At 36.1% G+C, this 72,089-nt stretch overlaps 1 protein-coding gene across 2 annotated transcripts; it reads right to left on the reverse strand.

Moving 5' to 3' along the window:
• Positions 1–13,386: 13,386 nt before the first annotated feature.
• LOC105477356 (sulfotransferase family 1B member 1) lies at positions 13,387–51,203 on the reverse strand. Of its 2 annotated transcripts, XM_011733833.2 has the most exons (8): positions 51,068–51,203; positions 45,605–45,796; positions 45,204–45,332; positions 40,187–40,284; positions 24,160–24,286; positions 23,430–23,524; positions 20,516–20,696; positions 13,387–17,203 (listed from the first exon to the last, which is right to left on the reverse strand). In XM_011733833.2, the coding sequence occupies exons 2-8, from the start codon at positions 45,750–45,752 to the stop codon at positions 17,082–17,084; spliced, it is 900 nt and encodes a 299-aa protein (XP_011732135.2). In that variant the 5' UTR covers positions 45,753–45,796; positions 51,068–51,203; the 3' UTR covers positions 13,387–17,081. The 2 variants fall into 2 exon arrangements, with proteins under 2 accessions (XP_011732135.2, XP_070949569.1); XM_071093468.1 differs by lacking the exon at positions 51,068–51,203 and having other exon boundaries at positions 45,605–45,894.
• Between the last annotated feature and the right edge of the window lie 20,886 nt (positions 51,204–72,089).

Genomic DNA, 72,089 nt, shown 5'->3' on the forward strand with positions numbered 1-72,089 from the left:
CACAGATGCAAGAAGTGGGTCCCCATGGTCTTGTCCCTGTGACTTTAGAGGGTACAGCCACCCTCCCGGCTGCTTTCACAAGCTGGCATTGAGTGTCTGTGACTTCTCCAGGTGCACAGTGTAAGCTGTTGGTGGATATACCATTCTAGGGTCTAGAAGACAGTGGCCCTTTTTTCACAGCTCCACTAGGCATTGCCCCCAAGTAGGGGCTCTGTGTTGGGGTTCACAACCCACATTTTTCTTCCACACGGCCCTAGCAGAAGTTCTCCATGAGGGCTCTGTCCTTGTAGTACACATCTGCCTGGACATCTAGGCATTTCCAAACACCTTCTGATATCTAGGTGGAGGTTCCCAAACCTCAATTTTTGACTTGTGCTCACCCACAGACCCAACACCACCTGTAAGCTGCCAAGGCTTGGGGCTTGCACTCTGAAGCAAAGACCTATGCTGTATGTTGGCCCCTTTTAGCCATGGTGGGATGCAGGACACCAAGTCCTGAGACTGCACAAAGCAGCAAGACCCTGGGCCTGACCCAGGAAACCATTTTTCCTCCTTGGCCTCCAGACTTGTGATGGGAGAGGCTGCCATGAAGGCCTCTGACATGTCCTGGAGACATTTTCCCCATTTTCTTGATGATTAACATTTAGCTCCTAATTACTTACACAAATTTCTGCAGCTGGCTTGAATTTCTCCTCAGAAAATTCGTTTTTCTTTTCTATTGCATTGTCAGGCTGCAAATTTTCTGAAATTTTATTCTCTGCTTCCCTTTTAAAATAAGTTCCAATTCCAAACCATATACATGTGAATACATAAAACTGAATGCCTTTGGCTATACCCAAATCATCTCTTGAATGCTTTGCTGCTTAGAAATTTCTTCATTCAGATGCCTTTAAACTATCTCTCTCAAGTTCAAAGTTCCACAAATCTCTAGGGCAGGGGCAAAAAGCTGCCAGTCTCTTTGCTAAAATATAGCAAGTCTCCTTTGCTCCAGTTCCCAACAAGTTCCTCATCTCCATCTGAGTCCACCTCAGCCTGGATATTATTGTCCATATCACTATCAGCATTTTGGTCAAAGGTATTCAACAAGTCTCTAGGAAGTTCCAAGCTTTCCCACATCTTCCTTTGTTCTTCTGAGCCCTCCAAGCTGTTCCAATCTCTGCCTGTTACCCAGTTACAAAGTCACATTTTCAGGTATCATTACATCAGCACCCCACTACTTGGCACCAGTTTACTATATTACTTTATTTTCATGCTGCTAATAAAGACATAATTGAAACTGGGTAATTTATAAAGGAAAGAAGTTTAATGGACTCACAGTTCTGCATGACTAGGGAGGCCTCACAATCATGGTGGAAGGTAAAGGAGGAGCAAAGGCACATCTTACATGGCAACAGGCAAGTGGGCTTGTACAGGAAAACTCCCCTTTTTAAAACCACCAGATCTCTTGAGAATTATTCAATATCATGAAAACAACATGGGAAAGACCCACGCTCATGATTCAATTACCTCCTACCTGGTCCCCCCCCCAGGACATGTGGGAATTATGGGGGTTACAATTCAAGATGAGATTTGGATGGGAACACAACCAAACCTTATCAACCTATTTTCATTTTAATTGAATGACTAAGCTCATTTTACTTTTCTAACTTGCCGTTTTTTCTATTTGTGACTTATTTTATATTTGTGTATGTTCCTCTGTGTGTGAGATAATAACAGGAAAAATGTGGATGGTTTAATAATATATTTCAGCTTCAACTAAACGATTGAATCTAAAACCAATTGTGCAGACAGAAAATATTGCTTTGAAGGGAATTATATACTTTGGGGAAGAAATTAGATGAGATTTTTCTGGACTAGCCAAAAACTAAAATGCTTTCAATGTCATAGGCAAGTCACATAAATGTGAGAATGACTGAGAAGGATAGTGGGGCTTATGTTGAACTGGAGATTATATGCCCCCAGCTAAAGATATTCAAATTCTTAAAAAAGTAAATGCCAAACAAATACCTGAGTACCAACAACAACACTGAAAATTCTACTGGCCAAATAGAATACTTCCAAAGCCAAATTCCAGTGAAGAAATTCTAACTTGCCTCTTCATTGCAGATAATAATCAACACCTCATTTTCAAAAGCTAGCTATTATATTAGGAATCCAAAGTAAGTAAAATACACTTTTTTATATATTTTGTACATAAAGTTTTCAAAGTAGAGAGAAACACCAATTTGTTAAGGAGAGAGTGAGGAATTCCCAGTATTCCAGGGAAGAGAGGTGTGGAAGCAGTTAATGTGCACAGATGAATTCATGAGAAGAGACTGAGGTCTAGGAGAAGGCAGGAGAGCATAGTGGTTAAGACTATGCTCAGGTATTAGACTACCTGGTGTCAAATCTCAGCTTCACTACCTCACAACTGAAATACAATAATTATCTTTTTTTTTTTTTTTGAGAAAAGGAAAACCTAGATGGAGGGCAATAACTAACTCAAATGAATGAATGAACTGATGGAATCAGGTAGGTCGTCAGAGATGAGTTTATTGAGGAAAGATTTCTTGCCAAGAGTTTCAGTATGAGCTGCTGTTGTGCTGAACTCCTGTCTACTCCAGTAAGGATGGCACCAGGTTCAAGAGGCCAAAGAAGAGACCAGAATCAGCAAATGACACATCGGGTTTTACTGGGGACTTACCTACATGCCTAAAAATCTGTATTAGTGGGCTGGACAGGAGAACCAACCACATAGCCCAGTGGTGGTGGACTGGGGAGAAGACTGAAACTCTTGCAAAAGGAATGCAGTTTGTACAGCATTTTCACATAGTACCCTTTCCCTAACAATTTCCACCTGACAACGTTTATGCAACCCAAAACTCACTCCCCTGTATGTCCCATGTTCCATAGGAGAAGCCAGGGTCTTAGATGTTCCTCATAGTCAAGAAACAAATCTCTGGATGGCTACTCCAAGATTCTCTAGCTCTAGCTCACAACACACATTCAGGTGCATGTACCATGCAGGGTCATTCTCAGAATATGCTTCAGTTATTGCTATCAGGTGCATTTACAATACACCTGTGCCTCATCTCAGAGTGGTCAAATCCTACTCCTCAACCTCCCTGATAGGATTTGGCTCCATGTCCCCACGCAAACCTCATCTAGAATTGTAATCCCCACGTGTTGAGGGGGTACCTGGTGGGAGGTGGTTGGCTCATGGGTGCGATTTTCCCCATGCTGTTCTCTTGATAGTGAGTGAGTTCTCAGGAGATCTGGTTGTTTGAAAAGCATCTGGCATTTTCCCTGCTGGCTCGCTCTCTCTCCCTGGCTCCTTGTGAAGAATGTGCTTGCTTTTCCTTCACCTTCCACCAAGATTGTAAGTTTCCTGAGGTCTTCCCACCCATGTGAAACTGTGAGTCAATTAAACCTCTTTTATTTATAAACTATCCAGTTTCATGTAGTATCTTTATAGCAGTGTGAAAATGGACTAATACACATCCCTACCTCGTTGGGTCATGTGTTGGTAGGCAGATGAGCCTTCTTCTAAGAAAAGGAGGAGAAAGAGGTCTTTATCGAGCCCCTCTCAAGGACCAGATTCAACTGAGGTTTTATTATCTAATTTAATCCTCATAATACTATGATCCTATGACCTATCCTTGATAGAGGTATTGTTTGTCCTGGTGTTCATGCAGTTGAGGAAACTGAGATTTGGCAACAGTCACAGCTTGCATAAGATGAAAGAGTTAGTATGTGGCAGAGATGGGATCCACACTCTGGTGTGTTTGACAGGAAGGCCTGTGCTTTTCCTCTACACTACACCATCTCCCTCTGCCACTTCGTTTTACCAAATGACACTGCTGCAACCCTGGCTCTTGACCCTAACTGTGAGGTTAATTTCTATTCTGCTCAGAACCCTGGTGGAAGAACCTCCTGTAGGCTCTGGAAAGCTGCAGGGGCACAGTGATCCTCCCTATTAACAGCATCAACCTTTTCTCCAAGGTAAAGGGAACTTCATCAGCCAGGTGCCACACAGGAAACAAATGGCCAAGGGGAAAAAGGAAGGTCATAAGTAAAAACTGGTAAGTATGCAGAGGGGTCACACAGGAACATGATTCAACTTGCTGTCCTCAAAAGATGGTGCTACCTTGGATAAAATTTTCCCTAACAAATATAAGAAAATAGTTTGGGACCCATAAAGAGAAATTAAAACTTAGTTACTGGAGCTATTTGCTTGTGCATTTATTTGATCAACCTGTTAAAAGAGCCTGGATATTTTTCTATTTCAGTTCTCTTTACCTGACCTCTGAGACACTTGTTTCTGTAGGTGAAAGGGATGGGAAAATGCGCTCACCAAGGTCCAGACAATGATTTCAGAAAATAACCTCCAGAGCAACACGAGCAGGTAATGGTGGATGGGTTCCATGGGCCAGAAAGGGCTATGAGATGTAGAGGAGCTGAACCCTGGAATCCTGCTCTCTGATTCTGTGTAAAAATACAACTGATTAACAAATATAAATTGTATATATTCAAGGAGTACAAAGTGATGATTTGATTATCATGCAATGAGCATCAGCTGTGGGCAGTGAGCATCAGCTGTGGTAATCATTACACAATAATCATGCAGCGAGTGTCATCTATGTAATAACTTGTGTAAAGATTACCATGGCTAATGCTGACTGCATGCCTGCTTGCCTGCTCTTATTGCAATGTAGCAGCAACAGAATATCTTACTTCCTGGCATGCAGAAAGCCCCTGTATAAACAGCACTGTCCCTATAATCAGTGGAACTGGATTTGACGCTGGGTCTCAGGTATCAGCTCTAACTTTGTGAAAGTTACTTAACCCATTGAGCTTCGGGTATTCTCACCTTTAAACAAGATAATATAATACAGGAAATAAAATAAATTTGTGAATTAAGTGATAATACAACTTGGCACTTCAAAAGTTGTCGTGTGGCAAGCCACAGTAGCTCATACCTGTAATCCCTGCACTTTGAGAGGCTGAGGAGAGAGAATCACTTGAGGCCAGGAGTTTGAGACCAGCCTGAGTAACAGAGCAAGATCTGTGTCACTACAAAAAAATGTAAAAATTAGCTGAGCATGGTGATACACGTCTGTAGTCCCAGCTACATGGTTGATTGAGGTGAAAAGATCACTTGAGCCCAGGAATTCTAGGCTGCAATGAGCCATGACTGAGCCACTGCCCTCCAGTCTGGGTGAAAGAGCAAGACCCTGTCTCAAAAGAAAAAAAAAAAAAAAACAAAAAAACAAAAACCAAAAAAAACAAAGAAGTTGAAGGGTGAAGATAAAAAATGTTTCAAGTGAGTTATATTGATATGCACATATTGGAAAATTTAAATCTTGAAATTAGGAGAAATATGTTCTGGGGTTCAGCACAGGAGGGTGACTGTGGTTATGAATATTTTACTGTATATTTTTAAATGGCTGGAAAAGAAAATTTAGAATTTCTGAACACAAATAATAAATGAGGTGATGGAAATCTCAATTACCTTGATTTGATCATTACACATTATATGCATGTATCAAAATATCATATGTACTCCATACATATGTACAATTCTTACCTATTAACTTTTTTTTTTTTTTTTTTGATATAGAGTCTCGCTCCGTCACCCAGGCTGGAGTTCAGTGGCACAATCCTGGCTCACTGCAACCTCTGCCTCCCGGGTTCAAGCAATTTTTCTGCCTCAGCCTCCCAAGTAGCTGAGATTACAGGCGCCCACCACCATGCCTAGCTAATTTTTGTATTTTTAGTAGAGATGAGGTTTCACCATGCTGGCCAGGTTACTCTCAAACTCCTGACCTCAGGTGATCAGCCTGCCTCAGCCTCCCAAAGTGTTGGGATTACAGGGATGAGCCACTACATCCTGTCCTAACAGCTTTAAAAGCTGAAAATTAATGATAAAAGCTTCTATCTCTAGAAACTTGAAAACAACACAAAATAAGCCTCAATTAAGAAACATATAAAGATAGAATTTGCCCATGCCTATGTCCTGAATGGTACTACCTAGGTTTTCCTCTAGGATTTTTATGGTATTAGGTCTAACATTTAAGTCTCTAATCCATCTTGAATTAATTTTCGTATAAGGAGTAAGGAAAGGATCCAGTTTCAGCTTTCTACTTATGGCTAGCCAATTTTCCCAGCACCATTTATTAAATAGGGAATCCTTTCCCCATTTCTTGTTTCTCTCAGGTTTGTCAAAGATCAGATGGCTGTAGATGTGTGGTATTATTTCTGAGGACTCTGTTCTGTTCCATTGGTCTATCTATCTGTTTTGGTACCAGTACCATGCTGTTTTGGTTACTGTAGCCTTGTAGTATAGTTTGAAGTCAGGTAGCGTGATGCCTCCAGCTTTGTTCTTTTGACTTAGGATTGTCTTGGAGATGCGGGCTCTTTTTTGGTTCCATATGAACTTTAAAGCAGTTTTTTCCAATTCTGTGAAGAAAGCCATTGGTAGCTTGATGGGGATGGCATTGAATCTATAAATTACCTTGGGCAGTATGGCCATTTTCACAATATTGATTCTTCCTATCCATGAGCATGGTATGTTCTTCCATTTGTCTGTGTCCTCTTTTATTTCACTGAGCAGTGGTTTGTAGTTCTCCTTGAAGAGGTCTTTTACATCCCTTGTAAGTTGGATTCCTAGGTATTTTATTCTCTTTGAAGCAATTGTGAATGGAAGTTCATTCCTGATTTGGCTCTCTGTTTGTCTGTTACTGGTGTATAAGAATGCTTGTGATTTTTGCACATTAATTTTGTATCTAGGTAGTACCATTCAGGACATAGGCATGGGCAAAGACTTCATGTCTAAAACACCAAAAGCAACGGCAGCAAAAGCCAATATTGACAAATGGGATCTCATTAAATTAAAGAGCTTCTGCACAGCAAAAGAAACTACCATCAGAGTGAACAGGCAACCTACAGAATGGGAGAAAATTTTTGCAATCTACTCATCTGACAAAGGGCTAATATCCAGAACCTACAAAGAACTCAAACAAATTTACAAGAAAAAAACAAACAACCCCATCAAAAAGTGGGCAAAGGATATGAACAGACATTTCTCAAAAGAAGACATTCATACAGCCAACAGACACATGAAAAAATGCTCATCATCACTGGCCATCAGAGAAATGCAAATCAAAACCACAATGAGATACCATCTCACACCAGTTAGAATGGCGATCATTCAAAAGTCAGGAAACAACAGGTGCTGGAGAGGATGTGGAGAAATAGGAACACTTTTACACTGTTGGTGGGATTGTAAACTAGTTCAACCATTATGGAAAACAGTATGGCGATTCCTCAAGGATCTAGAACTAGATGTACCATATGACCCAGCCATCCCATTACTGGGTATATACCCAAAGGATTATAAATTATGCTGCTATAAAGACACATGCACACGTATGTTTATTGCAGCACTATTCACAATAGCAAAGACTTGGAATCAACCCAAATGTCCATCAGTGACAGATTGGATTAAGAAAATGTGGCACATATACACCATGGAATACTATGCAGCCATCAAAAAGGATGAGTTTTCATCCTTTGTAGGGACATGGATGCAGCTGGAAATCATCATTCTTAGCAAACTATCACAAGAACAGAAAACCAAACACCGCATGTTCTCACTCATAGGTGGGAACTGAACAATAAGATCACTTGGACTCAGGAAGGGGAACATCACACACAGGGGCCTATCATGGGGAGGGGGGAGAGGGGAGGAATTGCATTGGGAGTTATACCTGATGTAAATGATGAGTTGATGGGTGCAGCACACCAACATGGCACAAGTATACATATGTAACAAACCTGCACGTTATGCACATGTACCCTACAACTTAAAGTATAATAATAATAAATAAATTAAAAAAAAGAAACATATAAAGATAGAATTTAATGAAATCCTACATGTAATATCAAAAAAGCCAAGTAAATTTGATATTTTTTAAGAGTAATAAAATTGACAAATACCTGGCAAGACATTAAAAAATAGAAAGAGAACAATCATCAATATCAGGGATGAAAAAGTGGATATTACTAATATTTCCATAGAAAATATAAAGATAAAATAATTAAAGAATAAATCAAAATTTTGAAAGAAATGGAAAAACTACTCAAAAAGCACAATTTGTCAAAACTGACAGAGAAATAGAAAATTATAATATTTTTGTATACATTAAAGAGCTGAAATTATTATTAAGAACTTTTCCACAAAGAAAATCCCAGTCACTAATGGCTTCACCACAGCTTAAAAGAGAAATATCGTCAATCTTATTCATACATTTTATAGGCTAGGAGTAGATAAACACTTTCCAGTTCTCTTTATGAGACTCCCATAAATTGATATAAAATCTAACATGGGAAATATAGGAAAAAATATTATATATTAGCCTCAAGAATATAAATAAAAATATCTCAAAGATTTGTAAATTGAATGTAGGAATAAACAGGATAATCCACAACAACCAGGTGGGTTCATTTCAAAAATGCAATATTGATTTTACATTATTTTAGAAAAATTAGTCATTCACCTCTATTAAAATTATAAAAGGGAATTAAATAATCTCAATATATGCATAAAGATACAATTCTAGCAACACACAGTTAAACAAAATTTTCTTAACAAATTGAAGAATTTCAATTTTGAAATATAAAAAATAGGATTAGTGATAAAATATTAAAAGCTCTACTTCTGAGACTGAAAACAAAAGTCTAAGTTCTCAATTCACTATTTTTTAAATATTTTATTAAATGTGCTAGGTAGCACAAGAAGAACTAAAAAAATACAAAGTTTTTAAAGGAATAATTATAAACTATCATTGATAATTGACATTATACTGTATGTAAAAAGACTTGATAGAATCTGTAGACTTTTAAAATTAATAAATGAATTTAATAAGGTCTCTGGATAAAAGGTTAAACAAAAAATCAGTTGCATTTCTATACCAGCAACGAAAATCATAAAATAGCCTTTAAAGAAAACATCATTTAAAATGATCAAGATAGGTCAAATATAGAGAACTGAATCTGACAGAAGTATATGATTTCTACACTGAAACAACAAATTATTAGAGGGAAGCAAATAATTCCCAAATAAAACCATAGTTTTTTGTAATCATGTAATTACTTGACTAATTGATCAATAGATTAAATGTAATCCTAATACAGATCATAGCAGGTTTTTTTTTTTTTTTTTTTTTTGAGGGAAATTGGCAAGGTTCTTATAAAATGTATATGGAAACGCAAAAGGTCAATAATTGACCAGGCATTGCTGAGGAAAAATGAAATTGAAAGAGTTCTACTATCAGTCATTCAGTCACATTGGTAAGCTATATTAATTAAAGCAATATAGTGTTAGTGTAAACATTTATAAAAGACCAATGGAATAAAATAGTCCAGATACAGACCCACATTTATAAGGACAACTGATGTATGACAAACGTGCCTGCAGTAAAGTGAGGAACAAATGGCCTTTTTAGTAAATTGTGCTAAGTCAACCTATCTATAGGTGGGGAAAACCACTGGAGTTCTACCATATAAATATTCATTCCAGATATATTTTAGATTTATATGTGAAATGTAAACAATAAATCCTGTATTTTAAAAAAGCATATTTATTACCTCGTTGCTAACAAATATTTCTTATGTGGGGAACAAAATGCTTACTCTGCAGAAAAAAATTATAAATTGAACAATATTAACACTAATAATACCAAAAGACACTGTTAAGTGACTAAAAATTCAAGTCATAGAATAAGCAGATGAAATAGCAGATGCAATAGCAAAAAAGCCAACAGTTTTGTGTTTCTTAAGAGTAATAAAATTGACAACCACCTGGCAAGATATATTTAAAAAGAGAGCGAGAATAAGCATCAATATTGAGGATGAAATAGGAATATCACTAATATTTCTATAGACAATATGAAAATAAGAAAGATGTTTGACAAGAGCAAAGATATTAAAAATCTTAAAAAGGAAAGAGATATATATATATATCTTTATATATATATAAGATGTATATATATATCTTTGAACCGACTGCTTTGAACAGACTTTATATCTATTTACATTATAAGTTGCTATCCCTTTTTGGTTTGTTTTCGTTACATTTTGGCTTTGTTGCAGATGCCCAGTGTGGTTCAAGCCCAAGACCCCAAAATATGACAATAAGAACAATTCAGGTGAAACAATGAGAGAGTATAGTTTTATCACATACTAATCTTTTTAGAAACTTAGCTTTCAAAAAGTGGAAGAAATAATTGCCCTACATAAAAATACGTACATACGTGTAAGCAAACATATGCACATGCACACTCATAAATAGACATGCATATTCTTCAAATCAGTGAAAAAAATAAGGCAACACATAAAAAACTAGACAAAGGATTTGAATGGGTACTTCACAAAAGAGGTATAACAAATAAGAAATATGACGAATTAATGTGAAAACTGACTCAAAATTTATCAGCAGTGAAATATCAATTATAACCAGAACTTAATACACATTTACCAAGATGGCTAAAATGAAAATTATATAAAATAATAGGTGATGAGTATACAATCTATGACTGGAATGCTTTTGTACAGCTGGTGTAATTTTAAATCAATATAACCACTTTGGAAAAGTATATGGTGGCATATCTTAAACTTATGCACATCACATTATTTGGTAAATCAATACCTAGGCTACACTCAAGGAAAATGCACCTAAAATATATATACCAAAAATGTAAATAATATGTTCACTGTAGTACTATTTGTAGTAAACCAAACTGAAAATTTTGAAATGCTTATCAAAAGCAAATAAATATTGGTATAGTCTCACAATGGAATCCTATATAATAAAAATTAAAACTACAACTACATGCAACAACATGGATAAATCAGTAAAATACAATGTTGAGCGAAAAAAGTCACAAAGTCCACAGAGTCCATCTGTACGATTCCATTAGCATAACTTTCAAAATAAAAGGCAAAAGTAATCCATGGTGTTAGAAATTAGACTTGTGGTTTCCATCGGGAGTAACATTGACAGGAAGGGTGAGGCTCTGGTATGCTGGTAATGTTCTATTTCTTAAACATTGATTAAACAGAGATATGAAATCTGGTTACTCAGATGTGTTTATTTGGAAGGTTTCTCTGTATATCTATGTTTTTTGGAGTTTTCTATCTGTATGCTATACTTAAAAAAAAAAAGGTAAAATTTCAATGATCATGAAAAATTTAGATATTGAGATGAAATTTTGGTACCCCTAAAATACACCTTGACCACTAGGCTGCTCTGAAGAGACTTCATATCTATTTATTTTTATTATATGTTGCTATCCCTTTCTGGTTTGCTTTCCTTACATTTTGGCTTTGTTGCAGAAGCCCAGTGTGGTTCAAGTCGAAGACCCCAAAATATGACAATAAGAACAACACAGTCTTCTGCGTTACCAATGGTAGAATATAGTTTTATCACATATTAATCTATTCAGAAACTTACCTTTCAAAAAGTGGAAGAAATAATTACCCAGGGAATAAGAAAAAATGTTCTCAATGCAACCCAATGTATACTGATTGTTTAAGCAAATGAATAGTATACACACTAAGCAAACTGTACTGGGAGAGTTGCCCATTTATTTTATTTTGAAACACACTGCATATTTGTCTAAAGGCCAGTTTTAAGCTATGTGATTCACTTAACTTCCTCTTTCCCTTCAATTATATTTAGGCATTGGCTTTAAGTTTTATGTTTCCATTATTTTATTTTTCTGCATTTCTAAATATGAATTTCATTCGTACAAAAGGAGCTACTTTGTAGCTGTTAAATCTGGCTATCTATCTATCTATTACTTGCAAAATGAGTAGTTCATCTTCATCACTTGGAAATTGCAATATATAATAAAGCTACTGAGTTACCTCTGGTGTCTTATAAAACGTGTAAATTAGAGTCCCACTCCAGGCTTTCTTGATCAGAATCTCTAGAGAGAGCTATTACAAAAACTTCTAATATGCACAGCAGTTTTGATACTCTTGCCAATAGTTCCAGAGGAGGGGAGGGAGGGGATATAGAGGATGCAAGTTGTGAGAAAATAGTTTGCTCTCTCTCCTTTTTTCCCATATTCAAAGTTACAGGAGAAGCTTTTTCATAAGATTTGTGACATCTTGTTCTCTTTCTCTCAATAGAAGAGAACAGGACAAGGTACAGTTAGTGCCCTTCTTATGAATAGACTGCATTATCTTATTAATCATTTGTTAGGACTCTATGCATTTTACCAGAGACATTCCTTTCTAATGAGTAAGTTTTAAAATCAACACTTGAAACTCAAATTAACCTAGATGAGTTTGAACTATGGTATTGCCATCATTATTTAAGACTATAAACAAGCACCAATTATGACATAGTTTATAGAGAAAAAGTATGCACAAATCTAATTTTCATAAGTTCTCAGGCAGTGTCCTTGCAATATGAGGTCTCTAAGCGACAACAGAACTTGTAAATTTAGCATTGTCAGCTTAGGCACCATTACTTAATTATTTCCATGACATGTTTGAGAGGTAATCTAATATCTGAAGTTGATTACTTACATATAATTCTACAAAGTACTATGTAATGTTGAATGACATTTTGAAGACAAACAGACTTATATTTGAATCCCAGTTCTAAGTCTCAGTTTGCTTGTTTTAAAATGGAATATATTGATGCTTCTATAGTATTGTCTGATATCTAATAAATTATCAGTTAAAATGGTAATAAAATATAAAATATAATAATTATATATCATTCTACATATCATATTAATGTTGAATTAAATTACACAATTGTGTATATGTAATTCTATTATCATATTCTATAATGATTAAGAAAATTATTTCTTCTTGTAAACTAATGAGAAAAGGCTGTGATCAGCCTTAGGTAAGATGATAAAGTAAGAGATAGAACCCATTTGGGTTTAGCCATTTTCACATTCCTGACCAATAAACTTATGATTTGAATAGGGCCAAGAAAACTTGTATTTAAGATTTTCAAACACATTTGAAAATCATTTTCTATGTGTCCACTGGCATTTTCTAAAAAATGCTGAGACATGGCCTTTCCCAGTTGCTACCAAAATGATTACAAAGCATTACTGATAGAATATATACGTGAATGTCATGACACCCAAATGCTAAGTTTGACAATGTAGATTTTATGGCTAGGCACGGTGGCTCATGCCTATAATCCCAGTGCTTTGGGAGGCCGAGACTGGAGGATCACTTGAGGCCAGGAGTTTGAGAGCAGCCTGGGCAACATGACAAAAACCTGCTCTACAAATTACATAAATAAAAATTTAAAATTTAAAAAATAGGCTTCCCCATGTAATAAAATTCCCACTGAGAAATTTCAATCCACCTATGTCACAGTAGGTAACTCATCTTTATTTGTTTCAATAACTGGATTATTACAACCTATACATCATTTGCAGTGTTATTCCAATCTTTACAGTGTTGTGCTTTTCTATTGAACGATGATCATTGACACACATTGAAAATATTAAGTACTTGAAAGTAATGCATTAAGCAGGAGTACTTGACACATGTGAAAAATTTAACTTGGTAGCAAACAACAAAAGAACAATGGAAACAGTAATGAAGCCAGAAACCTCCTTGCCTCCCAGTAATTTGCGAAATATCTGTACATTTTGAAGCCAGCTAGCAGTGTGGAACAAGAAATCCGATGCCTCAATCCCATTTAAATAAATAAAATTTCAAGATTTTCACAGTGATTACCTTCATGGCAGCTAATATTAAATGAGCACATTGAAGTATGCTAGGCACTGTTCTAATTGTTTTATACATTATTTCATCTTTGCAAGAAATATTCATTGTCTACATTGTACAGATAAGGAATTGAGCACAGAAAAGTTGTGATTTGCTCAAGCTTTCATGGCTAGAAAGTGGCAAAGACCTAATTCTAAAATAGCTTTATAATTACAGATTTTGTGCTCTTATCTTTTGTTCTGTATTGCTTGGTCTTCAGTGTTGCCTCAAATACCCTCCTGATTTATCCCCTGCTCCATACACAAAAACAATATGCAGGGTTATTAACTAGGGAAGAAGCTGTTAATTTTTATGATTTTCCTACTACAAAGATACTCGTCTATATTTTGAGGGTGGAAAATTAAAATAGCCACAAAAAACACACATGAGATTTCAAAATATAAGCCAGTTAAATGTCATAATGGCACACAAATAGTCATCAATAGGTTTACTATAGCCAAATACAATAAATTATATTGTATTGTATTCATTAAGTGGCAGCTAAAAAAGGATTACTTCACTGCTGAAAGTAACGCCTAAATAATATGGAAATTTTACATACATACAAAACAGTTCTAATGATCATACATAATAAGACATGTGTGAAGACAGCTTATATAATAAAAACAATTTATACATGGGTCCATTGATCACCACCAGTATCTCTCCTTTTCCCCTGGCCTTTCCCAGTTATCCGAAGATCACTGCACCGAATAATTGTTTTCCCATATATCATTAATATCAAGCATTTTGAAGAAATTATACTATTTTTTTCTGTGTATGAAAGGAGTTACAAAATATGGAGTAGAGTTGTATGTTTATTAATGGTGAAATGGGGCATAATATTTAACCTTCAAAAGCCACAAATGATGCAATTTTTATCACACAGAACATAGGGTCAATGGGAAAGGGAGTGAAGAATGTGGATAGAAAATAATTTAGGAAGATAACACAATAGAATAGAGTGGAGTGAAAGGGAATACTTGACACTTTCCTTTGAGTGTCTGAATCTGAGTGTCTATCCATGTCACGATGAAAAGTTCTTGGAAGCAATGCTTTGGCTTTTTAGAAAATAGCCCTTCAGTTGATTAAGGAGAATTTCCATGGATGAGGAAATAATCATATCATTGTCAGATATTTGTTATCACTGTCCTTACATCATGGTTCTATTAGAGAAAGATAATAATATGAGATTAAGTGTTTTCATTTGGAAATTGTACTGATGACTCACTAGGAGAAATAATGATAAAAGCATTGTTTTAGAAAAATTAATTGTGCAGTACTCTGAATAATTTCAAAGGATATCAAATGTATTTGAATCATAGAAGTGCCACTGTGTGGTGTTAAACATAAACAGGAATTAGGATAGTGGCATTTGCATCATAGAATAAATATATAAGAGGCAACAACCTATTAAAAAAGTAAAAGAAAATCTAAATTCTATTTTTATCTCCACTCTTCACTCAGTGCATAGAACCATATCTGAGGCATAATTGCAACTTACTAAGTTGTTGTTGAATAAAGTCGAATTACAGAGACTTATTTCTACATAGTAAAACTAGAAAAAGTGGAAATTATTTTATCTTGCTAGTGAAGAAAGTGTAGCTAATCTATTCCACAGATTAGAGGATAGTTTAGTGGTGTTTTTTCCCCCCAGTAATAGACTATAGTACCAGAAATCCATATATATTCAGGCCACATTAACTTATTATTTAATAAAGATAATAGAGGAAATAGATACATGATTTTAGTTTACTTCTTGTGGACAAGGGTATTGGAGAAAGCTGGAACTAGTTCACAATACCTTTAGATAGTCACGATTAACTACTATAAAATATGTTTCTGTGGAACACAAACACAACTTATATACTCAAATACTTTATAATACATATTGTAATAAATCTATAGAAGCAACTATCTCCAGAATAATAGGTGTACTACTTCTATGGGGTTTGTGGTTAACATTAGACAAATCCTTTGCTGGGGTTGGAAAAGAGAAACATTACAGCTTAAGGAGCTATTTTAGCTGTTCCTGGCTGACAGCAGAGATTCACCTGTGAAGTCAAAATACCATAAGCCATAGCTACCTCAGTTGTGACTCAGAAAGTCTAGCAATGTGTCTGAACCACCATCCCCACCCCTTTCAGAACAAGTAAGGGCCCAGGGTACTCTACCTTCAGCTTGAGAACCATGGCTTGGCATATAAGGTGGCACTTGTGATCTGATCTCAGGAAAAATACTTTGTTGCAAATGGATATGTAAACAACTACTTCTAATGCAAAGCTGGAGTTGATGAACAAATGTCAAAAAAACCATAGATCAGAGACCAAACAAATAGACATAAGCACGTAATAATAAGTAGAAGGAACATTGGGTCAGGAGGGCAGAGTGGAAATTCAGTCTAGAGAGTCCTCCTTGGGCACCAGACTGTGAAATATTCTGCAGAGGTTATGATTATGTCTAGGGTATTAAAGGTGCTATTAAAGTATCCACATCTTTTCAAACATAAGATTAAGTAACTGAAGTTCCCAAATGGTGACCAGAACACAGCAGTAGGTGATTTCTCTGAAGTTCAAACGGGTCTGTTGGGAAATAAAGGACTCCCCATAGGAAGCAGGTCACAGCCCTCAGGGTTGGTTTTCAGAACAAAGCTCCAGTTCCCAGGAAAGAACCCTACAGAGACTATTGTAGGTGTTTGCCTTTGGGAGACTTAGACATTAGGCATGATATAGAAAAAACATTTCCAAAATCTGAACTACACGATCGGGGACATGAACTATGTTATCCAAATAGAGGCACTGCAGGAAGATGAGCTATGACTCAGAGAACAACTTGAAACTCGGTAGACAGCAGTGGAACACAGTGTCCTGGGTCAAATTTTCAGCAAAGGGAAATTGGGGCAGAGTTAAGAAATACAGTCTCATTATGAAAACAGCATTTCTTGGACCATGGGACTAGGGAGGGGAACTTAATTCTAAATCATAATATATGGGAGACTAAGTAAAATAAATCCCTTCTTTCTTATTAGTTCTAGTGTAGAAAAAGGCAGGAAGAGCCTGTGGTTACACTGTTCCTTTGTTACAAAAAGTTAACAATGAACTTTAGCCTTAGAGAATTTGGAACCTCAGAATCAAAGGAACAAAATTGGAATCTGATTAATGACATTGAAAAGAATCAACATATTAAAAGCATATTATTCTCCTTCATAAATTCATTTGATTGCCCAAATCAATTCATAACTGCCCTCGTTTCATTCAACTACAGAAAATCTCTTATTTCTTCAGATCTGTGATTTAGACATGTGAAATCTCTGAGCGGAATTGAAGTGCAGTTCCAGACATTTCTGTCTTATAAATTGCATCAAATTTCTCATTTTGGGCCACTGTGAAGTAATTCTTCCAGTCACCAGCCGTCCCTAAAAATAAATAAAAAAAAAAACATAGGAAAGAATAAAATATTTCTGTAAGAAGAAAAAGCAGTATATACCAAAGGAAAAGGTTAGAAAGACTAAAGAAAGACTTTCATTTTATTTGAATGAATTAAAACAGCCCTTAAATTGTATTAAGCTTTAAATTTTTAAGCCCTTTTAAAAATTCAATAATTTTTTTCCATCTGGAAAGGTGGCTTATAACTAAATAGAGTCTGACATTTGAAGAGGCATTCTGAAAAAGACTAATTTTCTTGTTTAAATTCCTGGGCTTTACAATAGTTTCCTGAGAGTGATAATTTCACTGTTTCTATTGGCCGTGGGTCATGAGGTTATCACTGAGCACTTAGATCAATAGTCAGGGCATATTTTATTTCATAAAGTAACTTTTGGAAACTAGACAAAAAATTAGCCATCAGCACAACAAAACTGCGAAATAAAAAGTTGATAAGTATCACTTCCTGGAATTTATAAACAAGGATGCTATGATATGGAGATGATAGTTGTTTTTCCTAAATTCATTAGGCTTGTTCTTTATTTGTAATTTAGGTGGGAACAATAACATTAATATCAAATATACAACATCCTGGAACCATGTTTTTAAAGTAAATCTTTTAGGATAAAAATTTAAATTTAATCTCTCATACTTGGGTATATATAAATACGTATTTGGAAAATGAACAAACTTTTAATGTACTGCCAATATTTTTAGAGAAAAACATCTTAATATTTTATGAAATAGTAACACATCATATTAAATTACAAGTTATATTAATCCACAGTGGTTTGATAAAACTTTCAAGTCTTTTAAAAGAAAAACATTCTTATAGATATGGTTGTTTCCCTAGTTGTTACATTTTGTTCTATGTTCACCAGATGTCAATAGCTCTGGAATTCAACATAGGGTTGAATAAGGGTTCAACGTAAACATAGTGGGGTTAATGCATCCATAAGGATGTCATTAAAAACAGAAGAGAACACAGATTTAAGCAATTAAAAGTTATACATAAATCATTCCAATGATCTGATCTGCATATAAATTTTATAACATACACAAACACATTTGCTTTACAAAAAAACTTGATAAATGCTGGTCAAAGGCCAGGTTTTTCTGTTTGTTATAATTTAGGACATATGAATAAACATTGGACATAATCTATCCCACCCTCATAATAATAATATTGATTTATCTAATATGGCATCTTTCAAAATTCAGTGTACCTGGCACATTTGTTCATACTTCACTTCTTTCAGCATTCATTTATGTACATGCCCCTTGCATTCATAGTGAGCTTCTTGAGTCAAAGATATGTATCATTTACCTTTGAATCTTTCAAAGAATATGTGCTGTATATAGGTATTCATGAAGAAGTTTTTCTTATTAATGAATGAATGAATGGATGAATGAGTACTCTAAATGTTTACTGGATACATCAGGGAAGGAAGGAAAGAAGGAAGGAAGGAAGAAGGAAATCTCAAACTTTTTAGACTAATAATACTTTTTACTTCTATATGCATTATTTATTGTGAGAAAATATCCTAAATACTTGCATATCATTTACCATAATCCTCCCCAGAAACTTGTGCCACTGGTGTTATTATATTATCTATTTTGCCAGTGATGTAATCAGAGCTTTGGCAGGTTAATTAATGTATTCAGGGTAATAGGTTCAGGGAATGGCATAGCCTGGATATACCTCAGATCAATCTGACCACAAAAGTATGTTCTTAACCCCCTAGAGAGGGGATATAAAGACTGCCTTCAATATTAGAACAACACGTGCTTTTTATCTGTTGAGGTTGGAGAAGCCATAGAATCCAGATACTGAGCTTGTCTTCTTTATGTCTACACCATAATTAAATGTCATGAAATGGCATCAATTTTCATATGATTTGAGATAAAATTTCTGGGAAATTATATTCAGGTATCTATCACAATGAGAATTCATCATGTTTAATAAGGATTTATTTTCTGATTCTTCTACCAGGAAAAAGAATATATATGTACATGTACACAATTGACTCTTGAACAATACAGACTTGCGCTGGCCAGGTTCACTCATATGCAGTTTTTTTTCAATTAAAAGCAATAAAAAATACAGTATTTGCATGATGAGAAACCCACACACATGTTTGGAGTGCCAACTTTTCATATAGGCAGGTTCTAGTATATTCAGAGGCAGAGTTCCTGGAACCAATCCCCCACAATAACAAGAGATGACTATACATACACATACATTTACATCTGTGTGTAAGCATACAGATGAGATATGTATACATCCGTCTTTTTTGCTCAAACCTATAATGCATACAATTTTTGATGAAAAATATACCTGCTTTCATACTCTGTAAGTTATTTTTAATAGGTTAAATGTATTGTTTTTAGAAAAGAAAGAGCATAATTTGAAAACACTAGGACTATTTGCTACCTTAATAAGTTAACAAACAACTTTTCAAAAAATATCTATCATATTACTCAAAATCAGTGGTTTTGTTTCATATGTTCATATGCATAATACATTCCTAAGGTTATGCTTACTTCCCACATATAAATTGAAATTCTACCCTTCTCCCTCCAATTCAATCAAGGATATTGAAAACCGATCGTGGCATTATTAGGTGGATAACTTCTCAAAGTTATTTAAGTTTATAATTTGTTAAATGTATTGTTATTATTAACACATTTTTACATATATTATGTATAATGAACCACAATAAACAGACTACTTAAATGGAAGTAATGTATTTCAACAGTAAATGCCATATTCTTCTAAGTTAAATTTGGACTCTATGTTACTAATAGTTTAAACAGTATTTGTAGAGGGCTAAAACTTCTTATAAGGTCACATAACAGTTTCTCCTTTTGATGAATTAATTTTAATGCGATTACCATGGTTTTCTAAGTGATATAGGGACTTTAAAGACTATGGTACCGTACTAAGTGAAATTAGCATTTCACTGAGGCGTGGAAGGAAGCTTATCTATGCCATCTTAAAGATTTAAGGGAGTAAGAAGGACAAATTTGGAATTGCTCACATCAGAATTGCCAAAAGCACTCTCATTTAGCACAGTAGTAAATAGGAGAATAAACATTTATCAAATATTCAAGGTATTCTAGTAATAGATTTAAATGCATTGTTTCATTTAACAATTTTGAATCTCAGCAACTTTTGGTGGTATGTATTTACTGTGAAGCTTAAACAGGCTAAGCAACTTAGTAGAGATCACAGAACTAATCCTTAGCTCATGGTAATTCACGAGAAAGTACAAAAGGGAAATTAAACCCAGCAAAGTATTTACCTTTACGCATAAAAGGGGATTTGCTATGATCCATCACTGTAGTTGGTAGATGTGTATAATTTACCAAAGGATTGTCCTTCATCACTTCGAATGAGGTGTGATTGATGATCCTATCCAAGATCTCATCATTCAGGTTCTTCTCTAGAAATCTAATGATCTTCTTGATTTCCTCCTTTGGATTCTATTAGTGGGTAAAACCCAAGACAATAAACAAGTAACTCACACAATGTGAATACTTACAAAACATTTATAATCTGTTTTTCTAAATGTTAACTCTGAATAGTATAGGAAATCCATATTTATTTGGGTTTATTTTTCTCAATTTTTAAATAAACTAATCATAAAATATTAAAAATCAAGAATATCTATTTTATTTTCTATGTCAGTCCTCTCTGACAGAAGAATGAGATCAGAACTTAAGGTGTGTCAGTGGTTAGAATGAGTAAAAGAGCAGACGTGATGATAGTAGATATAAGCCCAAAAGAAAAGATAGTAGTTGTGCTAGGAAAACACGTAGATGGACAGGCAAATAGAGAACATTTTCTTTTTGGTGTCAAAAATATTTGGAGAATAATTTGGCTAATCCTAAAATATGAATGATGATATTAGTCCAGGGGTCCCCAATCCACTGGCCGCAGACCAGTACCAATCAGTGGCCTGTTAGGAACTGGGCCACACAGGAAGATGTGAGTGGTGGAGGAACAAGCACTACTGCCTGAGCTCCGCCTCCTGTTAGATCAGTGGTGCCATTAGATTCTCACAGGAGAATGAACCTTATTGTGAATTGAGTATGTGAGGGATCTAGGTTGCACACTCCTTATGAGAATCTAATGCCCGATGATCTGATGAAACAGTTTCATCTGGAAACCATCCATCTACAGCCCCCTTGCACCCTGTTCATGGAAAAATTGTCTTCCACAAACCCGGTCCCTGGTGCCAAAAAGGCTGGGAACCTCTGTGTTAGTCTATAGACCAATGGAAGTTAAAGAGACCTGGCTCTGGTCTGAATCTTCCCCTGATCTGTTACTCTTTTATCTCACTTATTAGGAATTTATGTAGATACTTATAAACATGTTGTAAATTACTGGATTTTTTTTTCAAATTTTATTATTGATGTATATTGTATAATTTTCTTTTCTTCCATTATTGTTGTTGTATTAAACTTCTCTATAACATTATCTACAAATGATTGTATGGCAGAAGAAAAATATTGTCTGTTAATGCAATGTATGTTGCAAGTTTGAAGGAAACTGAAAATATATGGATATGCTTAAAAAGGTAACCGGGTTAGACTATAAATCAAAATGAGTAAGTTTATTTAAACAAAACATTTTAGCTAAATAAAGACAGAAATGGTCTCAAATATTATGTGGGAAACAGTGTAATGGTTGATTTGGAATTTGAATAACAGCCAAACAGAGAAAATGTATTTCTTAGTCTTATGGAGAAAAGGAACTATTGCCAGAAGCTAAAATTGTTCTTTTTATAAAGCTTTTAAGTGCTGCTCTGCTGTCCAAAACATGAAGAGAGATATTTGTTAGAGAGCTGGAATAATTTTCTCTCTTATGAAGAATTTATAACTTATCCCTGGCTAAACAAGCTCTCAAGAGACGTATGACTTTGTTACAGTAGTTTCATAAACAATGCAAGGTTTTGCAGCTGTATGGTGTGAGTAAATTAACATTAATAATCTCAAACCCTGTATAAAGGGACAATGATAAGACATACATCACAGATTCTTTATGGGATGTGGACAACTGTGATGTAGAACGAAAACTTGGGCAGTGAATAAAAACTCAGAGGATTCTTTGTGCTAAGATACAAGAAACCCCTGGGAGTTTCTCAAAACTAACTAAAGCAAGGAATAGTTCACATGGAGTCAAATTTCTGTGTTATGCAAAGTAGGATTAATGCCATTAAAGTTTTGGATATTACCTCTCACTCATTTATTTATTGAAGCAATCAATGATCCATGCAAGTAACCTTGAGCCCCTGTTTATGTGGTAGGCACTGTACTAAGTACTGGGATGTAGTTACAAAGAAGACAAACTTTGTAATTTTCATTGTAGATCTGAAAGTATTCTAATTTGTATATTCAGGCTTTTATAAGTAAAGGAATTAATTTCAACATGTTTTCCTGTTGTGTGTGTCTCTGTGTGTATTTGGCCAATTTAAGCAGAAGAGTTCCATAATGGTGGCATGAAAATTTGTAGTTGTATTTAATTAATACTACTTCATACTAGATAAATGATTACAAGTTTCTACACTGAGTGAGGTAGTGAGGAAGTAAAGGAGGGAATATTTTGAAAGATACAGTAGATACACTATCTGAACCAACTGAATGTGCGAAATATAGAAAACAGAATAAGAATAACTTTTATTGTTGAGAGAGAATAAAATAGAAAAAAGATTACATGTTGGAGAGAAAGAAAATAAGTTTAATTTTGAGTATGTTAAATTTAATACAAGCATGGGCTAGAAAATTGAGGTAGAAGTAAAAATGGAGGCACAGATAATGGATGATTAGCACATAAATAGCTGTAAAAACAGTAAATGTGAAAGGGGTAACTCAAATATAGCAAACAATTTTTAAAAACAATTTTAAAATATTAATGAGTAGATATCTAGAGGATAACCATAAGCATGTAATATCCTGGTAAATGTAGAAATAATTGCAGAAGAAAGAGTGGTCACTTACAATGCAGTGGCTAAGAGATAACACAAACAAAAATAAATAATTGATTTAACAATTAGAAAGTCATTAATTATAGCAAGATTTGGGTAAAAACGCATTGTGAATAGGCAAAGCAATCAGCATTTTGGACTCCATAGACTAAGTTGAAAAGCAAATATCAATCCTTTTACACCATGATTCAGTAGGGAAATTATCCAGAATCCATATCTATCATTTTACCTCTTTCATATCTTCATAGTACAAGAAAAGTATTGGGTGTTCTTCCTTTTTTTTCCACCAGTTTTTAACATGAGTAAACCAGGAACCATAGGCCACTAAAACCAGATAAAAGTCTATTTTCATAAACATTCATCAAATTAAATATTTCTGTCTGAACAGTAAATCAAATTGTGAAAATATTTTGTGGAATTTAGTAACCAAAGAAACCGAGAATATGAGGCCAATTTTAAAAAGTAAAATTAGCTAGTTATGGATATATAAACATCAGATATTTTTTAATGTCAAGTACAAAGAAAGCATTTCAGACAAAAATACTCTGACCTCCAAAAAGTTATGCTTAGTCTCATAAAGAAGAAAACCATTATCTTACAAAGTACTCATATCAACTATTTACCTAAGTATTATAAATATATAACATATGCATTAACAGATCTAACTAATTGCTTAAGCAAGTTAAAAAATGTCTATTGCGAGCAGGGACTGAGAATGGATTTCTAGCAACTGAGAACAGATTATAGAATACTTTCGTATGCCAACGATTAATACTAGTTTTATAAATTGAATGTCGTGGTAAAATATGAAATGCATTAGATTTAATTTTTTAGATAATATTTGAACATACTTTTCACTGGGTTGGAAAAATAAATATTTTGCAAGTCATCACAGTTATTGTTAATAGTATTATTAAAATAAAATAATACTTATTAATTTTGAGATAAAGTCCATGTACCTTTTCCGGTTATGAATTTCTCCAGATATTCTTCCCAGGTACCGGGAAAAGGTTGTAAATTATTCATTAAGTCGAAATGGTAATACGAGACTGAAACATCCTTGGCATTACGAGCCAGATAAATCATCTGCAGTGGGGGGCGGGGGGTAGGAGAAAAAAATAAAACAAAAGACATTTTATTTAGGAAAAAATTAACCTATAAGCACGTAAAATAGCACAGTACTTTTTCAACCGGAAATCGTGGGCCCAGAAGGCCCTTCTATTAGCAGCTAAAACACAGAATCAATTCAAGTGATTTTCAATACAGCAATGAATTTTTGAGATTAGAAACATTGAGCTATAGAGGTTTTGAAACAAAGATTTCAGTTTCTGGCCACTTGACACGGTGAAGCACAAATAGACTACTGCGTCTTCTGGAAGAACTGCAAGGTTTTAGAACACACATTATCAAGAAAATGACACTGTGAGTAGAGAGAATACCAGCAAATTGAAAATAACAAAATAGTGCGGAAAAAAAAAAAAGTTTTCACTTTTCATTTCTACCAGTTAAATACCCAGAGAAATATTAGGTGCTGATAAAAATATATAGAAAGGAAAAGAAGGTAAAGATAGTAAAAGACATTAAAATAAGTTTGGGGGCATCCAGTTCAGAAACTAGAAGGTATAGACACACCATTTTCTGCTTCGCTACTTCTCTACTCTTTTTTTTGTTTGTTTGTTTTTGTTTTTGTTTTTGTTTTGAGACAGAGCCTCACTCTGTCGCCCAGGCTGGAGTGCAGTGGTGCGATCTCTCGGCTCATTGTTGCAAACTGTGCCTCGCTGGTTCAGGCCATTCTCCTGCTTCAGCCTCCGGAACTACAGGCACCTGCCACGACGCCCGGCTAATTTTTTGTATTTTCAGTAGAGACGGGGTTTCACCGTGTTAGCTAGGAAGGTCTCAATGATCTGAGATCGTGATCCACCCGCCTCGGCCTCCCAAAGTGCTGGGATTACAGGCGTGAGCCACCGCGCCTGGCCTTCTCTATTCTTAATATCACTAAAGCCCTGGAAATTATTCAACCTACAATGATACAAGAACTCTAAAGGCATACTGGATAAAGAGCTGAGTAATGCCAATGTGGTGAGTTCCTCCTAGGTGTCCTTTTTATTTCCTGTATACTCTTGAACTGGGCAGCAAAAAGGACTGTGACCTGGAACAAACAAACAAAATCTAGAAAAACCTGCTCTCCCTGGTCAAAGGATTAGGAAAGAGGAAGCCCAACAGAGACATAGTGGAGAATCCCAAACTCTGCTCCACACTCGGGGTCCCTGTAGGTGAACTAACTCACTGCCAGTAGTGGCAATGAAGCACTGGGCCATTCAAACTCCTGTGATACAAATGGGGCTTCATGGGCAGTCCCACCCATTCACAGTGATAACATCAGAGAAGCCCTGTTTCTCCCAGGCCCCAAGGCTTCTCTCCTACTTTCAAATGGTCAGCCAACAAGAGCAGGAAGTCCAGGAAAGTACCTTATACCCCTTTTACGTGGCATCAGCAGGGATGGTACAGTATGTCCAGCAGCCCCAGAAATCAAATAAGCAAGAAAAACAAAACGGAGATGAATCAAATGTTAAATTGTCTGACAAAGATTTAAAGGAGCTGTCATAAAAGAGCTTCAACATTCCATTAAAAATTGTCTTGGAGGGTGGACCAAGATAGCTGAATAGAAGGCTCTACCAATCATCCCCCACCCCTCAAAAGGAATATCAAATTTGCCAACTACCTACACAGAGAAAGTACCTTCATAAGAAACAAAAATCAGGTGAGCACTCACAGTACCTAGTTTTAACTTCATTTCACTAAAACAGCCATCAAAGATGACAGGAAAGACAGTCTTAGAATTGCCATTGCCACGCCTCCCCCAACCCTGAGTAGCAGCTGTGTGGCATGGCGAGAATCTGTGCACTTGGGAGAGGGAGAGCACAGTAATTATGAGACATTGCATTGAACTCAGTGCTGCCCTGTCACAGTGGAAAGCAAAACCAGATTGAACTCAGCTGGCAGCCTTCCATGAAGGAAGCATATAGACCAATCCTATCTAGAGGGAATCACACATTCCAGTGGTAGAAATATGAGTTCCAGCAAGCCTCACCACACAGGCTAAAGTGCTCTGCACCTGTAAGTAAACTTGAAAGACAGTCTAGACCACATGCTTCTAGGCATGTTCCAGTGCTGAGATGGCCTCAGAACCAGTGGACTTGAGGGTTACAAGTTGTACTGCGATATACAAGACTAAGGGAATGCTTGTACCACCCTTCCCCAAACTCCAGGCTGCACAGTTGGTGGATTCAAAAGAGATCCCTTCTTCCCACTTGAGCAGAGGAGAGGGAAGAGCAAAGAGGACTTTATCTTACATCTTAGATACCAGCTCAGCCACAGTAGGATAAGGTACCAGTCTGAGTTATGGGGCTCCTATTCACACAAATATATATGCATACAGTGTACCCACAAAAGTTAAAAATTGAAAAAAAAATTAAAACAAGTGAAAAAATAGAAAGGAAATTTGAGTTATATTTGTAAAGTTAAATATGTGGGAAGTATAGATCTGCAATATATAATAACTGAAATAAATAAATAAATCACTAGATGGACCGAATAGTGTAATGGCAATGTTAGAGGACAGAATCAGCGAGCATAAAGGCATATCGATAGAATTTACTCAATGTTAACAACACAGAGAAAATAGAATAAAGACAATAACGAGAACCTTCGGAATCTGTGGGACAATAACAAGAGGCCTAACATTTGTATATTTAGAGTTACACATTTATAGGTGGAAGAGTAAGGAACTGAAACAGTATTTGGAGAGTTGGTGACCAAAAACTTCCCATAAGTGTTGAAATAAACAAATCAATATATCTAAGAAGTTGTGTGAACTCCAAAAAGGGGGAAAAAAAAAAAGATGTCAAGAAACATTATAAAAATACTTCTAAAAATTAAAGATGAATAAAACTCTTAGAAAAAAGCCAGATATACAGCACATTGCATAATAAAGATCACCAATTCAAATGACAAGTTTCTAATCTAAAACCATGAAGGCCAAAAGGAAATAGCACAATAGTTTTTCAAGTACAGCAAGTAATATATTGTCAATTCCTAATCCTATATCCAGTAAAACTGTTCTCAGTCAAGAAGGGGAAAAAGACATTCTCAGAAAAAGGAAAACTAAGAGAATCAATTGCTAGTAGACCTATCTTATGGAATAGCTAAGGGAAGTTCTCCAAACAGAAAGAAAATGACACTAGAAAGATGAAAACTTTAGAAAGGAAAAAGAAAAAGAGAATGGGTAAAAATAGAAGTAAATATAATAGCTAATCACTCACCTAATGAATTTCTTAAGTCATATTTTACAGTTGAGGCAAAAGTTACATTATCTGATGCGGTGTTCAGTTTATGTACAGGATCACTCGGGACCACTATGTTGAAAATATGGAGAGAGTAAAGGGGCCTAAATGGAAGTAAGATATCTACACTTCACTTAAAGTGAGAAAATGTTGACACCATTAGACTGTGATGAGTTATGTATATTTATGGCAATACCTAAAGCACTCACTAAGAAAACTATGCAAAAATATATTCAAAAATACTAGAAATAAGTAAAAATTATTTCCAAAATGTTTAGGTATAACAAAGGAAAGAAAGAAAAAGAAAAGAAATGAGATACAGAAAGAACAAACAGATAATGAGGTAGACATAAGTCCTAAAATGCCAATAATGTCTTTATTTATTTATTTATTTATTTATTTATTTATTTATTTATTATTTTTAGCTTTTAGATCCAGTGGGTACATGTGCAGATTTGTTGCTTATTTATGTGTCACTGGGGTTTTGTGTAGAAATGATTTCGTCACCCAGGTAGTGAGCATATTACCTGAAAGGCAGTTTTTTGACTTGTACCCTCCTACCACCCTTCATCCTCAATTATGCCCTGGTTTCTATTGCTCTCATCTTTGTGTCCAAGTATACTCAAGGTTTACCTTCCATGTGTAAGTGAGAACATACGGTATTTGGTTTTCTGCTCCTAAATTAATTTGCTTAGGATAATGGCCTCCAGCAGCATCCATGTTGCTGCAGAATACATGATTTCCTTTTCTTTATAGCTGTGTAGTATTCCATGGTGTATACACACCACATTTTCTTATGTGTTCCACCATTAATGGGGATTATATTAACAAGTTCTCACTCTGCTGTAAGAACTGTGTGAGACTAGATAATTTATAAAGGAAAAAGGGCTGGGCGCAGTGGCTCAAGCCTGTAATCCCAGCACTTTGGGAAGCCAGGGTGGGTGGATAATGAGTTCAGGAGTTCAAGACCATCCTGGCTAACACGGTGAAATCCCGTCTCTACTAAAAAACACAAAAAATTAGTTGGGCAAGGTGGCGGCCGCCTGTAGTCCCAGCTACTCGGGAGGCTGAGGCAGGAGAATGGGGTAAACCCTGGAGGCAGAGCTTGCAGTGAGCCGAGATCACGCCACTGCACTCCAGCCTGGGCGACAGAGTGAGACTCCGCCTCAAAAAAAAAAAAAAAAAAAAAGGGAAAAAGGTTTAATTGACTCACAGTTCTGCATTACTGGAGAAGCCTCAGGAAACTTACAATCATTGCGGAAGCAAAAGAGAAGCAGGCACCTTCTTCACAGGGCGACAGGATGGAGTGAGTCCAAGCAGGGGAAACACAAGACACTTAAAAAACCATCAGGTCTTGTGAGAACTCACTCAGTATCATGAGAACATCATGGAGGAAACTGCCCTCATGATCCAATTACCTCCACATGTTCCCTCCCATGACACATGGGGATTATTACAATTCAACATTAGATTTGGGTAGGAACACAGAGCCAAACCATATCGTCCTGCCCTGGTCCCTCCCTTATCTCATGTCCTCACATTTTGAAACATAATTATGCTTTTCCAATAGTCCCCCAAAGTCTTAATCCAGCATTAACCTAAAAGTCCAAGTCCAAAGTCTCATCTGAAATAAGGCAAGTCTCTTCTGCCTGTGAACATGTAAAATTGAAAGTCAGTTATTACTTACTAGATACAATGGGGGTACAGGCATTGGGTATAGACACCCATTCCAAATGGGAGAAAATGGTCGAAACAAAAGTGGTTAGAGGCTCCATTCGAGACGAAATCCAGTGGGGCAGTCATTAAACCTTAAAGTTCCAAAATGATCTCCTTTTACTCCATTTCTCACATCCAGATTACACTGATGTAAGAGATAGGCTCCCACAACCTTGGTCAGCTCCACCCCTATGGCTTTGCAAGGTACAGCCCCTCTCCTGGCTGTTTTCACAGCTGGTGTTAAGTGTGTACCAGCTTTTCCAAGTGCACAGTACAACTCTCAGTGGATCCACTGTTCCGGGGTCTGGGGGATGGTGGCCCTCTTTTCACAGCTCCGCTAGGTGATGCCCGAGTAGGGACTCTATATGGGGGCTCCAATCCCACATTTCCCTTCTGCACTGCCCTACCAGAGGTTCTCCATGAGAGCTCCACCCGTGAAGCACACCTCTGCCTGGACATCCAGGTATTTCCACATATACTTTGAAATCTAGGCATAGGTTCCCAAACCTCAGTTCTTGACTTCTGTGCATCCACAAGCTCAACACCATGTAGAAGCTGCCAAAGCTTGGGGCTTGCACCCTCAGAATCCATGGCCCAAGCTATACACTGATCCCTTTTAGCCACAGTTGGAAGGTCTGGGACACAGGTCACCAAGTCCCTAGATGGCACATAGCAGGGAGGCCCTGAGTCTGGCCTGTGAAATCATTTTTTCTTCCTAGGCCTCTGGGCCTATGATTGGAGGGGCTGCTGCAAAGGTCTCTGACATGCCTTGGAGACCTTTACCACATTGTCTAGGTGATTAGCATTTGGCTTCTTTTTACTTATGCAAATTTCTGCAGCCAGCTGGCTTGAATTTCTCCCCAGAAAATGGGTTTTTCTTTTCTACTGCACTGTCAGACCGCAAATTTTTCAAACTTTTTTGCGGTGATTTCTGTTGAATGCTTTGCCACTTAGAAATTTCAAAGTTCCACTGATCTCTAGGGCACAGGAAAAATGTTGCCAGTCTCTTTGATAAAGCATAGCAAGAGTAACCTTTACTCTAGTTTCCAACAAGTTCCTCATCTCCATCTGAGACCACTTCAGCTTGGACTTCATTGTACATATCCCTATCAGCATTTTGGTCAAAACCATTCAGTAATATTCTAGGAAGTTCCAAACTTTTCCACATCTTCCCGTGTTCTGAGCCCTCCAAGTCTCTAGGAAATTCCAAACTTTCCCACATTTTCCTGTCATCTTCTGAACCCTTCTAACTGTTCCAACCTCAGCCCATTACCCAGTTCCAAATGACTTCCAGATTTTCTGGTATGTTTAATAGTGGTGCCCCACTACCTCAGTACCAATTTACTATATTAGTTCATTCTCACACTGCTATAAAGAACAGCCTGAGACTGGATAATTTATGAAGGAAAGAAGTTTAGTTGACTCACAGTTTCCCATTGCTTGTGAGGCCCCAGGAAACTTACAATCATGGTGGAAGGCAAAGGAGAAGCAGGTACCTTCTTTATAGGGTGGCAGGACAGAGGGAGTTTTAGCAAGGGAAATGTCAGACACTTAAAAACTATCAGGTCTTGCGAGAACTCACTCATTATCATGATAACAGCATAGGGAAACCAACCCAATGATTCAATTACCTCCACCTGGTCCTGCCCTTGACACGTGAGGATTATTACAATTCAAGGTGAGATTTGGGTAGAGACACAGAACCAATCCGTATCAGGCATCTAGGTTATTCCTTTGCTGTTGTGAATAGTGCTATGATGAACATACAAGTACAGGTGCTTCTTGGTAGAACAATTTATATTCCTAAGGGTAACTATTCAGTAATGGGATTGCTGGGATTCATGGTAATTCTGTTTTAATTGTCCTATTTTGAAAAGTGCTGTTCAGGTCTTTTGCCAGTTTTTAATAGAGTTCTTTTCTGCTCATTGATTTAAGTTCCTTTTAATTCTGTATATTAGATATTTGTCAGATGTATAGTTCAAAAATATTTTCTCTCATTTTCTATGCAGAAACTATTTAATTTAATTAGGTCCCACTTCGACATTTTGGTTTTTGTTGCAATTGCTTTTAGAGATTTAATCATGAAACCTTTTTCAAAGCCTATGTCCAGAATGGTATTTTCTAAATTTTCTTCTGGGTTTTTATAGTTTTGGGTAATACATTCAAGTCTTTAATCAATCTTCAGTTAATTTTTTTGTATATGGTAATAAGGGCTCCAGTTTCAATTTTCTTCATACTACTAGTCATTTATCACAGCATCATTGATTGAATAGAGTTATTTATTCATTGCTTATTATTGTCAACTTTGTTGAAGATCAGCAGGTTGTAGGTAGGTGTGCATCTTATTTCCAGGCTCTCTAACCTGTTCCATTGGTATATGTGTCTGTTTTTGTACCAGTACCATGCTGTTTTGGTTACTGCAGCCTTGTAGTATAAAGGTGGATATTGTGATCCTGCTGGCTTTGTTCTTTTTGCTTATGGTTTCCTTAGCTATTTGGGTTCTTTTTTGATTCCATATGAATTTTAAAATAGTTCTTTTTCTAAATATGTGAAGAATATAATTAATAGTTTGATAGGAATAACATTGAATCTGTAAATTCCTTTGGGCAGTATGGTCATCTTAACAATATTCATTCTTCCTATACATGGGCATGAAATGTTATTCCATTAATTTTTTTCATCTCTGGTTTGTTTTAGCCATGTTTTGTAATTCTCATTGTAGAGATCTTTTACCTCGTTGATTAGCTATATTCCTAGTATTTTATTCTTTTTGAGACTATTGTGAATGAGATTATATTTTGATTTGGCTCTCAGCTTGGACATCACTGGTGTATACAAATGCTACTGATTTTTATACACTGATTTTGTATCCTGAAAATTTGCTGAAGTTAATAGTTTTAGGAGTTTTTGGGCAGAAACTGTGGAGTTTCCTAGCTAAAGAATCATATTGACTATGAAGAGAAATAATGTGACTTCCTCTCTCTATTTGCATGCCTTTTATTTCTTTCTTTTGTCTGATTGCTTCAGCTAGATCTTCCTGTACTATATTGAGAAGGAGTGGTGAAAGTGGGCATCCTTGTTTTGTTCCAGTTCTCATGGGGAATGCTTTTAGCTTTTTCCTGTTCAGAATGTTGGTTTGTCATAGACTGCTGTCATTATTTTGTATTATTTTGAGGTGTGGTCCTTCAATAACTAGTTTACTGAAGGTTTTTAATATGAAAGGATGTTAAATTTTATCAAAAACCTTTTTTTAAATTTATTGAAGTGATTTTGTGGTTTTTGTTTTTAGTACTTGCTGTGTGAATCACACCTATTAATTCACATGTATTGAATCAACTTTGCATTCTGGGAATAAAGACTACTCGATCATGATGGATTAGATCTTTGATGTGCTCCTGGATTCAGTTTGCTAGTATTTTGTTGAGGATTTTACCATCTATGTCGATGAGGAATATTGGCATGAAGTTTTCTTTTTTGTTGCATTTCTTCCAGGTTTTGGTATGAGAATGATTATGTCCTCATACAATGAGTTGTGAGGAGTCCTCCTTCCTTGACTTTTTGAAATAATTTTAGTAGGATTGGTATTGGCTCTTTTTTGTACATCTGATAGAATTCAGCTGTGAATCTGTCTGGCCCAGGCCTTTGATAGATTGGTAGGTTTGTTATTACTAATTCATTTTCAGGACTGGCTATTGGACTGTTCATGATTTAAATTTATGAGGGTTTCAATCCTAGTGTTATGAGATCCTTGGGGTTTTGCTTTACCAGCCGGAAACCTCTGTGGCCAGTGATGCCTTTGTTCAAGGTTTTCTCCGACCCTCTGGACTCATTCTGACCACTCAGCCTTGAAGGTTGTGCTTGGCTTATGCTACCAGCCTGGATCTCATGCCTGCCGAGGGTGAGCCAGGTGTGAAGCAGCAATGGGTTTATGAGCAAGCCTGTAGTCTGGCCATTGTGTAAAGCCTAGCACACCAGCTGCGATGGGGTGGGCAGCTCCAGGCACCAGCATGGCCCCAGCCTCATGGCCCTAGCTCTCTGCAAGGTTGCAGCTGGACCAGGCACACCATAAACAACTTCCACAGCTGATACCGGGGACCACAGTGACACCCAGAAGCTTGGAGACACCAGGAAACACAGAGCCCTAAAGAGGGTGTCACAGCCCTGGCTCAGGGTGCTCCTAGGTCTGGGCTCCTTGAAGGGCCACAGCTCTTCTCTCTTTCTCTCTTCTGTCTTTCTTGTGGCACACAAGGTGGTGAGCAAGGTGTCTGTTTCAGGACTGTTTGTGTTCCAGCTCTTTCAGCCCTGCCTTTTGGTGGGTCTCAAGTTCTTGTCTTGCATCCAGGAAGAATGAGGTATGCAGACAAATGGAGGTGAGCAAGATGATGAGGAGCTTTCTTGAGCATGGTAGTCAGGGTTTCCTGATGAGTGTTCAGCTCTCAGCAGAGAGCGGACCTTGGGGTGAGTAGCTTCTCTCTGTAGCTGTTCCTCCCATTGTCTCTTCTGGTCTGAATCTAGGATGTTTTATGGGCCTCAGATGGGAAGAAGTGCAGGCCCAGTGGTCCATGGGCAGCCATGGGTGGGCCCAGAAAAAGCACCACAAGTTCCCACTGTGGTCCACAGGACCAGCAGTCCAGCTCCCAGGCTTCAGGCCCTCCCCAGCTTGAAGGTGGGGCTTCAGCTGGGACCCACCTCCTTCTGCCCAGGAGCCTGTCTACCGCCTGCCACCCTTCCTAGCACCAAGGCTGTCACTGCCAAGGGTTGCCTGGAGGCCAGCTTCGACCTGCCCTCAACAGCCCCTCGGCTTCCCTCCTGTGTCCTGGGTGCCCAAAGTCCAGAGGGGACGGAGGTGGCAGGGGGCTGGTGTGTCAGAGCTGCCCCATGTGTGCACACATCCAAGTGGGCTATGACAGCACCTGGGCTTGGTGTCAACCACTCTCCGATACTGGAGTGTGTTCCGGGAGTGGGTAGAGGCCAGACAGTGGGAGCAGACACCCCTGAGCCTATGGGAACAAGGTGGGGGCCTTCCTTGGCCTCCGAGATTGCAGAAATGCCTCAGTCAACAGCTGCGCATGGGTGGCTGCAGATGTTCCCAGGAAGGCAGTACTCCTGCCTGCTCCTGGCCCCCAAAAGCACAGGGAGCCCTGGGTCCACCACAATTACTTGGGCTGCTGCAACTGTGCCCAGGAGGGTGGGACTCCTGCCTGCTCCCTGCTCCCACTGGCTTCGTGGAGCAGGGCACCACCCCCGGCCCAGCTCTGCCTTGGAACCCCTCTATGCCCTTCCCTCCATGTCTAACCACGCTGCTCCCCCATCGGTGGGTGACGCGGCGCGGCCTCATCGCAGTAGCAGGGCGATACCATGGCAGCAGCCTCTCGGGGGAATCCCAGGGGTGGACTCTCGGGACTCCTGCCTCCTCTCTGTGTTTCCCTACAGCGCAGGCGCAGCGGCCCTGGCCAACTTTGAACGAAGGAACCCGACACAGCGGAGACTCTGGGCCTGGAAGTGGGTCCTGCCCGGCCATGCAAAGGTAAGGGTGGTGCAGTAGGCTGCTGTGGGGTCACGGGGCACAGGGGTCCCACTGCTGCCTTTGCTGTTCCTGTGGCCGCTCCTGCCACCACCACCCATGTCTCCCCACTGCAGCTGATGTGATGGCAGCAGCCACTCTGGACTCCTTGCCGCTGCCGTCATTAGGAGGTTGTATTTTTCCAAAAACGTGTCCCTTTCCTTCTAGCTGTTCTAGATTGTATGCATAAAGGTGTTCCTAGCAGTCTCTGCAGGTTCCTTGTAATTTTGTGGTGTTGGTGGTTATTCTTGCTTGTGTTTATTTGGATCGTCTCTCTTTTTTTCTTTATGAATCTAGCTAGTGGTATATTTTACTTATTCTTTCAAAAAACAAACTTTTGTTTTTGTTTATTTTTTGGTCTGGACTTTCACATCTCAATTTCATTCAGTTCTGCTTTGAGTTTGGTTATTTCTTTTCTTCTGCTACTTTCGGTATTGGTTTGCTCTTATTTTCCGGGTTCCTGTAGGTGCAATGTTAGGTTGTTAATGTGAGACCTTTCTAGCTTCTTGGTGTAGGTATTTAGCATTATAAACTTTCTTAGTACTGCTTTAGCTGTGTCTCAAAGATTCTGATATGTTATGTCTTTGTATCTCTGTTTTCATTTGTTTCAAAGACTTTTTTTAAAAACTTCTGCCTTAATTTCATTCTTTACTCTGTTTCAGGGGCAGGTCATTTAACTTCCATGTAATTGTAGGGTTTTGATAGGGCTTTTTGGCATTAATTTATATTTGTATTGTGCTGTGGCCCAACGGTGTGGTTGGTATGATTTTGGTTTTCTTGTATTTATTGAGAATTGCTTTATGGCTGAGTAAAGCCTGTGGTCAATCATACAATATGTGCCATCTGCAGACGAGAAGAATGTATATTCTGTTGTGGATAGATGTCTGTTAGGTATATTTAGTCAAGTGTCCAGTTTAAGTCCTGAGTGTCTTGCCTTGATGATCTGACACTATCAGCATGGTGTTGAAGTCTTTCAGTAATATTATGTGGTTATGTGAGTATCTTTGTAGATCTGTAAGAACTTGTTTTATGGATTTGGGTGGTCTAAAGTTGGGTGCATATGTATTTAGAATAGTTAAATCATCTTGTTGAACTGAACCTTTTATTATTGTATATTATTCTTTGTCCTTTTGATTGTTGGTTTAAAGTCTCTTTTGTCTGAAATAAGAATAGCAACTCCTGCTTTTGTTGTTGTTGTTCTCTTTTTTGCTTGATATATATTTCTCCATCCCTTTACTTTGAGACTATGGGTGTTGTTGCATATGAGATGAGTCTCTTGAAGTTTGAAGGCAGCAGACTCTTCTTGCTTCTCTATCCAACTTGCCAGTCTGTGCCTTTTAAGTTGCTCATTTAGCCCATTTGTATTCCAGATCAAAATTCGTATGTGAAGATTTGATCCTGTAATTGTGCTGTTAGATGGTTATTATGTAAACTTGATTATGTAATTGATTTATAGTGCCAATGTTCTGTGTATTTTGGTATGTTTTTGTGGTAGCTGGTACGTCTTTTCTTTCCATGTTTAGCACTCCCTTAAGGACCTCGGGGGAAATAACTTCCTTTAGTATTTCATTTTCTGAAAAGGATTTTATCTGTTCATCACTTATGAAGTGGTTTGATTGGATATGACATTCTTGGTTGGAATTTTCTTTCTTTAAGAATACAGAATATAGGCCCTCAATCTCGTCTGACTTATAAGATTTCTGCTGAATAGTCCACTGCTAGCCTGGTAAGGTTCCCTTTGTACATGACCTGCCCCGTTCACTAGCTGTCTTTAAGAATTCTTATTTCACGTTGACCTGGGAGATCCTCTTTCATTCTATATTTTGGGAATTGTTGTCTTATGTAATTTGTGTGTTGACTTCTCTAGCAAGGTTGAGAAAATTTTTATTGACAGTATCCTCAGATTTGTTTTCCAAGTTAATTGCCTCTCTCTATCTCTTTTAGAAATTCCAGTGAGTCACAGGTTTGGTGTCTATATAATCCCATATTTCTTGGAGATTTTGTTTATTTTTTAAAATTCCTTTTTAAAATTTTTGTCTGCCTGCTTTGATTCAAAGGAACAGTCTTCCATCTCTGATATTCTTTTCTCAGCTTGGTCTATTCTATTTTTAATGTTTCCCATTGTATTATGAAATTCCTTTAGTGAATTTTTTATTTCCAGAAGTTCAGTTTTGTTCTTTCTCAGTGTGTCTATGTTTTCTTTCTGCTCTTCATCAGTTGTACTGTTTTCCTTGGATTGGGTTTCAACATTTTTCTATGTTTCATTGAATTTCATTGACATCTAGATTCTGAATTCTATGTCTGTCATTTCAACGATTTCAATCTGGTTAAGAACCATTGCTGGCAAGCTAGTTAGGTCATTTGCAGGCAAGAAGACACTGGCTTTTAGAGTTGCCAGAATTCTTAAGCTGTTTCTTTCTCATCTGTGACAGCTAACATTTCTTTAATCTTTGAAATTCCTTTTCTTTGGACGGTGCTTTTTGCTTTTATATTCTTTGTTGCCCTTGAGGTTTTGACTCTAGTGTAAATTTGGGTTTATTAGATTGTTTTCCTTTTTGGATGCTTTTAGGGGACCAAGGCTTAATTCAGCACTCCAGGGCTATGTGCTCTGTCTCTAGGGAGCTAGAACAAGACCCTTTGCTTTGCTCTCTGACCCCTTGAGGTCAAGCACCTGCTCTGCTGGAAGTGCTGATGTGTTCCCAGACTACTGGCAACAACATTCCAATCAGGGATGCTGGCAAAAGTGCTTCAGTGGGGCATTGGAGATGATATGAGAGAGTGTAATCCAACAGGGAAGCAGGGGGCCAGAGGCACATATGTAGTGATGGGGCAGCCACGTGCATCCACTTGCTCATAGGGTAGCAGGAGTAGGCTGCAGGTTACTGTGCACTGGTGCGAGAAGGCTGAAAGTGAATCTGCACCAGTAAGGAACCATATGCAAAAGCAAAAATCTGGGCTAAAAACTGGAAGTTAGGGGCTGCTCATTGAAGAACTATGACAGCAGCTGCTGGCAAGTGCTTCAGTAGGGCAGCTGAGGCTATGCACTAAGTGAGTGTGGCTATGCAGGGGCCCTAGTAGAAGCCAGCACAGAGAGGAGCGGTCAGATCAGATTGGCCCTGGCCCATGTGCAAGACAGGCCTGCTTTCTCCAGACCTGTGAGCTAACAAAAGCTAAAGCCACCTAAAGAAATATGGAAAGCCTTGGGGGATGGGCACCTATGGCCATGTTCCACTGCAGCTATTCCTGTGCCAAACCCTCTGGACTCCACACAGAGTAGAGTACTGTCTCTGCCAATTCTCTGGGAAGTTCTGCCTGCCAACTAAAACGTCTCTGGGAGTCATGGAGTCTCCTGCAGCTAGGATCCTGGAGGTCCATGGTAAAGGGGGCTGTTCATGCCTGTTTCACTCACTCCTTCTCTAGGAACTGTGCAGGGCCAGGAATGAGTCATGGTGCTCAACAACCCTATTCAGAATTCCTAGCTTCCTCCCCTTGTAGCTCTAGTATCTGCATTCTCCCTCTATTCACTCTGAATGCCTTTTATCCAAAGATCTTCTTGGAGTATGCCAGTCTGCTTGATATTCTGATCTTTTTCAGTGGGAGAAGCTCTTCCAGATTTCGTCTAGTCAACTATCTTGGCTCTATTCCATAACTACTTTAAATGTATGTAATATACACATATTAATTTAAAGGCAAAAATTGGCAGAGTGTATAAAAACTGAACTTAGCTGTATGCTGTTCAAAAGACATACTTCAAACAAAATGACAATGATACATTGAGAGTAAAAGGGTAACAAAAAATATGTAATGCAAACAATCAGTAGAAACTAGGAGTGGTTATATAAATACAAGACAAGATAGACTTCAGTGGAAAAAAAATTACAAGGGGCATTACATAATGATAAAAGGACTAATCTGTTAAGAAGATAAAGCAATTCTGAATACCAAATAGCAAACAGCAGAACTTCAAAATACATGAAATGAAAACCAGTAAAGCTGAAGTAGGAATAGACGAATCAATAGTTATAGTTGAGCATGTTTACAAACCACTCTCAGGCAATTGCTAGAATTGCTAGACAGAAAACAAGAAAGGATATAAAAGAACTGAACAACATTATTGGTCAAGAGGATGTAATAAAAATACAGAGAGTACATCCACCTACAAAGAAGAATACACAGCCTACTCAAGTGCTCATGAAACATTAATAAGATAGAACAAGATGAACCATAAGAAATTTAAAAGAATTGCAATTATGTAGAGTATGATCTTTGACTAAAATGGAATAAAACTAGAAATCAGTAACAAAAAGAAAACATAAAAATCCTCAAACACTTAGAAATTAAATCATACACTTCAAAATCTTGCAGTAAATGAGGAAATTTCAAATAAAATAAAAATATGCATAGCATTGAATACAATTGAAAGCATGACATATCAAAATGTGTGGGATGCAACTAAAGCTTTACTGAGGAAAAATATTTACAACACTAAATGCTTATTTTAGAAAGTAGGAAAGAAACAAATCAATAATATCAGTTCCTGCTTAAAGAGATTAGAAAAAGGAGAGTAAAATAAACCCAAAGCTAGTAGATGGAGAGAAATAATAGAGAAAAAAAGCAGTAATCTATGACACTAAAAACAGATAACAGAAATAATTGATAAAACAAAAAACTAGCTTTAAAAAAACAATAAAATTAATATACTTATGACAAGACTGACAAAGAGAGAGAAGACACAAATAACTGAGATCAGGAACAAAATGGTATCAGAACAAATCCTGCAGCCATTAAAATAATAATGAGTATAATATGAACAACTTTTCATTCATAAAGTCAACAACTTAAGAAAGTTTCTCACACATCACAAATGATCAAAAGTCAGATAAGAAAAAACACATAATCTGCATAGCACTGTAACTATTAAAGCAATAGAATTTGAAATATAAAATTTCCCCCAAAGCAGATAAGCAGGAACAAATGTTTCACCAAGGACTTATACCAAATCTTCAAATAAGAGCTCACATCCTTAAGTTCAGTTTTTACAGAAGGCCTGACGATCTATGGAGAGTTGGGAAATAAAAGTAGCAATATTGTGCTGAGATTTTTGATTCTGTTGCTGCTCAACTTCGGAAAACTTGAGTATATAAACTCAGACTAAAACTTAATTTTTAATGGAAATATTTCAATGTAGCTCAGTTTTCATGGTCACAAGTAAATGACTTCTGAAGATTTACATACAATGTGAGTGGGTATAGATTGTTGCAAGTATTTGGTTAAACAAACAAAAAAAATTTTTTTTAGTAAACTATGTGAGTGGGTAAAGGGATAGGGTCACACTAAAAAATTGACTTGGAGTCTGGAGTATACCTTGCAATTGTTCTCCCAGAAAGACTTAGGAAGAAGATCAGTTGGTAGATGTGTTTTCACAATCCGGGGTGATGGATTCTTCTCTAATTGTTCTATACCTAGAAATTTAGTTTAAGTATACAGAAATATTAGAGTCTCCAGAAAGGCTACGTCTCCTTATTTTGCCAACCAGTTTTTCAAGACATTTTTGAGCATTATGTAATGCAGCTAAATTCTGAACCAATCACAGGCATTTCACCACATTACTAGAGTCTGTATTGTGTAACATTCAAGGGTACACATTCTGAGGTTAGTCACCATGAATTCAAATGCAGACTCTATCACTTAAGCATTGTGAGACACTTTGAAAGTATCTCAGAATCTCTGTACTTCAGTTTCCCCATCTCCAAAACGAGAGATAGTAATACCCTCTTAAATAATTTGGAGTTTTACTGTACCTGTGCAATAAATGACTTTTTAAATGTTTTGTACCTGTGCAATAAATGACTTTTTAAATGTTTTCTTCATGCCAAAGAGATAAACAATAACTAGTAAGTCTAAAACTGGCTATTGTGTTGTATCAGATACTGTAGCATAGATGACATTAACTTTGAGTGTAATATCAGCTGTTGCATCTATATTTTCATTATATTCTATATGTGTCATATGTCTCTCCATATATGTATGGACAGGAAAAATGTGTAATCTTTAGTTATTAGCTTAGCTCTTTAAAGTCATACAACAAATATATGGTAGAACTTGGTTTCAAATTAAGGTCTTAAGAGAGATGATACATAAACTTCTTATGCATTCCTTTTTGTTCCACAGTATTACTTATACGCAGTCTAAACTCTGGAATACCTGATAATCTTAAATCATCTTGCCATCGCTGAATACAAAGGCAAACCCATGTAAAATTACATCTGACTCACTCAATGAAAGCAATACTTTGTTTTAAATGTTCACAATAATTCACTGCATATGCTAAGAAGTCATTCAGCCTATTACAACATTTTTCTTTTAATGTTCTATAAAACACATTTTGACTTAGTAAATTTTTAAATTATTTGTTTGTTTACTGTATGTCCTCATGTCCCTTCCCCAACCTCACTCCTAAACATAGACTAAAATGGATATTTCATAAGAACAGAGATGTAACTTGTTTTGTTCATAAATGTCCATAGAGAACAGTGACTAGCACATGGTCAGTATGAAGAAGACTATTTAATGTCAGTAGAGACAGGTTTGGCAGACAGGAAATTAAAAAATGTGGAAATCCAAGTTAAATTTGAATTATCAGATAAATAGCAGGTTGTTTTTAGCATGAATATTTCCCGTACAACATTTGAAAAGTGCTTGTATACTTAATAAAATTGATATTTATCTGAATTTCAAATTAATTAATTGTCCTGTATTTTATTTGCAAATATAAATGGCTGTAAACATAAATTACCGTACAACTCCACCAGGGATTTTACTATGCCTCTACTGATCTAGCAACTACAGTCACTTTACCCAGCATATAAAAATGAGAAATTGTAATCTTCCACAACTCGTTATTACTTAATGGCCATGACATGAACTTATGTCTGTTTCCTTTAAGAAGTTTTTCTCACATCTGTTGTTCCCTGTTCCGCATTCAGCTTCCCTGAAAGAGTTCTCAATTTCCCCTGTTTTGCAATCATTTTGCCAAGTGAGTCTTCTAAATGAACCCTTTATATCCACAAGTATGAGTGTTAGCAATGTGTAAAGACAATAAAACTATCTATATTCACTCTCTAGAGTAGATTTATTTATTTATTTATTATTTGAGACAGAGTCTCGCTCTGTCCCCCAGGCTGGAGTGCAGTGGTGCAATCTCGGCTCACTGCAAGCTCTGCCTCCCAGGTTCAGGCCATTCTCCTGCCTCAGCCTCCTGAGTAGCTGGGACTACAGGTGCCCGCCACAACGCCTAGCTAATTTTTTGTATATTTTAGTAGAGACGGGGTTTCACCATGTTAGCCAGGACGGTCTCAATCTCCTGACCTCGTGATCCACCTGCTTGGGCCTCCCAAAGTGCTGGGATTACAGGCGTGAGCCACTGTGCCCAGTCTAGAGTAGATTTAAATGATGCAGTTTACCCTCATCCACCTGCTGAACTCCAGCCATTCACTGTCAGGCAAAGCTGCATAGCCTCCCTCTCTATCCCCAATCCTGCCTTCCATCTATTATCCTTTACTCCCACGTCTCTGATTACTTTGGTTCTGTCACTTTTTCATTTCATACTTTCTATGGCTCTGAAGTCTTGCCTCACTCTTGAACTCATTTGGGTTCCTTGCTCCCAGCATAATCCCTCAGTTCCAAGCTTTCCAAGGATAGACATGTTTAAGAACATCAAGCCATAACATGGGCACGTTTAAGAACATCTCATCATAACCATTTGCTTTAAGAATCTTTGCAGTTTGCATTTTAAGTCCTTGACAAATGTAAGAGTAACAACTTTGTGAGAGTAACGGATTTGCTTTCTAATGCTAAGTAAAAAATGTTGAGTATTTATACTTGAATTTTAAGTTGAAATCTTGCTAAATTTCTAATTTTCTTTTTAAAATTTTTTTAGAGACAGAGTCTTGCTCTGTCGCCCAGGCTGGAGTACAGTGGTGGAATCATTGCTAAGTTTCTATGTCGTTTTGAAACATTTAAAATGGCTAAGATTTGCTGTATTTGTGAGCTTAATTTATTGGAGTATAAGTACTTGGGAAGGTTTGTCTTGGTCAGATAAAGTAAGTACTCAAGGAAATGAAATATACTAATTATATAAATGCCACTCAAGTGTTTAAAGGAGCTTAATTAAATATAACTTGGATCAAATATTAAACTCTTTTTGTTGTATAAGTAAAATAATAATATTTATAAGCTGAACTTAATGGCTTAGGAAAGAACTGGGATTTTAGATTTGTAACTCTGAAAAATTGAATCTATTTTTTAAACAAAATGAAACAAAACAAAAATTGGCATTTGCTCTCTGACTTCTGGCAATGACATAGAAGGACTGACATCCTGCCAGTTGATCCGTCTCTGCCTATGGAAGTGACTATTTCAGTCAGTCTGCTGAGGGGCACCTCCATTACAGAAGAGGATTTGGATATTTCTCTTTACATTGTCATACAGGTCTATCACGATCCTACTACTTATTTTTATCCCAGGATTCTAGCAGCATTAGATAGTCAAGCTTCACTTCTTGAATACCCCTCTCATTTATCTACAGGACACCATACTCTTCCATTCCCTCTTAGCTCATTTTTTTTCAGTTTCCTTTGCTAGCCGCTCTTTCTCTACCTAACTTCTGCATGTTGATGTTTTTCACAGCTCAGTCCTTCTCTTCTCATATTGCTCCACAGGCTTTCCCTGGGCAATCACATTGATTCCAATGTCCAATTATGCTGACATTGCCTAATGAATATATTTTAATAAGCTCCAAATACCATCATTTTAATTCACTGTAATTTTAACTGATTATAATGTCCAATGGCATCTCAAGGTTACCATTTCACAACTAAAATATTAATAACCCTACACCCAAATGTGTTCCTCTCCAAGTACTTTTCCTTGCAAGCAAATGGTTCCACAGTCCACTTGCTTGATGAAATAAAACTGTGTCATTCTTGATTCTTTCATTTCCTTCATATTTCCTTGACAGTCCATCAACAAGTCAAAAATATATCTTCTCTAGCATCCTCAATTCTGCCTCCACCAAGCAACTTGTGGAATCTTTGTATTTAAAACAACAACAAAAAACAAAAACCCTATAATTTTTCTTTGCATAAAACCCTTCAATGTCTTCCTCAATGTTCTTGGAATAAAATGAGAAAATATTTTAAGAATTACAAGTCCTACATGATCTATCCTAGCCTAATTTCCAATTGTTTTGCATCCCACTTTTTCCTTCTTTCATGGATCATTTTAGTCCCCAGGCTACATCAAGGTCTTCCTGGAATATGCTTTCCAGGACTATATCCTGGGATATTCTTTACCCAAGTATGTACTTTTTAAACTCAATTGGGAGTAGATACCCCTTGTTAAATTTAGACTAAAGCTGTCATCTTACACATTTTAAGTTTGGCTTAAAGGTTTCTCTATACATAGTGAATTGTAACCTAACTGGATGTGTAAACATATTACATTCTACCTTGTGCCAATCACCAAGTTTTGGCCAATCGAAGGTGGCCAACTCTTCAAACTGTGTTCAAATAAGTCAAACACTAAACTGTAACTAAGCCAGCTGTTTCTATATCTCAATTCTGTTTTCTGTGTGTCACATTCCTTCCTTCCATAAACCATGTAGCTGTTCTGGAATCTCTGAGGCTATTTTGGCTCAAGAGGCTGCCTGATTTGTGAATTGTCCTTTGCTCAATTAAACTTGTTTACTTTAATTTGTCGAAGTTTTTTGCCTTTATTACTCATTTAAAGTAAGCTTTCCTATCGTTCGCTTCCACAGAACCCTATTCTTTGGCTGTGCAAGACTACTAACATTGACATACTGTTATTTACTTTTTAACATCACAATATTACTGTAAGCTCCCTATGATACAATATATAATTTCTAATCATTATGTATCTATACCATAGCACAGTGAATAATTCTTTACCAGCATTCCATAAATACTTGTGGAAGAAAAATTAATAGTATTAGTGAATTCTACGTTTTAAGAAAAGTTGCTCCTTGTTTATTAATTACAACAATGTCCTAAATTAGGAACTTACTGATCTAATCTGACAAATTCTACCCAACAAAAGTCAATAAGACAGAAAAAGTATTGTTTATTTTATCAATCAAATTTGTAATTGTTTTGTACAGTAAGACTCTCATCTTTGATATCATACCTGGATATACAACAGACAAAAATAAAGTTTCTTCATATTCCTCAGTTTTACATTGTTTTCCAGCTTCCATTTTATGTCACCAAATCTACTCCAGTTTCAGTGAAAGTCACACATACAATAATGCATATGCTGTGTAAATAATATTACAAAATAATAATTCCAAGTGGGTTAAATTTACCTGATATTCTTAATCCAGGGAGAGTCATTTCCAACATTGGAACTTTTTCGGTAATAAAACCTCGCTTACATTTTTCAATATCTCCATCATTTAGAATCATGTCTGTAATTTCACTAACCCAAGTAGTACCTGTGACAAAAGGCAATATTTTCAAAATAATTACCCAAATTGCACAGGAGAAGGGAGAAGAATCTATTGGAAACACTACCATTTTAACACATTCTATTACAAACTTAATTTCCCTTTCTATGCCCCAAATGCCAATTTTAATATACTAAAATAGGTGACTGCACTAAATGAATATTAACTTTATTTAGAATGATAATTATTTTATGGACAAGTTGATTTCCAAGAAACAAAAATCGAGGTCGGACTTGAATTTGTCAGGCCACAGAACTCACCTGATTTAGGATAAGTGGCTATCACAATGTCATCTGGTCTGCTATGGAACTGTTCAATTTTTTCCCAGTTGTTCACAAAAGCACAGGTCATGGGACAACCATGGACCAACTTCAGATCTTTTCGCAGAATATCTTTTGGGGAAAGCATCTTAATACCAGATTGTACAAATATATAATAGATTGACAGTCGTTCTGGAGAAATATAGAGAATAAAAATCAGAATCTGAGTAACTAATGTTGGTCTTAAGACACCGCAATAATTCACAAAGTAAAATTGGCCTTTTACATTCTGGGCACATGGAGATCTAAGTACAAAGGGCGTATTTTGTGGGCATTAGGTGCAGTAGATTGCAAGAGCAGTAACTGGCTCCGTGACAAGCAGGACAAAGGTCTCTAGTGGATGTTTTGGAAAGAAATGAAACTGCATCTCTTTCTTTGAGTTAAAATGCATGTTTCACAGAAATATGCCATAAACAATCTGAACAATCTGGACTTAAGGCAAAATAAATCCACCGTTCATTATTAAGACTTCAGCTATACTTCATTTTTCCTTAAAGAAAATTTGCTGTCATTCTGACCTTTGATCTTCAGTTTGTAATTCATCTTCTTTCTTTGTCTGCTTCTAAGATTATTTTCTTTATCACTTATTTGGAGCAAGTGGATTATAATGTTGCTAGGTGTGGTTATTTTCGTGTGTGTGTGTGTGTGTGTGTGCGCGCACTCACATGCACATTTTAGCTTTATAGAGCTTCTTGGAATTGTGAGTTTATGGTTTCCATCAAATTTGGATAATTTTCAGCCATTATTTCTTCAAATATTTTTTCTCTCTCTCTCTCCTTCTGAGACTATAATTACATGTATATTAGGCCATATGAAGTTGCCCACAGCTGAGAGATTATCTATTTAGTTTTTTAAAAGGCTTTTCTGTGTGTTTCATTTGGGATATTCTCTCTCGCTATGTCTCTGTAATTACTAACCTTTTCTTCTGCAGTGCTTAATCTGTCCTTACTTCTTTCCAATATGTTTTATCTTGGGCTTTGTAGTTTTAGTCTCTGAATGTTCAATTTCAATATGCGTATATTTTTTATTCTCAATTTTTTAAGCATACTAAATACAATTCTAATGATTTTTTTCTTTGTTAACAGTAACATCTGCATAGTTATATGTTGTTTTCAGTTGATTGGTTTTTTTTCTCATTATGGTAGTCTTTTTTCTCCTTGTTTACATGTCTGATAATTTTTTTATTGGATGCTTGGTGCTCCTGTTACTTCTGCTTGCTTAGAAACTGTCATTGATAATTTTTTGCGTCAACCTGACTGTGCCATGGGGTCCCCAGACATTTGGCCAAACACTATTCAGAGTGCTTCTGTATTGGTGTTTTAGGACTAGATTAATATTTAAATTAGTAGACTGAGTGATTATCCTACCTAAGGGGGTGATCTTCATCCAATTAGTTGAAGTGTGAGTAGAGCAAAAAGCGTGATGCTCCTAGGAGTGTTCCTTCTACCTAACTGCCTTTGAGCTTTAACGAAAACATCGTTGTTTTTTGTTTGTTTATTCCTACCTGCAGATTCAAACTGAAACATTGCTCTTCCTGGATCTCCAGCCTGCCAGCCTTTTGACTAGAGCTAAACCATCAGCTCTCCTAGGTCTCCAGTTTGCCTGCTCACCCTACATATCCTGGAATATGCCTGCATACCTACCTCTAAAATAATGTCATATATGTATGTGTTCAAAGGCAGTCAGACAGGAAGAATTCCTCTTTACCTCCAGGAGAGTCACCCTTTTGGTTCTATTCAGCCTTCAACTGATTGCATGAGCCCCATCCACATTAGGGAAGGCAATCTGCTGTACTCAATCTACCAACTAAAATTTTAATCTCATCTAAAAACACCCTCACAGACACACACACACAGACACACAGACACACACACACACACAGACACACACACACAGACACACACAGACACATACATGCACATTAGGTAATGTTTGATCAAATATCTGGGTTTCCCATGGCCCCATCAATTGGACACATAAAATTAGCATCACAAAGATCTACTCATTATTTATTTTTTCCATTTCGTTTCCACTGAACTTTGTAAGTAAAATCATAGCCTTGCTTTTAATAATGGTTTTCATTTTACATCAATTTTATTTTATTTTACAATTTATAGATTCCTTCATAATCGGTGTTCCATTTATTTCTTAAGACCTGTTAATTTAATAACATAGAACACGTTTACTATTGTATGGATAGAAAGAATTTGAACTTATTGCAGCATAAATTGCATAATATCTTAAAGGAAATTGTATTGCTTCTAGTAAAATAACTTTAAAAATTGCCAATCAAAAGTTCTTAATTGATTAAGCATAACAGTTTCTGGTAAATATTTTGTAAGTAATTTGTGAACCCACAAACAAAACTCACTAACTTAACAGCTAGCTGGAGCTTAAACTAGTTTACCTAACATTAATTTGTACAGAAAGAGGTATGCTTTTGACTAGGAAGAACATGTTATGATAACAGCCTTGTATTTCAAAGCCAACTCCTTCACCATCACTACCCTCATCAACACACACACACACACACACACACACACACAAATCTAGGAGGAAGAAATTTGGGCAAACATTTTTTCATTTTATATTGTAACACATGTATTACATGCGATATTTTTATACACTGTCATTCATATGTTTCACACAAAAATGCTGTGTTATTTTGTTTTTCCAGTAAAAGTCATTATTCAACAATAGGTTTGTCCTGAAACATGTAGCATCTTATGCTACAAATAGAGTGAAAATTAATAAAAATATCTTGAATTTTGCATTTTCATACTGTTTATTGAGTAATGGAGTTGTAGGCCTCAGAAATCTGGAATAGAAGATATTAATGGAGGAGCAGTCTCAAAATAGATTAGACACTGACAAGTTTAGAGCATTTGAGGCCCTGGGGCAAGGATGCCAATGACAGCTGAGTGAATGGAGCCTTTTAGGAAAATTATATTAAATATTTATCTTCGACATGCTTCTTAGTTATCCTCCATTTCCAGTAAAATGTCAGGTAGTCTTTGTAATATTTTGTTAGTGGAGATAGTCTTGTAGAAAATATTCTCCAGCATGAAATACTGTGGAACATGTTAGCAGCTCAAGAAAGGAACAATTAATGTGGATGGTCAAGGAGTCAGCAAAAGGAGGAATTTGAAAGAAAAGAAAGTAAGTCTGTAAGTAGTGTACTTGGGATGAAGTTTGCATTGAATAAATTGAATGAAGAAATGAATGAATGATGAGATTTCCACTTCTCACCCAGGATCTTTTGATATCTCGAGAATGGTGCCCCTTCTCTGTTTGGATATAAAGGAATGAGTGCCCACAGGAGTCAACATAGTACATTCAGATATCAGACTTGATTTCCACAGGATAAATGAAATAGCTCTTTCTGAAACATTTTATTTTATTAACTTCTTAACAAGTTGTTTCTTCCCAAATTATCTAAAGGTAAAAATCAATGGTACACCTCATTTCAAAAATTGTCTATTCTGAATTAATTGAGAAAAATAAATGAGTCTCTATTCATTGGCTCCAGAATGTAATGTTTAGTAGCAGTATAACTTTGCTTATCAACTCTTATAACGCATACATATTATGCAAAAGTGAAAGAATATTGATGGAGCCGATACCTTTTTCATACTGTCTACTAAAATTATATAGACAAATTTATTCCCCATGTAGCAAGTAGCTTATATTATATATTTATAGCATCATTTCTGGTTCCATTTCATGTCTTGGTTCATCCTTTGCCTTTTCTTTATTTATTCATCTTAATTTAACTTGTTCTATTCTTTTATATGAATCCAATTGATTTACAATTTCTATTCAAATTACAGTCCATGTACAAGCCCCATGTGTTATTGGCCTTATCGGAGAGCTTGTTAGAAATGTAATATCTCAGGCTTCAACCCAGAAGCAGAATCTACATTTTAGTAAGATCCTCAACTAATTTGTTTGCACTTAAAACTTGAGAAAATGACTTTAAACTACCTTTAATTATCTAATGATACAGGGTGCATGTAAATGATTTATCAAAATGAATTCAGTGTCTTTTAAAACAAATTGTGTTGATCGTGCTTCTTCGTGTATATGATCTCTAATCATTACCTACCCTGAAAAGATCAGTCTTACTTTCATTCTGTGGATAAGATTAGGAAACAGATCTTCAGAGGCCCTGCTCAAAGAAGCACAGAAAAGGAGTGGCAACCCAGGGATAGACTTTAGTTTGTCCAGCTCTGTTCAGGTGATCATACTGAAAATTTACTGTAGGCCCAACCCAGAGTCAAAAATGTCTGTGATTTATCTCATTCAAACAAGAGTGTTTACAAATTGGAAGGGATTTTTGCTTTGACAATGAAAATCCCCTGTGACAAAAAGGTCAGGCTCTTCATGCTGTAAAAATGTTGCTGGAGAAGAATAGAATGAGTAAGAAGATGAAAATAAGGCAACTGATTGTGAATATATGCTAGTCACCTCTGGAAAGTGGGTGTGTCCAATACAGGAAGCTACAGGGTATTAGGCATGAACTAGCATTACCTCGTTATGACCAGTGGATAAATGATGAGTTCTGAATTATATGGGGAGAAGGGTATGGAGAGGAGGACTGGAAGATATCAAATAATTGATATAATTAAACTAGATATGCTGAAAGATGATTTATGAATGACATTTGCTTTAAAATCTAAAAATTAGTTCATAAAATATTTTAAACTCTATTGGAAAGGAGCAGGCAATTTAAAGTAGTTGTAAATTATACATGGGATCTCAAGACTTCATATTTAAGATGAGCCATAGGCTGAAAATTAAAATGTCTAAAATTACTTTAAGGAATATTAATGGAACAAAAGAGAAAAATAAAAAGCAATGCCTGTTTTAGAAGAAACTGAGTCATTTAACATTAAAACTATATTTTTCTTTCAGTTAGAAAAAAACAATTTCTTCCATTTGTCATACCCTGGCAAAGTTTAGCTCTATCTGATACACATCAAATCCAGCTACTTAAATAAATGTAGTAAATGACATATTTTATATTCTGGAATGTACCTTAAAGGTGTGTGTATGTGCATATGTCTGCATGCATGCATGTGAGTGGGACTGGATGAAAGATGGGAGCAGAGAAACGAAAACTTGAAAAAGATTTCTTTTTCCATAAGTGGTTTACAGTTTCATGAGAAGACCTCCATTCCTTGCATGCTTCAGTTCCACTAAATGTAGACAACTAAAATTGAACATTGAAAGCTTCAGAGATGTTAGACAGCATAAACAACAGTTTTCTATAAGAAAATTGGAATTATGCCAAAGACTTGCTAATTATAAAATATGTTCAAAACAGAAATTGTTCTAAGGCACACAATATTCTGTGGGGGTAGGACAAAACTTCAAAGAAAGAAATTGAAAAGCAAATTTTACCTCACAATTTAATCCCTTTGTTCAGTTTTCATTTTCAGCCAGTGAAGCTGTTGTAGAGTAACCATGGGAAATGGCAGTGGTTCCGGGAGGGAATGGGGAGCCCAGGAAGGCTCCTGGCGCCAGGAAAAAAACAAGTTCAAGGTTTGATCTGAACGTAGCAATCACTGAGTTTACAGGCAGCTAAGATATAAAAAGGTTAAACTACCCACACCCACAATCACACACACACACACACACACACACACACACGAGGCAAGCTCCACTGTTTCAACAGCTAGCAAAGCCAGGAAGACAGGAAATGGATCAGGGTGGTGGCCATAAGTCAGCACAGGCACAGGTTGTTTAGATTTTAAGCTGTCTGCAAGCTTCAAAGGGTCTGAGAAATGCAGAGGGAAAGAACATGAAGGGTTAGTGGATCAAAATTCTTGCTTCTCTATATCTTATAAGAATGTCTTCTAACAATTTTGGCCAACACAAAAATAAAAATTGGTTTTGCATGTTTGTGTGCATGTGTCAGTGTATGTTTCCATCTGGAATAAAAGTGAGTTTCTAATATCATTAAATATCAAACATATTAAAGATGAAATGATTTATTACTTTGGCACCTGAAACACAAATACTCTAATCATTTCCACAACTCTTGGCTTTTTCTTCTTTTGGTATGCAGAATCACATAGACAAGAAATGACTGGAAATCAATCCATTTGTTAAGAGCGCTCGTCTCAAACTTACACACAACTACAACCACCAAGTTCTTGCCCCTGAGTTATACCTATGAAGGCCTGGGAAAGCCAGGAAGACCAGAGGGAAAGTAGCACATTCCTTTAGACCATCAGTTTAACTTTTAAATTTATTAAAGAAATGTAAAGCGTGTTTTCTTCTTAAAAGATGCTGCCAACAGATTCCTAATCTTTGCCAGCCAGGGTTGTTTTATTTTCATTTTGTAAAGAGGGTGGAAGTGTATTACAGAGAGAATACAGAGAAAAGGGGTTTATGTGCACCTATTATAGTTGTATTTTTTTGTCCTTATGGGGAAGCACTATGCCTCCAAATGAATCGGGAACAGGCACATGGAGGGCATTGAGACTGTCATATGTCAATCTATCTCTCTTTGATTGAGAACCTGAAATGTTTGACTTTTCTGAGATGCCCTAGCTTAGAAAGTTAACTTTCTAGACTAACTTGTTTATTTTCTAAATATGATTTTGTGATTTTATAAACTAGGATTTTCTTTTCTCCTTTTGATGACACATAAAGCCATTGGCTCCCACAGACCACCTCCCCTTCCTACCAGCCTTCATGCAGTCAACTGACACATTCCACAGATGTAGAGTCTGTATAGGTCAACTTTCTGCAGTAGTGAACACTGAAAACAAAAGCTGAACAAATTATATTTTCATTTGAGTATATAAATCTGCTATTGAAAATTATTTTACAGTGTAAATTTACAACCAATTCAATAGGCAAGATAATAAAATACATTCAGACAGCCTGAAATCTGACAAATTTTGGAAACCTGTGGAATTGTACCTCAGGCTTCCTTAAGTAAACTTATCAGTGAACAAGGTGATTATTCTAACCCAGCCACAATTTGTGAAGATAGGAAAACACACTGAAGGCAGTGGGAGAGGACTAGTGAGCAAGAGGGTGGGCTATAGCACAAGTCCTGGGTTTTAAATCCCAAACACAATCATTAACCAGCCTTGTGAGAGGGACAGAAAATTTAGCCTCTCTGTGCCTCCATTGCCCCACTGGGAATAATAGCATCTTCTTTATACAGTTGTTTCAGTTGTCTCCTTTTTCTTTTGAATGTGAGAAAATACATACAACATAAAATTTACCATCTTAATGAGTTTTAAGTGTACGTTCAGCAGTGTTAAGTATATTCACACTACAGTGCAATCAATCTACAGAACTGTTTCATCTTGTACAACTGAAACTCTATACCCATTAAAGAACAACTTATCCTCCCTCTGATCCCTGGTAACCACCATTGTACTTCTGTTTCTATAAATTTGATTCCTCAAAATACCTCATAAATGTGTAATCAGAATGTATTTGTCCTTTTGTAACTGGCTTATTTCATGTAACATAATGTTCTTAAGGTACATTCATGTTGTAGCTTGCGTAAGATTGTTTTTTCCTTTTTAGTACTAAATATTTTACAGATATTATAATTCTTAAAAGTAATAAAATAAAGTGGATACTTGGGTAGCTTCTACCTTTTGGTTATTGTGAATAATGCTGCTATGAATAGGAGCATGCAAATTTTTTTTTATGAGATCTTGCTTGCTTTCATTTCCTTTGGATGTGTGCCAAGAAGTAGGATTACTGGTAATTATGTTTTTAACTTCTTATTATTATTATTATTATTATACTTTAAGTTCTAGGGTACATGTGAACAACGTGCAGGTTTGTTACATATGTATACATGTGCCATGTTGGTGTGCTGCACCCATTAACTCGTCATTTACATTAGGTATATCTCCTAATGCTATCCCATTCCCCTCCCCACCCCTCCCAATAGGACCCCGTGTGTGATGTTCCCCTTCCTGTGTCCAAGTGATCTAATTGTTCAATTCCCACCTATGAGTGAGAACATGCAGTATTTGGCCATCAGTGACAGACTGGATTAAGAAAATGTGGCACATATACACCATGGAATACTATGCAGCCATAATAAAGGATGAGTTCGTGTCCTTTGTAGGGACATGGATGCAGCTGGAAACCATCATTCTCAGCAAACTATTGCAAGAATGTTTTTAACTTTTTAAAGAAACCACCATACTGTTTTACTTGTCTATATCATTTTACATTCCCATCAACAATGCACAACAGTTCCCATTTGTCTACATACTTGTTTTGATTATTAAATGAGTTAATATAAATATTGTGCTTAGAACATATCCTATCCATCACATTCTTTCAAAGAAATTTAGTCATTATAATTAAAAGTTTGTTTAAAATATAGTGTTTATTGTTACGGAGATACAAATGAGCTGAAACCTTAGCATCTGTCCTGTGAGAAAGCCCTATATCTGATTATTCTAGCAGCAGCATATGAGATACAATCTACAAAGCTTAAAGGAAACAGTAGAATTTTTTAAAAGTATATTTAATTTTCATGGGTCTATACTACATTATATGCTAATATCTATAGAGTATCTATGAAGTTTTAATACATGCATACAATATGTAATAATCTTTTGCAACCCAAAAGAGAGAATCAAGTTTAGAATGAATTTAAGGACAAGCAAATTCTAGCAAAAATTATGTTTAAATTACTTAATTCTTACTTGGTGTGAAATTTAAAATCATCTTGGAAGATGAGTTGTTATATCATAGAGTCATAGGGAAGAAAATGGTGAGGCTTCATGCTGCAGATATGGACCATGCTGTCTGGGCAGAAAAGAAATATGTGTCGTTATGCAAGGACACTAGAAATTAGGTCAACTGCATATCTCAAATACATACAGCAAAAATAAAGCCCTAATGAAGAAATTTCTCTTACAATAATTAGGCTTTTGTTATTTTTGTTTACTTATTTGATTTCATTTAAAATGTAAAAGTAGTATCTGTGTGTACATGTGCAGAGATGTGTTAAAATCAAGCAACACTTTATAAAAAGGAATATAAATCCTGGTTGTTGTTATTTTCTTTTTAATGAGAATAACACTGAACACTTGCTGTACTACACTGATGTTAACTTAATAAGGTCTCCTTATTTGTGTGGAATTGTAGGGTTTATTCATGAGAAAAATAATCTTCCATCAGAGACTCTTGGAAACAAATTAATTTCTCTTTAGAAAATATACATATTGAGCTTTCATTAAAAAATAAAATTTCAATAAACTGCTGCAATGCACACCTACATGGTTTTATTTATATAAGAAAATAACCTTAGAACAAATTAAGAGATTTGAAAGAAGAAAATTGACTGTGGAACCTATAGGAAGCTCAAAATTAGATTTACAGTGTCACTTAAACAATGTTACTATCAACAATGTTCCCACGCTGGAAAAATATTATAAATATATCTAAAAAAAGCTAACAAACTGATTTATGTGCAACCTTTCAGCAACATCAGGAAACTACCCAAAAGGCCTCCACCTGGTAGCTATGCATAGTCTTTGGCAAAATTGTGAAAATTGTGAACATTTATGTTTAGGGCTTCTTATGACAAATAAACCAGTGAAAACAATATTGCATTTTTAATCCATATATTCATAAAAGCCAGGGTTCTCAAGATATTGTGCTGACAAAGAAAGGAAGTGAAATTGATTGGGAGTTTAATCTGATGTTTATTATTCTTCAATTCATGCCAAATTTTTAAAATATACTTAGTGCAAAGGCATTTCCTTAACTGATTGAAACAGTTTAAAGACATTTTTCCCTTTATGTTTCTCATTTTAAAGCTGCTCTTTTAATTTTAGAGTAAATATAATAACACAGAAGGAAATATTACATAGATTTAAAGAAAAGATACAATGTTTCAAAAAATATTATTCTTGAACAGATCATTTGAGCTATGCCCCTTAACTTTTCTTCTCTCCTTTCCTCGTGCCTACAGTCACATTTACTTTCATCTCTAATTAGAGAGATTATCTTCAATATTAACTTTGAACAGGGCTGACATTAAGTCTGGAGTTGCAAAAATTCATGCCTATGAATAGGGTGACCCATCAGTTATCATCCGAACCAAAATATTTTGGGGAATAAAGAAGAGGCTATGAATAATTATGTGGTGACAAAAGATGTAAACTGGGCCTCAAACTGGGAGGATGGGTTACCCATACATTCATGGAACATTCATGAAACAGTTTGAGATTAAGAAAAGTAATAGCTCAAGCAAAACAATAAAGCAACAAACTGATACATGGTCTCCATTTTGGGAGAAAAATATGGTAATAATATGGAGAGGCTAAAGTCCAGCATATTCTTTTTTTATTATTATTTTCTTTCTTTTTTTTTATTTTTTTTTTATTTTACTTTATGTTTTAGGGTACATGTGCACAACTGCAGGTTTGTTCTTTTTTTTTTTTTTTTTTTTTTTTTTTTTTTTTTTTTTTTGAGACGGAGTCTCACTCTGTCCCCCAGGCCGGAGTGCGGTGGCGCCATGGCTCACTGCAAGCTCCGCCTCCCGGGTTCAGGCCATTCTCCTGCCTCAGCCTCCTGAGTAGCTGAGACTACAGTCGCCCGCCACCACGCCTGGCTATTTTTTTTTGTATTTTTTAGTAGAGACAGGGTTTCATACCATGTTAGCCAGGAAGGTCTTGATCTCCTGACCTCATGATCCGCCCGCCTCCGTCTCCCAAAGTGTTGGGATTACAGGCGTGAGCCACCGCGCCCGGCCATGTCCAGCATATTCTTGTCATGAAGACAACAGGGCAACATTTTAAAGATTTAGATTCTTCATGAGAAGTGTGCATACAGTAAATGTTTAAGTGTTGATAACCAAGCACATGCACCAGATGAACACTTTTGTATGGCACATGACGAGGTGCAGTTTGCAAACTTTGACATAAGGTATTAGTCACATAAAAATTCTACTTAAATGTACATAGGTTACCTGGAAACCACGTTATTAATTAACTAATTAAACTCCAAATCAGTATTGAAAAGCAACCTAGAGAAGAGATTCTTAAATTTTAGAATGCTTCAGAATCACCTTGAAAACTTAATAAAATATGAATTCTGCTTCCCCCCGATACTCAGTGTTTTTGATTCAGTTGGTCTAGGGAGGAGTCTGAAAATTTACAATTCCAACTTGTTCTCAAATGATGGTAAGCTACCAGTTTGAGGACCATACTTAGAAGCACAAATTAAAAAAATCACTCTTGCTTCAAAGATTTCTATGGTTAATTCATTCATGAATCATTCTTTCATGTATTTGTTCATTCAGTTACCAAATTTACCAGCTCCGAGATACTACATTAGGAAAAAAAGGCATTAGGTTTGTCCCTCAGCTCATAAATAATAATTTATTGACGGCATTCTCAATCTCTTAATAGCTCAAATTTTACCTATGAGGAAACATATTCAGAGATTCTAAGGGATTTGGTTAAGATCTTATCAGTATTAGGTAAAAAGTCAGGCTCAGAAAACTACTTGTGACTTCTAAGTCATGTAGGCTTAACAAATAAAATGATACAGAGAGAAGAGATTTTTTAAAGACTTAAAGATTCACAGTGAATGCATTTCTTTCTCTATAGTTGGTCCTGAATGCATATCATCCAGTCTACACAGAAGTATTTAAGAAGTTTGGATTCTTTCAACATCACTAAATTTCTAGGAATTTAAAAATATATATATTTAGAGTTGACTAAAAATGAGAAAGAATGTTTTTCCTAGTTTACTTTATAATTTGAGGACATTTGTTTTACTTTTCTCATCTAGAGACATGCATTTTAATATTAGAATGTGTAAATTTTCCAAATGTATTGGTTCATTTACCAGCAAATTCTACATGCATTTTTTTTCCAGTTACCCCTCTTCTGAATGTGTGAGTTCAAAGCAGCAGACATTTTTAAATGCAGTTATTTGCATCCATATAAGTTCCTGTCCACAGGGTTATAATTTTTCTCTTGTGATAGAAACAATGGTAAGATTCACATCGTTGACCTCCCTTGTTTCATCATAGCTCATCCACCTGAGAAGTCAGGGATTAGAATGAAGATGAATCTACTTGTCTCTCTGAAGTTGTGTTCCACTGACAGGTGTCACCAGAATGCTTTTTCTCATTTCCTTTTGCACAATTGAAGTCTCTCATCTAAATATTGATCTCCCTGTATGCCCTGACTTATCTTTAATGAGGAAGAAGGATGGTAATAGCAAAGGGACATTGTTAGATAAAGTAATATCCAGAATAAACAAAATTTTGACATTAGAAAATAAGTGAAATATTCAAAAGTAGGCTCATAGAATTTGGATCTTCCTTCTTTAGATATGTTCAGAAGAAAAGGAATCTATTTACTCAACACTAGCTCAGTGTCCTTTCATGGCAACACCTCTGACTTTTCCTCTTCATATACTGACTGTTTTCAAGATCCCACTTAGGGACACTATGTTGTGTGCTGTGATATGAAATTTACTTCCTGGAACTGTGAAGTGCACAATATGCACAATCATAAGTGCTGGTGTCAGAGGCTTGTGAACTAAAACTACTCCATCTTAAATAGGAACTAGGTAAAATAAGGCTGAGGTCTACTGGGCTGCATTCCCAGACAGTTGAGGCATTCTAACTTACTGGATAAGATAGGAGGTTGGCACAAGACACAGGTCATAAAGACCTTGCTAACAAAACAGCATGAAATAAAGAAGCTGACTAAAACCCACCAAAACCAAGATGGTGATTGATGAGAGTGACTTCTGGTCATCCTCACTGCTGTGCACCCACCAGCACCATGACAGTTTACAAATGCTGTAGCAATGTCAGGAAGTTACCCTATATGGTCTAAAAAGGGTAGGCAGGAATAATCCACCCCTTGTTTAGCATATCATCAAGAAATAACCATAAAAATGGGCAACCAGCAGCCCTCGGGGCTGCTCTGCCTATGGAGTAGCTACTATTTTATTCCTTTACTCTCCTAATAAACTTCCTTTCACTTTACTCTATGGACTTGCCCTGAATTCTTTCTTGTATGAGATCTAAGAACCCTTTCTCAGGGTCTGGATCGGGACCCCTATCCTGTAACATCTTCGGAAAGGACAATGCTAAGGAAATCCCTGACCCAAAGGCTAACTTTGAGTACCTGGTGGGATCTAGTAACATCTTTCTGGCAAGCCTTGAAGGGACAATACTGAGGAGACCCCGACCCAAAGGAAATAGACTGCAGCACTGATTAAATGATTTTGGGTAAGCGGGGTGGATGTATCTGGGTAAAAGATGGGACTGGGTTAAAGGCCCAACTTAAGGGAGTGAGAGTGTCTCCTAAGACAGAGTGTGTTAAAGGCTCGTCTCAGTAAAAGGTAAGGAGGCTTCACCGACCTTGGGTTAGAGGCCCAACTTAGGAAGGTTAGAGTCCCTTCAAAAATTTCAGTGGTTAGAGGCCCCTCTCGGTAAACTCCCTCTCTATAAAGTCTTTCAGCTGAGAATGGGTTTGGCACTCTGGGATGTTAACTGCTGTTCTCTCTGGATTGATATGCCTTGCGCTTTTTGCTGACAGCTATGAGTGACAGGATTAGGCATGCACAGGATCGTGGGACATGGGGAGCTTTTGCCTCCCTAAAAGGGAAAACTTGAGAGCTGATGGGACTGCTGGAAAAGATCCCTCTGTGACCAACAAGCAGCCAACTGAAATTTAAGTGTCACTGCAATGGGTAGGCCTTTCTCTGGCCTCCCTGAGTGCTTTGCCTACCCCACCCTGCCAAGGCAAAGCTTTACTGTCTCTCTTTTCCCTTTCTTTTCTTTCCTACTACTCAGGGTAACCTTCTTTCCCAGAGATCACATGTTGAAGCTCCTGGTCCGAGATTGGATTAATAATGATGGGGGCCCAACTGGGGGCAAATTTGAGCCTTGCCAGCTTGATATTGGGTGCTAAGAAGAGTGGCTAATGTATATGTTTTGTCACAGGTATCTTATTCTGGCCAGAAATGAAAGAGATAATTTTCCTTTGGGCTGTGACTCGGCCCCCAGGACTGTGGTGCAACCAGAAGGGTGAGTAGGGTCAGTAGGACCCCAGAAGGGTCAGAGAAAGGGAACCCTGAAGCTTGGCATGCTGGTCAAAGGGTAAGAATTTCTTACCAGACAGACTTCTGGCGTGTGTGTGTATGTCTGTGTGTGTGTGTATGTCTGTGTGTGTGTGTGTGTGTGTGTGTGTGTGTGTGTGTGTATAAAGTATATGTGGTGTCCCTCTGGTTCAGGGTTCAATTCCTGGCTTAGGGGATGATCCTTTGTCTTCTATGTATTATGAGTGTGATGTTTACATATGAACAAGCTTTAATTGGTTAAATAATAAAAGCTTAAATCAAATATTTTGTCAGAAAAGTAAAAATGTGATGCCTTTTATTTAGCTCATGTGACTTAATTAATATTTGGGAAACAATGATACCTTTAAAGATTATTGGTAAAATAGAAGTATCTTCAAAAATGTAAACTTTTGGTTTAAATTAGGCAGCTCAGATATTAGGTTTGCTAAATGCTTTAAAGTCATAAACTGCTTCTTTGACTCTTGAAAATTGTTCAATTTATTTCAGACCATTATATTGTAGATAAGGCTTGGGGACATAGGGAATTAGCCATGCCTCCTAGTTATGCAAAGAGATTTGTACATTAAAGAGATTTTATATAAGAAAGGGTCTTGTATGGCATATTCTTGTCTTAAAGTAAAATAACTGGTTGTTTTAAAAAAGGGAATTTATGCAAGAAATGTTGTACAATTTAAAGGTGATTAAGCCTCCTAAATGTTTAATTAAATGTCACTATGACTCTTAATTGTACAACCTGCCTGCTTTACAGCTAGGTAAGGCCTGGGACACATGGAGTTAAACACTAGAAAGAGTAGGCCTTATCTGTACTTCCGTATGCTGTCCTAGGCGCCATACCTAGTAGGTAATTAAAATCCTGAACTTAACAACTTTTCACTAAATGTAAAAGTCACTAAGAGCTCACAGTGTAACACGTAATTAAGACTACCAAAGAAACAGTTCTGCATGCAGGGCACGTAAGGAAAGTGAAGTGTGTTTTTGGTAAAAGATTATAAGAAGGCATGGGAAAGGTTAAAGGATGGTTTTAGGTTAAATAGAATAAAGCTAAAGGTTTGCATAAGTTGTGGAAGGTTTATGAAAAAAATTAATTGTAAAAGAAACTCTTTCTGTGAACATATTGGCTAAAGTTAAAGGGGTATTATTCAGTTTTTCTGTAAACTGAACATTAAAATAAAAGCATAACAAGTTTTTCTGAGAGCAAAAATCTGCTTATGATCTACTCTTTAACAAAAATTTCAAAGGTTTATAAAAAGTTTATGAGAATCTTACCTTATGGTCAAGCTGATTTAGCTTGGACAGATTTATCTATAAAGTTTTATTAAGGATTGAGTTTGACATAAATAATGCACTAATAGAACAGTGAAATTTGGCTTATTTGGCATAAAAATCATACAAGAAGCATTGTCAAATATGAAATGATGCTTGGCTTTCTTTGGACTATATTTGTATAAATATGTTATTGGTATTGTTCCATAATAATGGGAAACTCCTATAATTCTAATATGATTTAGGGTATATTATTAATAGTTGTAATTGTTATGTAAAATTGTTATATGCCACAGAAGTAACCAAATTTCATTATCAATTGTGACTTTAATAGTGACTGTCCTAAGATGTTTTGTCATCTACAAACAATTGTTTTAACCCTCTTTAGAGGGTGGGTTTATAATCAGCTATGAAACTCTAGCAGGTGTTCTTGAATGCAGGTTTCTGATATCTTTGGTGATTATGACATTAAAATAGAGGGGAAAACTTTCAATACTCAAAGAAAGCTGAAATGTTCATGAATATCAAGCAGAATAAGAGTAAACTGAATTAACTGAACCAATAGAAAACTGAAGTAAACTTTTTAACTTTTTTTGCTTAAAATGTTGCTGATCCTTTGCTTTGTTTTTTCAGAGTCAAGGAAAGTTTTGAGCTATTTACAGCTTGTAGAAATTGAGTAAAGTGTACTTCTGTAAACCAAATTTGGAGTATATTTGTTTCTCTCTACCTGATTTCTCCAGAATTTGGTAACTATTTGTGAGTATCTTAATTTATGACACTATAATTATTTGTGTAAGTGCAATAAGAATCTGTTTTGTTTTGTTTTTTGTTTTGTTTTGTTTTCAACGAGACACAGAGAAATTGATCATTTTACCAAGGCTTTGACTGGAATGGTGTGCTTTCCTTTAAGGAATCAAACTTGAGTTGTAAAGTCAATAAAAGCCCTTTGGGGAACTGACCTCATACCTTGCCTACACAGTCCCTGTACAGGGTTTGCGACCTGTGGTAAGTGAAGAATGTCACTTTTTTTCCTTTTATTTTTATTTTTTTTTTGAGATGGAGTTTCACTCTTGTCACCCAGGCTGGAGTGCAGTGGTGCACTCTAGGCTCACTGCAACCCCCACCTCCCAGGTTCAAGCAATTCTCCTGCCTCCTGAGTAGCTGCGATTACAAGTGTATATCACCATGCCCAGCTAATTTTTTGTATTTTTAGTAGAGATGGGGTTTTACCATGTTGGGCAGGCTGGTCTTGAACTCCTGACCTCAGGTGATCCGCCCACTTTGGCCTACCAAAGTGCTGGGATTACAGGCATGAGCCACCATGCCCAACCAAGAATCTCACTTTTGAACAGTTCCAGGAACCCCAAGTTATCTGGGGACCCAAGGGAAGAGAAATTTACCCAACTCTTAGGTATTTGAGGGTACAAATAGCAGGGTTCAACTTCAAAAATGTCTTATCTCAGATTTTTTTCTATAGAACAGGGTTTCATCAAAACCAATTTTAAAAAGCCTATATGAAAAATAATTATTCTTGCTGTACTTTATACAAATAATCAGGCAAAGTATAATAAGGCAAATCAGTCTCACTATGATTTGTCTTTAGTAAAAATGGGAAACTAGAGAGAGAAATATTACATTTCAAGAACTATGTTATATTTGGCTTTTAGATTCTAGTCTCCTCAGTTGTTTTTATGTTTCTGCAATTTATGGTAATCCTGAGTATTCCTGTTAACAAACCAGTGATCTCTAACTGCTGCTCATAAGAAGCAAGAGAGATGGGTAATGAAAAATCTGGATGAGTACTCTTATCCTGGGCATATGCTGGAATCACCTAGCAACCCCATATCAGCTTGGTTCCAACAGTTGCCCATTTCATGGAAAGCCCTATGATTTAGTTTACTTGGGATAATTTTACTTATTTTGCTTTATTGTTGTGGAATATATTGCTGTTTTGCTCTTTGCATAGGTATTCGGGACAAGCTTACCGAATGTTTTATTATATTGAATACTTATTAGTCTTCCAGATATCATCTTTTGTCAGAACTCGGAGTTATATATGGCACTAGTCATACCAACACTTTCTGACTGAGCTTCTCTCTATTCTAAACACAAGAGACCCTCATGGTTAGGCAGGAATATCATCACCTTTATTCAGCAGAAAAAGTTACATAAGATGGATCTTCATCCCTCTGCTCTCTTAAGATAAAAGGTTCTCCTATGAAGGGGAGGGAGTAAATGTCAGAGGCATGTGAACTGGAGCATGCCTTTTAAATAAGAGCTAGGTACAATGAGACTGAGACCTAGCAGGCTGCATTCTCAGACAGTTAAGGCATTCTAACTTATAGGATGAGACAGGAGGTTGGCACAAGATACAGTTCATAAAGACCTTACTGATAAAACAGGTTACAGTAAAGAAGCCAGTTAAAACTCACCACAGTCAAGAAGGTGACAAGAGTGACCTCTGGTTATCCTCACTGCTATGTTCCTACTAGTGCTATGACAGTTTACAAATGCTGTGGCAATGTCAGGATGTTACCCTATATGTTCTAAAAATGTGAGGCATGAATAATCTACCCCTTGTTTAGTGTATCATCAAGAAATAATTATAAAAATGAAAAATGGGCAACCAGCAGCCCCCAGGGCTGCTCTGACTTTGGAGTAGCCATTCTTTTATTCCTTCACTTTAAAAAAAAAAAAAAAATTTTTTTTTTTTTTTGGTCATCAGGCTGGAGTGCAGTGGTATGATCTTAGCTCACTGCAAACTCTGCTTCCTGGGTTCAAGCGATTCTCTTGCCTCATCCTCCCAAGTAACAGGGATTACAAGTATGCTCCACCACGCTCGGACAATTTTTTGTGTTTCTAGTAGAGATGGGGTTTCACCACGTTGGCCAGATTGGTCTTAAACTCCTGACCTCAAGTGATCCACCTGCTTTGGCCTCCCAAAGTGCTGGGATTACAGGTGTGAGCCACCAAAGCCCAGCCTCCTTTTCTTTATTAATAAACTTTCTTTTGCTTTGTACTGTGGACTAGCTCTGAATTCTTTTTTGTGTGACATCCAAGAACCCTCTCTTGGGGTTAGGATTGGGACCCCTTTTCTGTAACACTGGTACTATAGACTAACACTGATCCTAGCCTTTAGAATGTACTCAGTAAAGGTATTTCTGAATGAAAGGCTTTTAGGTATATGTTAATAATCATAGAGTTATGTGACATATAATACGAATTTTCAGTCCTAAATATAGAAAACAGATTAATTTTATTGAGCCAATTGTACTTGGTAAATACAGTCATGTAATTGTTATCACAATTGTTTCATCTCTAATTATTTATTTGTCCCCAAACCAACTAATCAACTTTCAATACAAATGTAGTACAGTGGTGAAATCATGAACTCCAGTATCAGAAAGAAAAGACTTGAGTTCAAATCAAGATTCTCCAACTTACTTGTTGCTTGTTGTGTGAACACAATTGAAACCAAAATGAGCACAAAATTAAATTCTCATACACAACTGCCACCAACCAATATAGTCACTTCTTTCTCCAGAAAAGGAGATGTATCCGGTTAGGCAAGACAAGATTCTTGGGGCTAAGCAGATAGGTATATATTTTTTTCTTTCTCATTGTTAATAAATATAAGTCTATAGAACACTAGACAATGAATGTCTCAGTACCAAAATTGTAGTAATCTTGGGAATTACATGAGTGCTTACTTTCTTAGCTGCCAAAGAAAGAAGACCTGTTTGAGGACTATAATTTTTCTATTTACTTCTGGCCTGTTTCTTGCCCCTGGAGAAGGAAATAACAAAGCTAATTACCTTATGCTCATTTACAGATATGTTTTTTCCCCACTTATACACACCCAATTCTACATACAGCACACAAACACTCACAATCCTTTTCTCGGCAGAATAAAAGAGGATAAGAGAGTTACTACTTCCTCGGGAATCAGACCAACATGCACACTCTAACTTACAAAAATACAGGGAGGCTCACCTGCTTCTTTTTTACCATAAAAGGGATTGAGTTGCAAGACTACCTCTCCTTTTTATGCTAAGGTTGGAAAGAAGCAAGGGGAGACACAGATGGCCCTTTTATTCTTTTTGCAGCCTTAAGAAAGGTGAGCTGCTGCCTCCACTGCCCATATATCTGCCTGTGGTTTCTATTTCATGAAAAAGAAACAACAAAAGCTCTCTTAAAAGAGTGTGTTTTACACTGAGATTTCTTAGGTGGCTTCAGTAAAACATAAAAATTATATTTTTATTAACGTAATTTGCGCTTTAATATCTCCAACCTTTACCCCATTATCCCCTCCTCTGTGAACTCTTCACCTTTGGAGATACTGGTCACATCTCTGATCCTCATCCATTCTCAGCCTGATAAAGTTTTTCCAATCTTTGCCTGTTACCTAGTTCCAAAGTCACTTCAACATTTTTGGGCATCCTTATAGCAGTGCTCCACTACCTGGTACCAATGTACTGTATTAGTCCATTTTCATGCTGCTATGAAGAAATACTGAAGACTGGGTAATTTATAAAGGAAACAGGTTTAATTGACTCACAGTTCCACATGGCTGACAAGGCCAAAGGAAACTTAACAATTATGACATAAGGGGAAGCAAACACATCCTTCTTCACGGGCAGCAAAAGAGAGAAGTGCAAGCAGGGGAAATGCCAGATGCTTACAAACCCATCAAATCTCGTGAGAATTAACTCACCATCACAATAACAGCATGGGAGAAACCACCCCCATGACATGATCACTTCCTACCAGGTCCCTCCCACAATACGTGAGGATTATGGGAACTACAGTTCAAGATGAGATTTTGGGGAAACACAGCCAAACTATATCAAAGTGTGCAGCTAGGCCAGTGTCCCTATTGAATACATTGCTTCATGTAATTTTTAACAAACGAAGAATGGTTTATGTATTAGATTGAATGTAGTTATTTGTACATACATCAAATAAATCAAAATACCACCAAATCAATTTTTAAAAACATATTTAGAAATTATTATTTTACCGCTGAACAAGTTTTTAGAAGAGATTCCTGCTGCCTTTTATCCATCTGCCTTCTAGGTTTTCTTCAAATTGCCTTTGCCAATGATTAGCTTCATTTACTTCTTAAAAGTTGTATTAAATCTTTTGAGAATTTTGACTTTCCTAGCTAGATGAGGTAAACTTATCAAAGAGTGACTAGTCTGAAATGGTTGTTTTATGATTATTTAAAAAACAAAATAAATGACTGTTTTTATTTACCCACAGGAGATAAAATTATTTTGAAGGATATAATGATTTATTTCAGTTTGAGTAAAATTAAGGTGATATTATGTATTATAGCTGTTGAGCTTTCCAAGTTTACATTAAGTAACTTAAGATACATGAGAACTTTTAGGTTTTTGTATATTTTTAAAGAAACAAAGAGGTGAGTCTAGAGTTAATTTTGTGTCACCTGGCTATACAATGTTGAACTGACATAGGTGGTTTAATATACACCCTGTACCTATCATAATGTTCATAAAATAATAAACTTTAACCAGTAAATAAACACAGAATAGTGATTCAGACTTCTAACGTAGCTGGTCCATTTTTAATCTTTCCGGAAGAGCTGCAACTTCATGGACAGGTTGAATATACTGAAAATCCATAAGGGGTAAAGTAGAGAAAGTATAGAACCCTGTATTGCAACTCACCCACTACCAGAAGCACCATGTTTTTGTGTCTTTCTTTCCAGGATATGCCTATGTTTTATTTTGTCACAACTTTATTTTTAAATCTCCTTAACTTTCTAGTTTATACTGCTGCTTTTGCCAATTACATTAGAGGTTTAGGGTTGAAAGTCAAAATTCAAGATACTTTCTAACCTGGTCTCTGCTATTTTGTTATCAATATAGCCCATGAAATACCTTTTAACAACTCCAGTGTCAATTTTCTAATTTGTAAAGTATAGATTTGGGGTCCAGATAAGGTAGGATTTTTATAGCAAAGTAGAAATGTCTAGTTTCAAATCCCAGTTCTTTCAGACATTGAGGAAGTTACCTAATATCTCTTTCAGTTTTATTATATATTAATGGGGATAAAACTGCACCTAATACACAGAGACGGTGTGCACATTTTCAAAGATAATGTTTGTGTAGCACTTAGTACTATCACTGATGGTCAGTATTATGGAAGTATAGGCTTTTATAATTATTATTTTTGCATTCACTTTCTCATTAAGTAACAGAATAAGCTAGAACAATGAAGATGGCTTCTGAGCAGTGGGTTATGGGGCAAAATAGGCTATTTAGTAGAACTTTTAATGAGCCAGATATATTCATGCTCACAAAGAACGTTGTTCATGACAATAGGGACTGTATCCCTATGGGAAGGTCATTGTGACTGGCTTCCTCCTCAACTGTGCTACAGCTACTCTTCTTTAGAGGTCAGTTCTTAGAAATCACATTTGGTTTTTTCATTCCATTGTCCTAGGAAACTCCATTCCTGCTACTACTATATACCTACATGTACAAATAAAATTTCAGTGTATGTGCGCATCCTTCACCTTCTCTGGTTTTCTTACTATCTTTCCTCTTTTCTCATAACACCTCAACTCAAAAACTCACATACCATAAACATCCACAGCCTCTATGATTCCCTACACTGTTCATATTTGTTCTTACTAAATTTACTCTCAGGAATTTTGAAGCCATCACAGTGCCTCAGATGTAGAAGCTCTTACTGTGGACCCTGTATATCCTCTAGAAATTGTGGCCTATATTTTATGAAGAATGTATTTGCTTTTCAAATAAAACTATACCATGAATTTCTGAGTTAAGCTATGGTTTTGGTTTGTTAGACTTCATGTTATAATCTTTAGCAGATATCTAACAAGGGGATGTAAGTAGGGCACAGATATCATGGAAACTGATTGTCAGAAACATGCAGGAACAGATGTTATCCTTCTCTGACACTGTCTGAAAATGAAGAGTGTTTATGAGCCGAGAGTGAAGTCAAACATGGCTTCATAATTACTAGAACTTCCTTAACATGAAGCTGTATCTTTTCTTTTCCCAATATTGCTCTGGCTGAACACTAATGGAGTCTGGTCTCATGGGCACATTTTTGGGAGAGTTGCTTGCAATAGAAATCATCACAAATATTCAGACCATAGCAGTCATTCACAACATAGTGCTGACTGTTGAACAACAGAGGTCAGAAGGCAATAGAATAACGTATTTCTAGGACTATGAGAAAATATCTGTGAAATTCAAATTGTGTGCACCAAAATGCTAATTGTAGGGATATGTAGGCTGTTAAGACAAATTCTAATTGTCTTCTATTATTCAGAAGCAAAAATTAAAAAGTTTGATTATTTTTATTTATTTATTTTTCTTCAACTTTTACTTTAAGTTCCAGGGTACATGCGCAGGATGTGCAGGTTTGTTACATAGGTAAATGTGTGCATTGATTATTTTTCAACTTTGTTAATTGTATGTGGACAATTTTGAGAGAAGCTACCAAAAAAATAAAATAAGAAACCATATAACTTCCAAACAAGTACAGGTAGAAACAAGAATAGAGAAAAATCAATTCAAAAGAATTAAGAAATAAAAAAGAAATAAAGGAGAAAGAGGAGGAGGATGGAAATAAGTTTAATAAAATAAGAACAAATAGAAAGTATAAAACAAAATGGTAGAAATAAATTCAAATGTATATGTAATTGAAAAACATTTTAAAGTATTTAATTGTACCACCTAAAATATAGAATATTACATCAAAAAATACAATAAAAGTATTTTAGAGTAAAACACCAGCAGCATAAAAACAGACTAAAATTTAAAGAATGTTAGTATACTTGCAAAATACTAATCAAATAAAAATTATGTTAGCCATATTAACATCAGGTAAAATAAGAACACCCACAATTTCGATGGAAAAGTAGGTCATTGAATAGTGATATATGTATATTTCAACTCACTAGAAAACTATGATCATTCTAAAATTGTAAGTTACTAGACACAGACATTACTACACCTTTCACCAAACTTAACAGAAATGAATCACGGATCTAAAGATAAAAGGCAAAACTATAGAACTCCTAGAAGATAACGTAGGAGAAAATCTAAATGACCTTGAGTATGGCAACATTTTTTGGATATGACACCAAAGCCATGATCCCTGAAAGAAATAATTAATAAGCTAGACTTCTTTAGAATTAAAAGTTTCTGTCCTATTAAAAACACTGTCAAGAGAATGAAAAGACAAACCATGGAATGGGAAAAATATATTTTCAAAAAATATAGCTGATAAAGGACTATTATATAAAATATACAAAGAATTCCTAAAACTCAAGAATAAGAAAACCACTTGATGAAAAATGGGCCAAAGACCTTAACATATACCTCACCAAATAGGATACACAGATGGGAAATAGGCATAGGAAAAGTTATTAGTCATCATGGAAATGCATATACCACTAAACAGCCATTAGAATGGCCGAAATCTAGAACACTGGCAACACCTAATGCTTAAGAGGATGAAAAGCAATAAGAACTTGAGTTCATTGCTGGTGGAAATGAAAAACTGTACAGACATTTTGGAAGACAGTTGCTTATAAAACTAGAAATACACTTACCACATGATCTAGCAGTCTAGCTCTATATGATTATTTACCCATTATTTACCCATATTTACTATATGATTATTTACCTAAAGTAGTTGAAAATATGTCCACTCAAAAACCTGTACACACATGTTTATTGCGACTTTATTTGTAATTGCTAAAACTTGCAGGCAAACAACATGGCCTTCAGTAGGTGAATTAATAAATTATGGTACATCCAGACAATGGAATATTATTCAGTGCTTAAAAGAAATCAGCTAACAAGCCATTAAAAATGTAGAAAACTTAAACATATATTAATAAGTAAAAGAAGCCAATCTGAAAAGACTATATACTATATTTTTCCAACTATATCATATTCTGGAAAAGGCAAAACTATGGAGATGGTAAAAAGGTCAGTGATTGCCAAGGGATAAGGGGAAGGGATGGATGAAGGGGCAGAACACAGAGGATTTTTAGGGCAATAAAACCACACCATATGATACTACAGTTGTAGGTAGATCATTATAAATTTGCTCAATCCAATACAATGTGTAATCCCAAAAATGAGCTATAATGTAAACTATGGTCTTTGGATAGCAATGATGTGTCCATGTAAGTTTATCAATTGTAACCAATGTACGAGTCTGGTGGGGTATGTTGATAATGGGGGATGCCATATATGTGTAGGGGAAGAGCATATATGTGAAACTTCTGTACCTTCCTTTCAATTTTGCTGTAAACATAAAACAGTTCTAAAAACTAGTCTATTAAAATTTATAAGCTATTAAAAATTTTTCTCAAAATGTTAAGAAACACTGACTAAACATCCCAGAGAAATTTAATAAACCATCATATCTGTGGAGTATGCAACATACATTTCTGAGTTGTTGAGAGACTAAGAAGAACAAAACATAAAGACTTAGATGGAATTACACAGAACCCTATATCCAAGCAATCAGGATCATATATTCTCTTAGGTTTGCATAAAGCCATTACATATTTTAAAAAGTTGAAATCACATAGGTCTCATTTTCTGACTACAGTGCAATGTTTCAAACAAAAAGTTAACATAAAATATCAGCATTTGAAAAATAAAAATCCCATTTTTATGTCATGTATGATTCAAAAAAGAATCAATGGTGGTAAAAAAAAAAAAAAGCAATTATCACTGAAAAATAACGAAAGTCACTACATATCAAATTTGTAGAAATCAGCTAAAGTAGTACTATGTAGCACATGAAGCAAAATGTATGGCCTTTTATATTTACTTTAGAAATAAATAATACTCAAAAGATGATAAGTGAAGCCCCAATAAAACCAACAAGAAATAACCAAAACCAAGTAAAAGAAAGGAGTTACTAAATGGATGAGAATCAAATAAAACAAACAAGAAGGATTCACTAGATAGAATCAGAGAAATAAAAGTTTTTACTTGGAGCAGTTTAATAGATTATAAATATCTCTGAAAAGCTTGGCTGTAAAACAAATAGAAGAGAAAAACAATATTAGGAATAGAAGGGACTGCCACAAATTGCAGAAGTTTAAATGCAGATGAGAGAAATTTATAGACAATTTCATGCCAGTAAACATAAAAAATAATAGAAATGAATAAATCAAAAGAAAATTATGCCTAATAACTGATTCAAGAAGATATAGAGACATACACTTTAATCTTTAAGGGAATTACATCTGCGATGACAATTCATCCCAAAAAGAAATTGCCAAACCTATGTGGTTTAAGGTAAAAATTATTATTTAAAAAAAATCGCTTTAATGTTTTTGTTGCTGTTCAAAAGTTTTACAACTTTTTGAAATATTTTTTTTTTTTTTATAAACTCTTTCAGAGAAGAAGGAATCAGAGAGTACATCCAAGTTTATTCTGTGGAGCTGATACAACCTTAATATCAAAACCAGATACCAACAATCTCAGAAAAAATACATACAGGCCAATCTCAATAAATACAAATGCAAAAAATCAAAAAATAAAATACTGGCAAACAGAATTTAGAAAATGTAAATGATGAAACATATTAAAACCAAGTTACTTTATTTCTGGAATGAAAGTTTTGTTTAAAAGTAAAAAGAAACCTTATTAATGTAATTTTTCCATTAATATCTTAATGGAATAAAACCATATAATTACCTTGACAACTGAGAGAAGTCAATAACATCTGGCAGTATTTTATTAAAATATCTAACAAATTAGGAACAGAAAGGAACATTTTAATGTAATTTAAACTTATTAAGGTTATCTATCAGAATCTATAATGAACCTAATGATAATCCTTTAAATGAATCCTCTATAAAGTCAGGATAAACATATACACTAACTGCTGCTTATATTTAAAATAGTGAAAGGTCTCTGCTGCTAAAATAAGAGAAGAAAACAAATTATAATGCATATAAATTGGAATGAAAAACTAAAATTTTATCATTTGAAGATGCTATCATTGGAAAGCTAAAAAG

The sequence above is a fragment of the Macaca nemestrina genome, chromosome 3 (assembly GCF_043159975.1).
Source record: "Macaca nemestrina isolate mMacNem1 chromosome 3, mMacNem.hap1, whole genome shotgun sequence".
Classification (NCBI taxonomy): domain Eukaryota; kingdom Metazoa; phylum Chordata; class Mammalia; order Primates; family Cercopithecidae; genus Macaca; species Macaca nemestrina.

What these genes read in the sequence shown, in the direction of transcription:
- LOC105477356 (XM_011733833.2), bottom strand. Translation starts at nt 45,752, where the DNA reads ATGCTTTCCCCAAAAGATATTCTGCGAAAAGATCTGAAGTTGGTCCAT. An exon ending in AGCCACTTATCCTAAATCAG is followed by an intron (nt 45,333 to 45,604) that starts GTGAGTTCTGTG and finishes CTTTTGTCACAG; the next exon opens with GTACTACTTGGGTTAGTGAA. An exon ending in ATCCCCTTTTATGCGTAAAG is followed by an intron (nt 17,204 to 20,515) that starts GTAAATACTTTG and finishes ATTTATTTTTAG; the next exon opens with GGACGGCTGGTGACTGGAAG.